We start from the raw sequence: 72,089 nt of genomic DNA, 5'->3' as shown, positions 1-72,089 counted from the left end.
ACCTGTTTTATATTCTAAAGCCACACTTAAAACTAAGTAACTCCACTTCTCTGTCACTCCAAACGAAAGACTCTCGTTCCGTCTTGGAAGTAACTGGCAGTCAAAGCTGATTTATGGTTCCGCGTTACACCAACGCAGAGCCATACTGTATTTGACCCGGTCTTCGTACGTTTTGACCGCATAGAAACGTAATTCTTGCCATTTTAAGAATGTGATGTGTACCTGCTGTACTTTACTGCCGTTACTTTTTAACAACTTCCATCCATGCACTTCGAGAAAAAAGTCGAAATGTTGAGAAAAAAGTCAAAATGTCAAGATTAATGTTGAAGTACAATCTCGAGAAAAAAGTCGAAATGTCGAGGAAATAGTCAAAATTTTGTGAAAAAAGTCGAAATGTCGAGATCAAAAAGGAAAGGAAAAAGGACGAAAAAAGAAAAAAAGGAAAAAAAGGAAAAAAAAGGAAAAAAAGAAGAAAAAAGAAAAAAAGGAAAAAAAAGAAGAAAAAAAGGAAAACAAAGGGGAAAAAAGGAAAAAAAAGAAGAAAAAATAAAAAAAGGAAAAAAAAGAAGAAAAAAAAAGAAAAAAAGGAAAAACAAGGTAAAATATTTTTTTTAAAGCTCCAAGGAGCCACTAGGGCGGCGCTAAAGAGCCGCTTGCGGCTCTAGAGCCGCGGGTTGACGACCCCTGTGCCTACGGCGTAGGGTACGCGGCGACGCGCACCGTACGTAGGCTACGCCGTCGATTTAACGCAGAACCATATTATTCAGGCTTCACACATGTCATTTGTTGACATTTTTTTTACAGGATTCCGATTGGCTAGCATGACTTTATCTTCTCGTTACACTGCCCCCTGCAGGTTTGGATGCTCATAGCACCTTAACTGCGTATTTATGCGGGTTCGTGTAAACGAGGGTATTTTTCAAAACGTAGAGGGGGAAATATCCGTTTTTGTAAATACCCGGCTCTGTGTAAACGTGGCCTGAAACAACTGAGCCGAGAGCGAGGGCTCCTTCAGCCGGGCCCCGGTATCCTCAAATAAACTATGTTGGGATACATTGGGAGTTTGTTTTTATTTTCTTATTTTTCTCTTATTTTCACTGACCTCAGATTCATTTTGTTGAATGTGAACTAGCCCATTAGGCACTTTATTTTATTTTCATCGCAGATGTAAATTTATTTTAATGCAACCATCAACGTGTCTGAATATGATCCAAATGAATGTGCAAATTCATGTCAATTCATGTTCCCTTTCTAGATGTATTTCTTAAAATTGACATTTTTATCAAAAGGATAAGAGAAAATGCGATGGAAAATATTTTTCGATTTGATCTACTGATGTCTAAAATAATTGTCAAACTAAAATTAGACTAAATTGTCAGACTAAAACTAGACTAAAATGCAAATAGTTTTTGTTGACTAAAACTAAACAAATAAATTCACGGTTTCATGGACTAAGACAAAGACTAAAATGCTCGACTTTTAGTCGACAAAAATGTGACTAAATAAAAAAAGGATGAGTTTGACTAAATATGACAAAAAAATTACAACGGCGATTGAAACAGGACTAAGACTGAAACAAAATTTAAAAATAGCCGACAAGAACAACACTGCCTCAGAGGCCTCCAGACATCCAGCATGTCAGATTGTCACTGTGAAAACACGCTGCAGTCACCAAAAGCTCAAAGACGGATTCTCTGTTGATCAGAAATCTGACATTTTTACACTCTGAGGACCGACAGTCATGCTGGCGTCTTAGGTTTCAGTCAGCACAATGCCGAGGAGCGACTGTACCCCCGCCACCCCCCCCGCCGTCAGGCCGAGCTGCCATAAAAGACAAGCGATACGCCTCCTGGGACGGGGATGTGTCGAAGGAATGCGTGTGCAGGTATCCCGCCGCCTGCGGGGGCCGTGGAGAAAGGCCCGGCCCACCAGTTGATCCTGTTTGATAAAGGCCCTGACATCCCCAGATTATATGTCTCAGCCCGGAGGAGGTGTCTCTGTCTCATTCCTGCGCTGAAGAAAGTCGATCTGGTGGGAAAGAGGCGGGGCCACGCCCGCAGGCGTCGCTTTTTGTGCGAGCGCCAAACGTACACCTCGTCAGGCAGACAGCGCGACCGCTGAAACCCCCCAGCACCAATCCCCTTCCAGCTCCACACAAAACAAACACCCGCGCCCGGCTCATTCACCCAGACACACCCGCTCCTCCAGACGCCATCAATAACCTACGAGCGGCTCGTCCCCGGAGCCTCGAGCTCCTGAACAAACCTCACCAAGAATCTCATCACATTTCCCCTCCAGGTTTAAAGAAATAGCTGTTAGAAGGTGACGTGGGGAGCGTTGGTTGGTTGTGTGACCTCATTTCCTGATGGTTTTATTTTTAGCTTGTACAGTTTAGTTCACAGGAACGATTCATCCCAACCAGGTGAAGTGAAACCTGTCACCATGACGATACCACCACCGTGTTTCAAACAGGAGGTCGTTTATTCGCCCAGCAGTGACCTCAGCTCCTCCGTGACCTCCAGAGGTGTCAAAAGTATTCACATTCATTACTCAGGTAGAAGTATAGATACTAGAGTTTAAAAATACTCCTGTAGAAGTTGAAGTATCAACTCAAGTTCTTTACTCAAGTAAAAGAAAAAAGTACTGGTTTCAAAACAACTTAAAGTATAAAAGTAAAAGTAATGTAAGGGGGAAAAAAGCCATTAAGGACAAAAGCCATTGAAAATGAATGCATCTAAGTATAATGCAAATATATTAAAGAACCATATATGGGCCTGATTTACTAAAGGTTTGCGTGTGTAAAAACGTGTGCAAACTTGACATCACCCGCAAACCAATGTGCAAGCTGATCTACTAACAGCGTGCAAAGAGGACTGCGCCTCTCAAATGAGCAAAATAGCACACGCTATTCATTTAATACTTTTGCCCTGATGAATAATCAATATGGGGCGTACCCTCCAGAAATCGCTAAATACTGGGAGGGAAAGATGCAAATTGGTCCATTTACCACGCGCAATGAGATTTACCAAGCCTGAAAGTAATTGCGGGGATTGTGATTGCGTCTGTATTTAATACGTTCGAAAGGAAGGTGCTAATCTCCACATGCAAAAGGAGAAATATTTTATTTGAATGCTAAATCGAGTATTATTCAGCAAAAGGTTGCCACAGGAGGCACATTCATTTTTTTATTTGTGATAATAAATAAATCACGTGTTTTCATGGAGAAAAAAGTGTTTCTTATTGCGCGCCTATATGTTCTGCAGTTGTCATACCCCCGTGTTGTGCCGTATTCAGCACCCCTGCCGTGAAAAGCACCCCCTCGTCTGACAAAAATGATATTCTCATTCTGTGTCATGTTCTGTTTAGCGTCCAGTTTTGTGTTAATGATTCATGTTTAAATGCGCTCATGGATTCCACAATAGTCATACTTTCCCACAATCACAGTCACAGATAACAAAAATCGGGTAAATGGTTATTGATGTCATTAATTAATAGCCTGCTTACTGTGTTGTCTTCCATAATATTTGTAAATATATATAATATAAACTCCTAAGTATGTGTTTGTGTGAGTGTGTATATATAAATATATTGAAGTGTCAGTGTGTTGTTTTTTTTCTTGGTCTACTTATCATTGAATATATGAGGGGGTGCTTTTCACGGCAGGGGTGCTGAATACGGCACAACAATTTGCCTCTTCCACTAATATCTCTAACTCCAACTCGTCAAATTTCATTTTGCGCTTGCGACTATATCCTGCTTTCCATCCACTCTCCATGGCACAAAGTTTGCGCCGCAAACCGTAAGACATGCAACACCTCATTTAAATACTGCGGTTTGCACCTGTTATCAATTGCGCACGCAATCTTAGTTGATCACCCGCAAAACACACAACAGCACGCGCAAACTTTTTCAGTGCACACGCAATTTAGTAAATCGGGCCCTATGTGTACTATTGAGCATTAACATGTGTTTCAGAGAGCAGGAGATATGATGACTAGTTGCCTATAAGTATTGTAATGGTGCAAAAAGTCAAACTTCAGAGGCATGTTATCATTTATCCTAACCTTTATTGGAATGTACATCCAAGTTTAGTTGCAGGAATCTGAGGGAACGGATGTAAGAACAAAACTGGACAAGAACATCTGAAACAACCACAACCAAATTCACTCTATCCGGATGGAGCAATTTAACTGGATAGTTTTTTATTAAAGGCCGAAATGAAATAGAGTAACGAGGCTGTTTTTAAAATGTAAGGAGTAAAAAGTACAGATAATTGCGTGAAAATGTAAGGAGTAAAAGTAAAAAGTCGTCAGAAAAATAATTACTCCAGTGAAGTATAGATAACCAAAATTTCTACTTAAGTAAGGTAACAAAGTATTTGTACTTCGTTATTTGACACCTCTGGTGACCTCACGAACTCCACTTTGTGCTTTTGCTCGTCAACCGTTCCCGGGAATGCCCTCGAATTGAATGTGACTGATTATCATGTAAATGCAAGATTTTACTATAAATAAATGCCCCTCATACACCACTACTGCTGCTACTACTGTAGATTAATCCAGTTCATCTGTGTTGGGCTGATTTACATCAAACGTCATCTTCACACAGAAACCAAGCTGGTTCTGCAGGTCCAGGTAAAACCCAGTCCAGTTCAGGGTCATCCAGCTGTGATCCAATTCATTCAAACTGGATCCAATTCATTCAAACTGGATCCAATTCATTCAAACTGGATCCAATTCATTCAAACTGGATCCAGTTCATTCAAACTGGATCCAGTTCATTCAAACTGGATCCAAAGGCACATATTCCTGGTCACACTAAAGAACCCAGCAGGTTACTCCGGGCAACCAGGAAAAATCCTAACCCAGTTATTTTTGTCTCCATCCCTTAAACTTAAGGTTTCAGGCTTCTTTTTTTTAAATTTAATTACACTTTGGCTAATTATTGAACCCAACCCTATGACTGCTATATTTGGAGTTTCCACAGATGATGCACCAGTTACTTCCTCAAGCCAATTTTATTGCATTTTCTTCTCTCATAGCCCGGAGACTTTTATCCTCGGATTCAACAGATTCAAATCTCGTCAAAAATGTACAAAGGCTTGTTCCCCTTCTTCAGAATTTGCCCTTACGCTACTTCGATGATGTAGCTTAGCATTTATTTTTGTCATTTTTACTGTGTTACTTGGATGTGTGGAAACCCTCAATCCCTTGTACTACTAACTGACAAATGTTTGGTCTAATGTGTAACCCTTAAACGTTCATGTGTTATTCATCTATTTACTTATTTTATTAGGGCCCGAGCACTTACAGTGCGAAGTCCCTATTGTATCTGTAGGAATTGTTCTTTATTCTTTCTTTCTTCTGATGAAAGGAGGGCCTTTTTTCCCCCCTAAACGTGCACCAAAAGTCACCAAATTTTGCACACAAGCCAGGCCTGGCAAAAAATTTGATATTTAATGGTTTGCGTTAATGGGCCTAATAGCTCAACAGCGCCCCCCGGAAAACTTTGTGCCTCAAGCCCCACAATACGGTTTGACGTACATGCATGAAAATCGGTACACACCTGTATCATGTCACAACTTAAAGAAAAGTCTCTTGGCGCCATGGCCGAAACCAAACAGGAAGTCGGCCATTTTGAACATTTTGAATTAATCGCGTAATTTTGGCGCAATTTATGCCATTCCTTCGGCAGTTAATACGGCCCGAACCGTAACGTGCCCCCAGGTGTGTTATACATCAAAATGTGCGTCTCCATCCTGCGACGACGCACATTACTTTTCCCTTTCAAAAGTGTTACCGTGGTGACGCTAGACGCCAAAAAGCACGCCCCCCCTTCATCTGATTGGTCCATAATTGATAGTTCCCCAAAAGTCACCAAATTTTGCATGCAAGCCAGACTTGGCGATAAATTTGATATTTCATGGTTTGCATTAATGGGCGTGGCCTAACGGCTCAACAGCGCCCCCTAGAATACTTTTCTCTGCCATAACTTTTGAATGGTTTGACATAAAGACATGTGGGTGGTGTCATGGGACTCGGTATTGAGTCCTTGACCTTCATTGGCCTGAATTAGCCCCGCCCCTTCTTCTGATTGGTCAATATTTGATATTCCCTATTTTCTGGCATAACTTTTGAATGGTTTGAACTAGAGAGTCGTGGGTGGTGTCATTTCTGATATGCTTATGGGGGACGGTGGCCATGAGTGCGAGGGCCCGTTCATCGCTGCTTGCAGCTTTAATTATTATTATTATTATTATTATTATTATTTTCTCTGTATTTCCTTGTTTATATATTCTGTTTTATTGCTATTATCTTCTTTGTATTTGGGAACTGGGAAGGGTGGGATATATGTGGGTTTGTTTGTCTTAAAGAATATTGAAAAATCTTATAAAGTTATTAAAAAAAAACACTTACACTTTAGCCTTGCCACGGAGCGACAGTGACCCCTGTGACCCAGTGTTGGATTAAGTGGGTGTAGAAAACAGGTAGAAACCAGACTTTTCTAATACTCCAATACAGCTGCTGCTGCTAAAACGTTACCAGTGCAGAAGCAGAGGGTTCCACTCCTGCTCGCTCACGTCTGCAGCGACGCCAGCGACGCCAGCGCTGAGTGACGCGACGCGCCCCCGGCTCGCCCCCTCCTGTCACGTCCGTCCCACAGGGCCGCCGGGGCACCGGGGGACCCGTCATCCAGACTCAGAAACAGCACCGCCTCGGCCCCTGGTCCAGACACACACGTCAGAAACCAGGCAGCCCAGACGGAGAGAGCACAACAACAGTCTCCACATGTCCGCCTTTCATTCACGGGGCCGACCGAGGTTCAGCACCAAGATTGTGACATCTGTGGACAAAACATCGGGAGTGCTTTATACTAATTTCTGCAGCAAGAGCATAAACTACACCCAAAACCACAGCCGCCACACTTGGGCCCAGAGGAGCCGTGCATCATCCAGACTATGGTTAGCAGGGGTGGAGAATCAGAGCGAACAACAGAACATTTTTAATTCTGTCTCTGTTTTGAAATCACTCTGTTGTGTACTGGCACCACGGCCCGTCTTATGCGGTCTCCCAAAACCAGAGGTGGGTAGTAACGAGTTACATTTACTCCGTTACATTTACTTGAGTACGTTTTGGGAAATTTTGTACTTTTAGGAGTAGTTTTGGATCACTATACTTTTTACTTTAACTTGAGTAGATTTGTGAAGAAGAAACTGTTTCTCTTAGTCTGCTACATTAGGCTACGTTGAGCTGTTACTTTTTCTTTTATCCCTTTTATCCGCGTACGCGTCAATCTCATGACATCACTGGGTGATTCCTTGGGAAAAATGTTTGTTTTTGCATGTTTTGTCACATTTACACAGACTCAAACACACAGAGTTTCTATGAGTTCATGGGCTTGTTCTAGTTCTGCCTGGTTAAAAAAGAAAAGTACAAAGGCTTGACATTTTGTGCTACTTGTGCTTAATTTATTTTGTTATTCTGTTATTATTTTATTTATTTTATTATTTATTAAAGTACTTGAATTTACTTTAAGATTATTTTAATTTAAGCTATTTTGTATTTTAATTTATTTTATTATTTTATTGATTTAATTTGCCTGAAGATGATTATTTTGTACTTTTGTCTGTTTGAATGGTTGTGTTAAAAAAAAAAAACGTTTACTCAACAGTTACTCAGTACTTGAGTAGTTTTTTCACCAAGTACTTTTTTACTTTTACTCAAGTAATTATTTGGATGACTACTTTTTACTTCTACTTGAGTCATATTATTCTGAAGTAACAGTACTTTTTACTTGAGTACAAACTTTGGCTACTCTACCCACCTCTGCCCAAAACACTTAACGTCCGAGCTCTCCATTTTTATGCACTTGGCAGAACAAGAAACCCCATCTTCTTCACCTTGCACAGGGAAGTTGGCCAGGACCGGTTTAAGTGTTATACCGCTGGAACGCACCAACTCATCCTGCTTCCCTCTCATAAAGCATCGGCTGATTCGTGAGGAGACGGGGAGGCTGGCGTCACCTCTCCGTGTTTCCCGGAGGCTAAAGTAACGGCGTCTCCTCCACCGCCGAGGTGAGACGGCAGCTCTGATTGACGGCTGCTCCGCCTCACAAGAGGTGGGAGAGAGTCGGAGGGCAGGCTCATCCGTCAGCGCTGACATGAGAAGCACATGGTGCAGATTAATTGAGAGGACCAGGCTTTTTTTTCTCTAAACCTGGAGACAATGATCCCCCCCACTGTAACAAATCAAACCATCTCTGGTAAACATAACAACAAAAACTATTCGACTAACAGGCCTCCGAGGAAACTCGGGGCTCATCTTGCTCATATTACCCAGTTTCAGGAAAGTTATGCAGATGATGATTTTTTCTCTTTTTTAGTATTTTATACATTCAAGATGTGATGACCTCAGGCCTTCAGAAGTCCGCCAGTTCTTGTGTTTGTTGAGAACTGAAATACTGAGCTTAAGGGAAATAAATATGCACACTCGGTTTCCTGGAGCCGAGAAAAAAACACAAAAACATTGGTCTATTTGTAGAGAAAGCTATGCGTTTTGTAAAATGAATCACATTTAACATTTTTCGACTCCAATAGTTGATTCTGTAATTTAATATATCTATCAGCTGAGAACTTTTACTCCTTTTTATGACAAAAACTAAAAATATTCGTATTACTGCAACAATATGGTCTATTTGTAGAGAAAGCTATGCGTTTTTTATAAAATTTATCACATTTAACGTTTTTCGACTCCAATAGTTGATTCTGTAATGCAATATATCTTATCAGCTGAGAACTTTTACTCCTTTTTATGTCAAAAACTAACAAAATATTCATATTACTGCAACAATATGGTGTGTTAACAATGATGAATGGATCACATTCATGCACATCGACTCAGCACTAATCAATAACGGGTTTCTGCAAGGAAATTATGTTATTACAGTAAAAGCAAGTCCATCATTTCTAATATAAGAGTCATTTGTGGAGGGTTCCAGCTGCAGGCTGGAATGACCTCCTGCAGCCGTCTGTTTTGGAGCTTACCTGATGAGGTCTCAGGTTTCATGAATACCCCCTTTGTTCCCAATCATCATTACAACCACCTGTCCACATCCCCCCTATGACATAACACGCATTCTCCTCCGTTCAGCCCCAGATCATCACTAAATTGTCCCCATACCAACCCACCTCGGAGTGTGGTGCAGGTGTAAATGAACAGATGACACGAAGGCAACCTGAAGCTGCTGCAGGTTCGAAGGGTCTATAGAACAGACAGAAAGCAGAGTGATCGCTGTCATTTCTGTTTTTATGCCGATGACACACAACTCTATATTTCAGTGTCATCACATGATTACAGTCCCTTACTCTCATTGAGTAACTGTAATCAAATCAGTGAGTGGATGTGCCAGAACTTTCTCCAGCTAAATGCAGAAAAGACAAAGGTACGGAAGAGTATTAGGGCCAGGCAGGAGAAAAATAAAAATATTTTAGAGCAGGAAGATTTTTTTTTCATTATGCACTTTGAGAAAAAAGTCGAAATGTCAAGAAAAAAGTCGAAATGTCGAGAAAAAAGTCAAAATGTCGAGAAAAAAGTCAAAATGTTGAGATGAATGTTGAAGTACAATTTCGAGAAAAAAGTCGAAATGTATTTCAACTTTATTCTCAAAATTCCGACTTTATTCACAAAATTTCGACTTTATTCTTGAAATTGTATTTCAACATTAATCTCGAAATTTCAACTTTTTTCTTGATAATAAAAAAAAAAATCTTCCCCTCTCAAATATTTTTTTCCTGCATGGCCCTAATACTCTTCCGTACAAAGGTGATCATTTTTGGCCCTAAAAATGAAAGGGAAAAGATCAGCGCTCACCTTGGCTCCATGTCATTGACAGCTACAAATCAAGCCAGAAATCTTGGTGTAATTATTGACTCAGACCTGAACTTCAACAGCCATCTAAAGTTTATCACTAAATCTGCCTATTACCACCTAAAAAACATTGCTAGAATTAAGGGGTTTCTGTCTAAACAAGACATGGAAAAACGTATTCATGCATTCGTTTTCTGTAGGTTGGATTATTGCAATGGCATCTTTACAGGCCTTAACAAGAAATCTATCAGGCAGCTGCAGCTGATCCAGAACGAGCTGCCAGAGTCCTTACAAACACCAGGAAACTGGACCACATTACACCGGTCATGAAATCACTACACTGGCTTCCAGTGGGTCAAAGGATAGAGTTTAAAATTTCACTGCTGGTCTACAAAGACCTGAATGGTCTTGGACCTAAATCCATGCTGGATCTGTTAGTTCCTGTGAAGCTCCCAGACCCCTGAGGTTCATCTGGATCTGGTTTGTTGTGTGTCCCAAGAACCAGAACCAAGCAAGGTGAGGCAGCGTTCAGTTATTCTGCTCCTCACCGGTGGAACAAACTTCCTGCAGACCTGAGGTCTGCTCCAACTGTAGATCCTTTAAATCAGGCCTAAAAACATTACTGTTTACTTAAGCTACTCTTAGATTAAATACTTACCTGCTGGACTCTACTGGCACAACTTGTGCTTTTTATTATTTTACCTCTTTTCTTATCATTTTATCTCATATTTATGTTTTAATTGTGTCTTGCTGCTTTTAATGTTGATGTAAAGCACTTTGAATTTGTGTTGAATTATGCTATACCAGGGGTCGGCAACCCAAAATGTTGAAAGAGCCATATTGGATCAAAAACATAAAAAAGAAATATGTCTGGAGCCAAAATGAAAAGTCTTGTATAAGCCTTAGAATGAAGACAACACATGCTGCATGTATCTATATGTATCTATATTAGTTGGGACTGACTAAGAACTGGGGGGAGAGTTTTGTTTTCATTATGCACTTCGAGAAAAAAGTCGAAATTTTGAGAAAAAAGTTGAAATGTCAAGATTAATGTTGAAGTACAATCTCGAGAAAAAAGTCGAAATGTCGAGGAAAAAGTCGAAATGTCGAGGAAATAGTCAAAATTTTGTGAAAAAAGTCGAAATGTTGAGAAAAAAAATCAATGTTGAGAAAAGTAAAAATTTCGAGAAAAAAGTCAAAATGTCAAGATTAAAAAGGAAAGGAAAAAAGACGAAAAAAAGAGAAAAAAAGGAAAAAAAAAGAAAAATAGGAAAAAAGAAGAAGAAAAAAAAGAGAAAAAAGGAAAAAAAGAAAAAAGGAGAAAAAAAGAAGAAAAAAAGGGAAAAAAAATTCTTGTGTCTTGCTGCTTTTAATGTTGATGTAAAGCACTTTGATTTTGAATTGTGCCTTTTACACCCGATTCAGGGTCACAGACGAGCTGATGCAAGATTATGATCTAAAACCTTATTAGTCCAGACCTATTTTTTTTTTTTTTTTGGTCCAGGAAAGATGTTTTTGCACAGTCTAGAAAGCAGGCGACACCACGTGCTCTCACCGTGCACAAGCTGCCCTCGCGGTATTTAAGGGCGACTGTCGTCTTTGCACGCGCGTCTCGGGCTGGATAAAACTCCAGGAATGCCAGTATTCCCAAAACAATTTGCATTCCGCAGTCAGGTCTCAAATCAGATAAAGTGTCCTAGTAAAGAAGTGGAAAGCAACAAGATTGCCACCACATTCCTCCGTCGCAGCGGCGGAAACAAACACCTCCCTCGGTGGCTCTGCTCACCAGTCCCTTACGTCACCAGACCCCGCAGAGCCATCCATCACATCAGTCTGAGCAAACACGGCCTGCTGGATATACGGGAGGACCGGCGGTAAACTCGGCCCCACCAAACTCTTCCCCTGCCATCTGTCAGAAGTGATAACAACCTTGAACTAAATGGCACCTCTGCTCCCAACGCCGCGCCATTAGCGGGTTATAAACGGAGTCCTTGGCCAACGTGCACACACAAGGCTTTATCACTCCGTGTTTCTAGGAGGGAATGATATGCCTCCAGACCATTTACATTACCTTTAAAGCAAGGGCGTAGGTTTGGTCTCAACATTGGTAAGGGGCGATATAACGGCATAACCTGCATGCACACTTTTTGCTGGGGACGGGACATTAATAAGACCAAACAGATTGGGTGAACGGGGGTCAGGGCTACATTTGTCACGAATATGAACCTAATTAATTGATAGGCTAAATGATCAATGCAAAATAAATCTGTTAAAAAAAAATGGTTATTTTCATGGGAGAAAGTCATCAGTCAATGAAACGTGCGTTTGAGGAAAAAAAAAATGGACCGGCACATTCAGCAAGTGAAAAGGTAAATGTAAGTCTGAACATAATGAAAATAATTCACTTAATAATGGTAGGGTCAATACTATCCTTACAACATTTGGGAAGACAATCTAAATTGCAGGAGAGACCACGTCTCTCCAGTGTTAGCGTCGCTCCATTGGCTACCTGTAAAATTCAGAATCCAATTAAAAATTGTATTACTTGCATATAAAGCCCAAAACGGCTTAGCTCCGCAATATTTACAAAACCTGATAGTGCCTTATGTTCCTGGCAGAGCTCTCCGCTCCCAGGATGCAGGTTTACTCGTAGTTCCTAGAGTATCTAAATGTAGATTTGAAGGGCGGGCGTTCTGCTATCAGGCACCATTACTATGGAACCAACTTCCAATCTGGGTTAAGGAGGCTGACACCACCTCCACCTTTAAAACTAAAATTAAAACCTTTCTGTTTAGTAAAGCCTATAGTTAGTGTTTAGTAAACCTCTAGCTGGTGTTGGTAAATCTCTAGTTAGTGTAAACACTAGTGTGTTAGAGTCAGTAGTCATAGTTGCAGCTATAGAACAAGACTGTAATAGTTAGTCTCAAATATAGCTTCGCGGTAGATATGCTGCTATAGGCTTATGCTGCAGGGGGCACCAACATGATCCACTGGGCGGTGCCTCTCACCCTTCTTCTCCTCTCCTTTTCCCTTCCTCTCTTCTCCATTTCCATTTTATTTATTATAAATATCTCATGGCTATCGTTTTTGTCCATCATTCCTGTAGTTTCTTGTGCCGGCCCCCCTTTTTTCTCTTTTGTGCATGTTTGCAGGCCGGAGCCTCGGGAGCTGCGTTCTGGCCTGCGGTCCCGGTCCACCCCCCCCCATCCCCGGTCATCCCGTTGCTGCTTCCACCTGCCTACGTGGATGTCTGCTGTTGCTGCTTCCACATGACTGCTGTGTGCTGTTGACGTCCCTGACTCCCCCAGTCTGGCCTTCGGCAGGAGGGTCCCCCCTTATGAGCCTGGTCCTGCTCAAGGTTTCTTCCCTCCTAAAGGGAAGTTTTTCCTTGCTACTGTTTGGCTTAAGGCTTTTCTCCCACTATGGGGTTTTTAACCTGCCATTGTTTATGTAATAATTGCTCGGGGGTTTATGTTTATGTTCATGTTCTGGATCTCTGGAAAGCGTCTAGACTAGAGACAACATCTGTTGTATTAGACGCTATATAAATAAAATTGAATTGAATTAAATTACCTTTATATCTGAACTCATTATATAATGCAAATAAGGTTGCTTAAAAGTTGGTGGGGACAATTTGAGCCTCCTGAAAAGTTGGTAGTGTTATGTCCCTACCGTCCCTAGCAAACCTACGCCCTTGCTTTAAAGCCGTGAGATGAAATGCACGACGGCTGGATCTTTAAATCCATCAGCAGATGCTTGTCTCCTTTGTTGTAACAACATGGGCCGAAGGTTAACGGCTTTGACCTGAGCTGTAGGAGCTGTTATTTATTTATTTATTAAAGTGTTTATATACTGGGAGAGTGGGAGCTGCCGCACGGCTGCAGCCCGTTGCGTGGAGACCCGAGTCCAGGTGATGCATCAGCCGGTGGCAGCGGGCCAAAGCCCCCGCCGGGCACCCAGGCTGGCGCGGCTGATGGATGGGAGTTCAGCAGCAGCACTTGGACCCGCTCACAAGCTCATAAATCACACATTTTACCGCCGGCACCAGCTCTCAGCACTCCCTGGCGTTACTGATGTCAGCAGCATATTATCATATCTAATCAAACCCCAGCAACTCATGTTCAAGGGTGGGGAGTGGGACGCCACCATATTTCCTTCTCCATAAATGTAATTTACATCACTACCGTGAAATGGACCCGTTTCTGGAACCGGAGTTCACGACTTTCTGAAAGGCTGCACTTCGTTGTTTATCAATAACAGTTTATTTAATGCAATTCTTTTTTATTTAAACGATGACATAGGTGTTCTTGCAAACCCTCCACTCTGTAGTTATATGGCAGCAAATGTAACTCTCGTTAAAGCACTTACAGGAGAAGTTCATCACGTCAAAGTCGCGCACACCGGACGTGCGTGATGTTGACCGAAGCTGGTTACACTAGATTTCATCAAGCATGGTGTACAACTAGGAATATTTACAGTTGTCAACATCCATGGAGGTTAAATGAGCAATCTCAAATGAGGCAAATGATGCACACGCCGCAGACAAACATTATACTCATGAATCGATCTTCCGCTGGAGAGAAACCCTGAACACTGAGTTACCCTGTATTGCAAGGCTGGATCATAAAATGCATTTACAGTTAAAAAAATATAACCCAATATATTTTTCTTCAATTGATTATGGATATTCGGGGGGGTATTAAACGTGTTATGAGGCTGAGAAAAAAAAAAAAGGAAAACTGGCCATGTAATTATCAGCAATGTCAAAATACCCTCATGTAACAACTGCCCCTACAGATTATATTAGAAAGTAACTGAGACAACGGCATCCTTGTACAAAAGACAATAAATCAATTATGTTAATAAAAATAAGAGTAAACTGTAAATATATATTCATATTTAAAATTATCTAACTGTATTTACAGGAAAAGGGAATGATGCAGTGGACCACTGTGCTGCACGTCTGGCTTGTGTTTTTTCTCTCGACCGAAAAGCACAAACTCCATCTTTCACTAGTGAGGAAATGACCGTGGAGGGGGCTAAAAGAGAAAAAACCGACGTATCTGAGCCGGTCCTTTCAGCTCTCCTGACCGCACTGGAATCCCCGCGGGGAAGAGAAAAGCAAGTCTTTTCCGTTTTTTTTTCCTGACACTGTGACAAATTGCCACTCCTGTTAATACAAAGTGCCCCGTAAACATCATCGTCGTTTTCGCCGCCGCCACCGAGATCTGGGGCAAACGGCTGCCGTCTGCAGTCCATGTGCTCCCAGCGGTTCTACGCAGCGTGTCCAAGCTCCTCTCTCACAGAGCACCAGTGTTTTTTAGCTTCATCTCTGGGAATGTGGGGAGGAGTCCAACCCCATGAGGCAGGGAGCAGAGGAAATGTCAATGTTTGTCTGAATGAAGATGAGGTATCAGCGTTTCTTAATGGCTGCCCCATTGGAGTGAGGAGGGAGCTTTGGCAGGCAGGGCTCCTCCGCTCCGGCATCGTGGGAGAAAACAGAGTCCTCGCCAGAGGAGCAGGTGGAGCTCCGGATATCGGGGTAGCCGGGGGAATATTGGTCCAGAGGCACAGAGAGCTCCAAATACTCCTGTTGGCACAAAAGGAAGACGGAAGGGGGGAAAAAAAATAATGAAATGAATGATTTCCAGCAGAAGCGTAGAGGACCTGCAGCTCTGCTCCAGTACTGACCTGATTAGACGTCATGGCCAGACAACGGTCCAGGTCCTCCACCAGCTGCTTGAACGTGGGTCTCTGAGAGGGCACGGCGTGCCAGCAGTCCCTCATCATCATGTACCTGCAGAGATCACGACACAAAACACAATAGTCTCAGAATAATCCTCCAACGTTCATCTCTCAAAGACCAAACCTCAGGTTGGGTGAATATTAGGAATGGGTGATATTTTACCGTTCACGATATACCGTCAAAAAAATTCTCCACGGTAAGAATTTGTATCTCACGGTAAAAACAATAAATTCCCGTTGATGACGGAAGGAAGGAAGGAAGGAAGGAAGGAAGGAAGGAAGGAAGGAAGGAAGGAAGGAAGGAAGGAAGGAAATGAGCCAGAAAGAAAGAAAGAAAGAAAGAAAGAAATGAGCCAGAAAGAAAGAAAGGCAGAAAGAAAGAAAGAAAGAAAGAAGCCAGAAAGAAAGAAATGAGCAAGAAAGAAAGAAAGAAAGAAAGAAAGAAGCCAGAAAGAAAGAAAGAAAGAAAGAAAGAAAGAAATGAGCCAGAAAGAAAGAAAGAAAGAAAGAAAGAAAGAAAGAAAGAAAGAAATGAGCCAGAAAGAAAGAAAGAAAGAAAGGCAGAAAGAAAGAAAGAAAGAAAGAAAGAAAGAAGCCAGAAAGAAAGAAAGAAAGAAAGAAATGAGCGAGAAAGAAAGAAAGAAATGAGCCAGAAAGAAAGAAAGAAAGAAAGAAAGAAAGAAAGGCAGAAAGAAAGAAAGAAAGGCAGAAAGAAAGAAAGGCAGAAAGAAAGGCAGAAAGAAAGAAAGAAAGAAGCCAGAAAGAAAGAAAGAAAGAAAGAAATGAGCAAGAAAGAAAGAAAGGCAGAAAGAAAGAAAGGCAGAAAGAAAGAAAGGCAGAAAGAAAGAAAGAAAGAAAGAAAGAAAGAAAGAAAGAAAGAAAGATTCCCGTTGATATGTTTTTGTGTAACAAACATGGCGGAAGGCGGATCTTTTTATCAATTCATTTAATTGGTGTAGTTTAGTAGTATTTAGTATCTTTTGGAGCAGTGTTTTGGCTCCAAAGACTGAATGTGGAGATAGATTTATAGTTAAAAGGTGGAGTTGAATTGGTATTTTTTTTTAAATCGTCATTTTTATTGTTATCGGGATAAATGCCAGAAATGATCGTGATACATGTTTTAGTCCATACCGCCCATCCCTAGTGAATATAACATATTTCTGAGGAGTGGACAGAAACACGACATGCAGTCATAGTAGGTAGTTCACAAAACAACTAAACAACATATTCCAGCTGAAGCTCAATCAACCTTGAGCTTTTCACACCAACATTGCCAACACGTAACTGGAGTTTTCACAAATAAACCTCCACAGGCAAAGCAAATATTACCCTCAAATGTTTGCAAAAAAAAAAGCTTTCAAAATGATTCCGTAGAGTCCCACCTCGTGGAAATGAAAGGATGAACTTCATTCACAACAGAAAGTGTGCGTTGGGAAGAACTGCACCACTTAACAATATCCAAATGATCCTGCTAACCAAATATGGATATGATGGAGAAGATTTGAAGCATTCAAACAGTGAAGTCTGCCAAGTGTACAGAGTCACATCTGGTGTGTGCATGGTTTGCTTACAGCTCGTGGGTGCACGTCGTAGGCTTGTCCATGCGGTGACCTTCCTTCAGCAGCTTGAACAACTCCTCCACTGGGACGCCCGGGTATGGAGAACCTCCCAGGGTGAAGATCTCCCAGAGCAGCACCCCAAACGACCAGCTGAAGGCAACGGCAGATCGGAGTGAAAACGCTGTTTTCCTTGGAAGTCTGTGTGCAAGTGATTGCAGATGATACTCACACATCGCTCTGGTGAGTGTATATCCGGTCGAACAGAGCCTCGGGAGCCATCCACTTGACGGGTAAACGACCCTGGAAGAGACACGTGAACGCTATTAAGCTGCCAAACGCTAAAACGGGACAGATTTTCGGTTTGGAAAGGGCACGTTGGACCCCCGTCAGCCGCACCGGTGGGTCCATTCTTCTACCAAAACCAGTGCTGAACTTGTTTTGCTGTAATTTATGTGTAGATTGCTTTAACATTTCACATCTTGAGCACGTTAACGACCATTGGTTGGCAAAGACGCTAACAGACAAGTGAGCCACACACGACTTGAATGAATAAGAATGAACAACAGATATAATACGTCTGAATGAAAGAATCCAGAGTTCCCAGGACCGAGAATGTCTCTTGGACGAGGTGAACTCCTAAAACACCAGGAGCACAAGTCTGGTTATCTCCCCTACAAGCCTTTTAGGATTATCATCACCTAAACGACTGGGAGTCCAACCCCGAGCATTTTAACAAATGAGCATTTCACGCTGGCATCTCGTTAAAATACCTTACTCTATGAAATGTACTGAACTAAATACATTTATAACAAATGTACGAAAGAGTATTAGGGCCAGGCAAGAGAAAAAATATTTGAGAGGGGAAGATTTTTTTTTTATTGTGCACTTTGAGAAAAAAGTCGAAATGTCGAGAAAAAAGTCGAAATGTTGAAATTAATGTTGAAATACAATTTCGAGAAAAAAGTCGAAATGTCGAGAAAAAAGTCGAAATGTGAAGATTAATGTTGAAATAAAATTTCAAGAAAAAAGTAGAAATTTCGCCTTTTTTCCCTCAACATTTCGACTTTTTTCCTCAACATTTCAACCTTTTTCCCGAAATTGTACTTCGACATTAATGTCAACATTTCGACTTTTTTCTCAAAGTGCATAATGAAAAAAAAAAAAAACTTCCTTCTCTAAAATATTATTTTTATTTTTCTCCTGCCTGGCCCTAATACTCTTCCGTACAAATTTGATTGGTATGGTGGGTTAAAAATAAAAAGAAACAGAACAAAGGCATGGACAGATGTGGGGTCCGTGTGCTCATTTCTGAGTACATTTAACAGAGGATACTCACGTTGGTGGTCTTCTTATAGTAATCGATGTGGTGGATGTCTCTTGCCAGGCCAAAGTCAGCTATTTTCATCACATTGTCCTCCGTCACCAGGACATTGCGAGCAGCGAGATCCCTGTGGATGCACTAACAAAGGAAACAGACGTTGTGAGGACTGAACACCAGCTTTGTGAACGGGTGTATAAGACTCCAGGTCTAAACTGGTGGGACGTTCGTTCTTCAAAGATATTTTTCATGTCAAAGTGCTGCTTTGGTTCTGTTCACCGTCTGTGGACAGCCTTCCGGGAAAGTTGTGTGTGGTTTACCTTCTTGGAGGACAAGTACTCCATCCCTCGAGCCACTTGGTAGGCGCAGGACACCAGGTCTTTGATGGACATGTTCTCGATGGGCACCTGGTCCGGGTTGTAGCAGTACTCCATGCCAGGGGGCCGCCGCGCTCGCAGGTATTCCCTCAAGTTGCCCTTGGATGCATATTCAACTATCACATATAGAGGTCCTAGAAAAAAGAAAGGAAATAGAGGATTAGATAAAAAAAAAAAAGTGGTTCCTTCTTGATAAAAATCCAGAGAGAACATCAGTAAATCTGTGACTACGTTTACATGCAGTAAACATTCGGGTTATTGCTAATATTCCGGTTACTGAAACATTCGGAATATTCCGTTTACATGGTAATTAATCATTTGGGATATCTGGATCAAACCAGCGACGCACGGAGAACATCCTGACGCAATTCCCGTCATTTCCGCTTCTTCTTCCTGTATCCAAATTAGGCCTGTGTTGAAAAAAATCTATTTCCCAATTCTAAATCGTTTCTCATATTAATTCCTAAAATTCCTTTTTTTTCATCATTACATTACAACTTTTGGTTATTTTTTTGTTTATCCCCAAAAAAGGAATGTTTTGTTGGACACGAGAATAACTGGTGCCATGTTCTTGCCTTTAAATATGTTTAAAGGTATGAAAACATTAAAGTGTTATATTTATAATTGCATAAATTGTCTATATTTCATTACTGTATATACTGTCTTGGGGTTACATTTGCAAAAAATGCTAAAAACCAAATGCTCAAAAGTTAAAAACCAAAATAGACCGAAAATGGAACAAATAAAAACGGAATGTGGGAAAAAATAAAACCGATTTCATCCGTCTCTGTTTCCTCCCTGGATCTGTTTGATAATTCTGACCCACACGATGTTTCTGAAAGCAGTTCTATCAGCATTCTGGGAGCTGATTGGTCCTTACAGCATCATTAGCTGCCAATACTTGCTGTTTAATCTCAATATAATACTAGTAGTAATATTTTGCATAACTGCAATCATATAATTCATGCAACAGCTCAAAAAACAATTTTAGTAACACTAACCCAAATCAATATCGGACTCGAATCGAATCAAATCTTGATAATCGATTCTGAATCTTAAGAATCGGAATCGAATCAATTCTTGATATTTGATTCGATCCCCAGCCCTAATCCAAATCCAAAACAAATGCTGCTTCGCGCAACTTTTCTCTCACCTTCTTGTAAATCTGGCTATCCCGGTACTTTTTACCGTCTACAAATGCAGAAATGTTTATATCCTTCATTACATTTATGAAGTGATTAGTCTCCTCCTGGTCTTGTGTTTCTCCGTGTTTATAAGAACTTCCTGGACTCAAAAGACCAGGATTCCTTGTGAGCAGAGCATGTGCAGAAAACAAATTCATGTTCCGTTTGATGGGGATATTCCGTTTGGCGTTTACATGACCCAATATTTGGGTTTTAAAAGGAGTAACCCAGGGCAAATTCCGGTTATTCAAAAGGGGTTATTGGTGTTTACGGGTCAATGATGAATAAGGATTCTCAACAGGTCAATTTTTTGTCAAGATGAATTGGCACTAGCCTTAAAAAAAAAAAAAAAACTTGTGGTGCAACCATGATTCATATTAAAATAAATTAATTTCCTTAACATCTTGACATCTTTTTTTTTTTTACAAGTTTTCAGTATTATACAAAAATGGTTGTTTTTTTAATGGTTGCGCCGCATGATATTTCATAAAATTGACATCATCAGTCAAACTTTGTTTGTATATTATGATGGAAATATAAATACAAATGTGTTGTAATCTTACACACTACAAGATACTTCGGAAATCATGCGTGATGAGTGATTTCAAAAAAGGTTTTCAAAACAAGAGTCATGGTCGGACGGTCGCACCACATGACATTTTGATGCTTAAAACAACAACAAAATCCCAAATAACTGGTATTTTTTGTAAAATTCAAGTGAGTCCATATGTAGTACAGGTAGTTCATATATATGGTATTTTTTAATCCATTTAAACCTTTTTTGAATTGAAAAAAAATCTGTTTTTCAGAAAATTGACCCTTACATGGCCGTGCAAAACCGGGTTATTGCTAATATTCTGGTTTTAAAAGGGTAATTGATGCATGTAAACGCAGTCTGTGTCTGATGGCATCAGTTAACAACGTGGAATTAAAGGAGGTGTATGCTACAGTAATAAGCAACAGAGCCGTGTTCACCGCAGGCTCATTAGAAGTTGCTCGTCTCGTCTTTTTTTTGTGTTTTTTTTGTTTTAATCCGGGTGATTGTAGAAGAATGACAGCAGCTATGGTTGATTCAAGCTGAGAGCTCGGAAGCTGGTGTCAGAATCACTTATGCATGCTTTCCTACACAACCCCCCCCCCCCCCCAACGTGAGGCTCACAGCAGCACGAGACACAACTGTGTGCATGTTAGTTTGTGCAGATCAGAGCAGGTCAGTACGAGCCGCCGTCTGTCTGGCCCTACCATCCTGTGTGCAGGCTCCCAGCAGATTAATGATGTTCTTGTGCTTCCCGATGATCTTCATCATCTCCATCTCTGAGATCAGGTCTGACAGGTCCTTCTCTGTGGCGTCAGCTGTAAGGGAAGGATGTAAGTCATATTAGGGTAATTAGTCCACGCCGTGTTGGTGAGAAGGCCAGAAAGGTACCACGATTGTGACCTCACCAACTATATACACAGAGGTGGGTAGTAACGAGTTACATTTACTCCGTTACTCCGAAATTTTGTACTTTTAGGAGTAGTTTTGAATCACTATACTTTTTACTTTTACTTGAGTAGATTTGTGAAGAAGAAACTGTTACTCTTACTCTGCTACATTAGGCTACGTTGAGCTGTTACTTTTCTTTAATCCTTTTATCCGCGTATGCGTCAATCTCATGACATCACTGGGTGATTCTTTGGGAAAAATGTTTGTTTTTGCATGTTTTGTCACATTTACACAGACTCAAACACACACAGAGTTCATGTTTGTTCTAGTTCTGCCTGGTTAAAAAAGAAAAGTACAAAGGCTTGACATTTTGTGCTACTTGTGCTTCATTTATTTTTTTATTGTTATTTTATTTATTTTATTATTTATTAAACGTACTTGAATTGACTAAGATTATTTTAATTTAAGCAATTTTTTATTTTTTTTATTAATTTTAATTTATTTTAATATTTTATTGATTGAATTTGCCTGAAGATGAGGATTTTGTACTTTTGTCTGTTGTGTTAAAAAATTAAATCAGACGTTACTCAGTACTTGAGTAGTTTTTTCACCAAGTACTTTTTTACTTTTACTCAAGTAATTATTATAAGGCTTGAAATTTTGTGCTACTTGTGCTTAATTAATTTTTTTATTCTGTTAATATTTTATTATTTATTAAAGTACTTGAATTTACTTTAAGATTATTTTAATTTAAGCTATTTTTTATTATTTTGAATTTATTTTATTGATTTAATTTGCCTTAAGATGATTATTTTGTACTTTTGTCTGTTTGAATGGTTGTGTTAAAAAAATAAATCAGACGTTACTCAACAGTTACTCAGTACTTGAGTAGTTTTTTCACCAATTACTTTTTTTACTTTTACTCAAGTAATTATTTGGATGACTACTTTTTACTTCTACTTGAGTCATATTATTCTGAAGTAACAGTACTTTTACTTGTTTACTCTACCCACCTCTGTATAAACTCTTTAAGCGTCGGCCGGTGTCTGTCGTTTGCTCCCTGGAGAACGGCACTTAAAGTACGAGACAATAAATGCTACTTTACATCCATCTTCACTCTTCTGTGCAGCGTAATGAACACGGTTTTATATGGGATCTCAAGGGTTCTCATAAATTTTTACTAAGCTCTCCCACAATGGCTGCAGTCCAACGGCAGATGTTTCTTAAAATCTGTCCATCGTCGTTCGAAGCTTTTTGTCCCCCGGGCCTGAACTTGGTGCTTCCCCTCAAACTCATTTCTATGCACGGAAACATTTTCCTTCCAGCAGGTCTCGACTTATCGAAGGGAATCTCAAGTTAAATCATGGAGAGTTGACTTACATTTCAGCATCTTCACTGCGACCTTGGTGACGCGGTTGGGCTTCTCTTTGTCCAGACCCAGCGCCTCGCCCATCACCACCTGACCGAAGCAGCCTTCTCCCAGCGGCTTCCCCAGAACCAGTCTGTGAGGAGGAGAGGAGAAACCACCCAGTTCACAATACTGCTGTAAAGTTTCTACTACACCAATGATATGGAATTAGAGGCACAGTGTTGTGGTTAACTTGAAATGCCTCCTGTAAAGAAACCACCTCTTTCTTTGCACAGTTTTTCCATCACACACAACAATTATTTCAACCCAAATTTCCTTTGCGTGGAGGCTTCAACTGTCCGTTCACAGTTCTGCTCAATGATCTATGCAGTGTTGCCAACTTAGCAACTTTGTCTCTATATTTAGCGAGTTTTTAAGACCTAGCGACTATACTTAATACTAGCGACAAATCTAGCGACTTTTCCCTGGTCTTACTGGAGACTTTTGGCAATTCTGCTGTGAAAGCACTTGTCGTTTCTCAGCAAGAAGCTGGAGCGTCAAGAGAGACCTGTTTTACACGATATAAAAAAAAAAAAATCCGCAAATTGGCAAAATTGGATATGCAAAGTTTCTCAATATCAAGTAGAGCTGCTGCGATTAGTCGAAGTCATCGATGATGAAATTTTTTTTGGTTGATGTGTCGACCACCTTTAATATATTTTTGGTCTCCGGTCTCAAATGGCTCATCTGCATTCAGGTAATTCCTCTCCCCACCACTAGTTTTGCTTTGCGCACCCTGCTGATTGAACCGACTACTCCCTCTCCTCCCTCCTCTCTATTGAGCTTCTTTTGAGTTTCTTTTTCAGGACCAACAGGCTCAGAGACAGTTTTTTTTCCCAGAGCCATCAGCACTTTAAATAAGTGTAAAATAAAAAAAAACACCAATACATAAGAAAAAATCCTGGTGAAATCATACAGACACTGTACATGCCTACATTCTACTCTGCCTTGCTTTTATTTCTATTTTTAATTTATTTGATTCATGGCATTTTATTCATTGTGGCACAAAATGGAGAAGCACTCCACAGATTTCATTTCATGTCTGACATCCAATGACAATAAAGTGTTTCTATTCTATTCTATTTTACCGTCGGTTCTGAGCATCCTCCTGTTTTAATTCTAAAAAATGGAAGCGCTGGGGGCACGGTGGTGCAGCTGATAGTGCAGCCGTCTCACAGCAAGAAGGTCCTGGGTTCAATTCCCACCGGGGACGCTGTGGGCGCTGAATACGTGTTAAAGGGGACCTATTATAATTAACAGGCCTTGAATGTCTTAAAAACAAGCTTTTGATTGTTTTTGATAAATAAATTAGAAATTCAGCCTCTAAGCCATGTCTTTATCTTCCCATTCTCTAACCTCATTATCTATGCGGGATTCTGAGTGGGTGGGGCTATGATAATGAGGCTCTGTGCTGATTGGCTGCCTGAATGACGCGATACACCACTACTACCGCCCTGTGACCCTGCACGGTTATAGAAAATGGATGGATGGATTGATTGATAGATGGATGGCAAGAGCAAACACACCTTCGTGTGCTGAAAATGATCCTCCACTGCAGCTACCGTCTTTCTTATTACTAATATTTGTTTTTTCCACAATTTCTTTTTACTTCATGTTAAAACTGTTATCGATGACCCTCTTCTGGATCAGCTTCAAATATGAGTGAATCAGCACACGACCTACAATCCGGGTTATTTTCAAGATCTACAAGCTTGTAGCATCTAGCATCTGCCTGGGTTGAGCAGTACAATCACGTGCATTCAACTCGTGTTAAGACCCGATAAGAAAACATTAAAAAGAAAGAAAAACAAAACTATGTCGTTAACCCCAAACAACGGAGCTGAAACAGACGGAGCTTCTCGCTTTGTTTGCTTGACTTTACACGTGTCGCCATGTATTAACCCCAAGCTGCCGTTGTGTAGTGTGAAAGCTTCACTCCAGACTTACTTGTCCCTGAGGAGCTCCCAGCGGGGATCCTGGGGTAATTCATACTCCGAGACTCCCGACAGCATTGGAGAGCCGCTGGAAGAGAGCCGGGAGGGACGGACCAGCATCACTCCAGAATGGAGGGAGGAGCTGGAGTCCACAGACACCTGAGGTCAGACACAGAGACATTACTCCTCTCAAAGTGGAACAGACATGGGTATGAGGAATGTATCAGCTCATGGTGCCCTGATAACAACATGGTTGTTACAGTCCTAATACAAGACTGAGTTTTATCATCCCCGCCCCCAAAACTCTCACTTACCTGATGTACAAACCCTTCAGGAGCTACACTGAACCTGAAAGCTATGAACGTGTACTTTTGCAATATTAAAAAAGCTAACCTCTGCACACAAGCCAAACGAGTTGTAACGATACATTAATCTCGGATACGGTACGATACATGATATTGAGGCCACGATAACGATACGATACTATACTATAGCAGTATTTTTTTAACAACCTTGAACATATGACTGGAAAAAATGGTCTTTTATTTGAAAGACACAAAATACAAAACAATGCTGTGCATTTGCCCTATTATTACATTTTGTAATGCTTTATAACTGTTTAAGTTTTAAAGAGAAAGCCAGGCCAACCATTTTCCACAAACTGAACTAAAAGTAAATGTCAGGTTTGTATTATGCATCTTCAGTTTCATACTAGTACAAATATTTTGCCACAAACTGAATAGTTTCTCTCATGTATGATTTTACTTTTTTCTTTTCCAGAAATGTAACAACTAAAATTAAATAAATACATACAATTTTACATCATAAAAAGATTGATTCATGCTCACCTTATAAGTGTAAGAGGAGATTTATTTTTGTTAAGAAGGTTATTTTGGTAATTCAGGGTTCATTATTTTATAAATATATTCTTTATATTCTGATGTAAATCAGGGACTATAATGACACTAGTCACTTTATCTGTAGTGATTAATCTGTTTTAGATTGGGCGGAGTGATACGCCACAGTACGGCACTAGGTGCTGTGTTGATGTTCTAAAATCCTACGCTGTTGAGGGACATTAAACTAGACTGGAGCTCAGCAGAAGTTTTCCCGTGTTTATCCTACTCACGACATGAAAAAAGGTTTAATTTAATAAGGTACGGCTTAACTCTACACCAGCCTTACATAAGTAAAAGTTCAGAGCTCAAAACCTGCTAGAGTCCCGTGATCGGGACCAAAACGGTACTAGTTTCTTCTGAGCGGAGGAAGATTTTGGTCCACGGGTCGAGGCGTGGTCGGATGCGCGTTACTAGTCGACACAATAGATTAATATTAATAACCCAATGTCGTGATACACTTTGTCACCTCCACGACATGTATTGTGACGTTTTTGTATTGCGAAATTTTCGTGGCACGATATATTGTTACATCCCTACAAACAAGCAACACATAATCAAAAGCTTTGGATTTATCATTACAAAATATGAACACATGACATGAGCGTAATGGTGGAAAGGTATTCCAAACCCCCTATCTACTTTCTGTTACCTGTCTGCGCAGAGGGATGCTTTTGGCCAGCTTGTGGACCGCCAGCTGACTGTTGAAGTCACTCTTCTTGGACGAGGTGCGGATCTTGACAATAATTACGATGGCTATCATGACGGCGATGAAAAAGAAGCCCACGCAGTAGATGACCACCTCCAAGTAGGTGTGGTTGGTCGGGGGGTATTGTGTCACAGCTAGACGAGGGGCAGGAAGGGCAAATTATCGTACGGTACAAGGCAAGAACACAAGCTCTAACAGTAAAAAAAAAAAAGAAAAAAGACCAAAGCTGGCTACAGAAATACAAACTGATGTCTTCAACAAAAAAACAAAAAAAAAACTGCCTTTGACTTGTTATGGACAGAAATGTTTACAGTTTTTGATCCTCACGGCAAGATGTGATCATTACTTTTATAGTCCAGAGCAGCCAAATTCTCCTCAGATGCCCGTTAAACCAGGCCGTTTGTTCAAACCACTGTGCTTAATATACCCATAAATAACATTTTTCCCTAATGCACCAAGATAATTAATACAAAAGTTTATAGAGCAAAGCATCTGACTTTTACTAAGAATATTAATACTTCTCAATTTTTCTAGTTCAAAGAGTGCAAATCAAGTTTAAAGTCCGAGTAAAGCAAATATTAAATAAATATGTTGTAATGCAGTATTAAAAACTGGCCAAGCATGAATAAATAAGTAAGAGATTTAACAAAACTTGTTTTCAAAAAACAAAAACAAAATAAAACATGAGCAGTGTTTCATTTGGGATGCAGGGAGTGTGTCTGTTCATCAACATCCCAGATGTGAGGAGAGATCAGATGAACTCCACCAACACAACTCATGCACACATTACATATTTCAGACGGGGACTACGTTAACACCATCGTTAAATTGTGCAACTTGTACTCGATGATGAGTTGGCAGCAGGCTGTAATGCAGGTTGTACAGCAGGCCGTCCCCACCACAATGCATCCAAATATAGACGTTATTTTCCAGTGTGCAGCTGCTAACCTCTCCACGCCTGTCCTACTGTACTAGCTGCTGCTCCTTATGAGACAGTTGGTACGAGCGCAAACTGGAAAGTACACCTAATCAAAACGTGTCCGATTTGTTAAAACTCCTCTAACCTTCCCCAATACTGTGGAAGTGTTTACGAACACGTGAGGAGGTTTATTCCGGCGATTAAAACTATTCAAATGTCCTAGGAAGCAGCTGCAGCAAGAGGGATAATTGTGCTGAGAAACTCAAAGGTTGCGCAAGTCGTCCTAAAATGTTGAACCTACTGATCCTCCATGAAGTCACTGACGACTTCCAAGAAATCTCTCCAAGGTGATCGGCTACATGTATAAGGGAATCAAAAATCAACCTGCCATAATCAAATAAGTTCTGAACGGCCAGCACTGTTGTTTTTGAAAGACTTATCACAACTTTTTTCCACACAAGAAGCCTGTTAATGGAAACTCCGTCATTTCACTGTTGATTTTATCAACATTTCTTAATATTGCTAAAGTTTTGTGCCAAATCGGATGAAAGCCATTAACATGCAGGGAACAGGCAACATATGGCTCAAAACAAACAAAAAAGCAAAGGCCCCTGTGCTTTCAAAACCTGTTATAGAACAAAAAAAAACAGCTAAGAAAACATACTGGGAAACGAGGGCGGTAGCTATGCACGATAACATGTGATCTGGTTTGTTTGACCTGTGTGAGTGATCCGTGCCACGATTCTGGTCTCCGGCATGAGTGGAAGGAGTGCACTGTGCTTGGACAAAGTATGGTTGCAGATGTATGCATGTGTCTCAGAAAATTAGAATATTGTGATAAAGTTCTTTATTTTCCGTAATGCAATTAAAAAAAAACAAAAATGTCATACATTCTGGATTCATTACAAATCAACTGAAATATTCTAAGCCTTTTATTATTTTAATATTGCTGATTATGGTTTACAGTTTAAGATTAAGATTCCCAGAATATTCTAATTTTTTGAGATAGGATATTTGAGTTTTCTTAAGTTGTAAGCCATGATCAGCAATATTAAAATAATAAAAGGCTTGCAATATTTCAGTTGATTTGTAATGAATCCAGAATGTATGACATTTTTGCATTACAGAAAATAAAAGGACTTTATCACAATATTCAAATTTTCTGAGACAGTCCTGTATGCAACTCACACAGGACGTGTAGATGCGGTAGCGCCTTGCAACAATCATTTAACAATAAAAACAGCAGAATTGGATGTATCCTGGCCAGAAAATCTCAGAAAAGTCTCATGGTCAGAAGCGTTGCCATCATGTTTTCTCCTCTCTGTTAGACTGTGCACATTTCAAATGAACCAACAGTGGAACCAACTGGAACAGCAGCGGTCGTGCTGAAGCACAATTGAGACTGGAGTAATGCGAGTCCGGGCCAGGCGGGGAATCAGGGCTCCATCGTGCCGGGCACAGCATGGCACGACGGGGCTTAAGTGAGTCTGCCTTTGTTATGAAGCATATGGGGAGAGTCTGTAAAAGCACAGTCGTCTGCACCAAGGCCAAAATAGAAGTTTGTCTGCCTTTGTACGTCCACTCTCCAACCTTTTCTGCCCTGCGAGTTCATTTGTTAAGGGCAGATCCCAATACATCCCCTACTTTCTACCACTAGCCCTAAAAATGAAGCCATAAACCGTAGGGCCCTTGTAATCTTCCCTAGGGATTGGGACACCACTTGCTACGTCACTGCGTGGTTTATGTTCGGGTACGTAAGCGACTGCGTAGTTACGTTTGCACATACGTCACACCATATCAGGAAGCTGAGAGATAAAAGCTGTTTTAATTTCTGCTGTAGCGCTGTTAATATGCCACTTTATTAAGTTTGAATATTTGTTCAGGCGTAAAAGTAACCGTTAAGATCCCCAACCTGGGCTCAGTTTATCCAAATAACGCCTGTTAAGAAATTTGATCTGATGTTTTCGGGATGAGAACAGCCTGCCGGCTCGGGAGCTGATTTATGGTTCTGCCTTAAATCGACGCAGAGCCTACGGCGTAGGTGACGCGGTGCGCGTCGCTGAGTAACCTACGCCGTAGGCTCTTGTTGGTGTAACGCGGAACCATAAATCAGCCTTTATTCTGGCGACATCTTCGCAACAACGAGCAAGCGAGTGATTATGTACATCCACTGAGTGAATATTATGAAAGTAAAATATATATTTCTCGCTAGAAATGTAATCAAAACGCATTTTTATGCAGAAACTAACTCAAAATATTGATTTTATTCACTAAAAAATAAGAAATGTCCGCCATGTTTTTTTTTTTTATTCAGTCTGCAAATGATGACGTAAAGCATTCTGGGAAATTTTTTCTCAGGCCCGAGGTCGCCAAGTCAGCATCTGAAATCCCTCGCTCTGAAGGGCCAGATTCATACCCCCTATCCCTCGATGCAAAGAGGAATTGGAACACCACTACCCTCACGGGAACGCGCAAAATTTAGGGGTAGAGTTGAAAAGTAGGACTAGGGGAGTATTGGGACTGGCCCTAAGTCTGCTGGATTCAGCTTATTGGAACTCTATTTCGCCTCTCTCACTGATCTCCATATGTTTTTCATACTGTATGTTGGGATTTGACTTGCTGTCTGCTCCGGGAATGTTGCTGTGTAGTTTTACACTCTCCTATATAAAGACCAGCATTTGGCACCCACTCTTATATTGAAACCTGTGTCATCCATCAATCCTCATTTAAGCTTTGCAACATTTGCACGTGTTAATTAAAGAATGATGGGACTTAGTTGAATTTTAGAATAAGTTTACCAATGACCCCGGCACGTGGCCCGCTGGCACCAGTTGCATCAGTTGGATATACGATGGGTTAATCCTGTCTAAACATGGCTGGCATGTGCTGCTGCCACGCGGCTGAGGTTTGGGCGTGTCGTGATGAACAGGATCATACGCCGCTACTGCAAGTGCACACGATGATAACGGCCATCTCTGAAAATTCACCAGGATTAACAAGACACCCCTGGTTATCTAGAATTCCTGCTTTGCTGGACCAGAGTTTTCTAAGCCTTTCAAAATAAAAGAAACTGAAAAATACAGAGGCATGGGAGAATATAAAAAAATAAATAAATAAAATAAAGGAAAACAGTTACACTTTTGAAAAGGTTTTAAGTAATATGTTTCAATAAACATCTGAATTTGCTTTACTCGGAGTTTAATGTGCACTCGAGGGGGTGAAGCTGCATACCATAAAGTTTGATTAATAAACACATACAAATCAATCCTCACTTCTAATGAAATGCCATTTTAAACAAAATGTGTGTTGATTGTGGTAATACAATGTGTAGCAAGATCTTTATATGTAGAAAAATACTTAAACATGTATCTTGTTTTAAAAACAAAAGGAACTCCGAAAGTCATATTTTGTTTGTTTCCTCCCGTTCAAAAACACCAACATTTATTTCATAAAGTACCGGTAGTTGGGGTGTAATGGATTTCACAATTCAGTAGGAAAGAAATGTTTCAATAAGTTGGTTGAGGCAGTTTTCTAGAGAGTAGCTGAATATTAAGACTGTTTGCAATTCATTTGTTAATTAATAGCATCTATTAATGACTTTAAACATGATGGCTGTCAATGATGCCATTAACTGTATTAGGCCTTTTATTTTTCCTTAAAATTTCATTAAAAAGCAGATTAGGTACAGGACTGTCTCAGAAAATTTGAATATTGTGATAAAGTTCTTTATTTTCTGTAATGCAATTAAAAAAACAAAAATGTCATACATTCTGGATTCATTACAAATCAACTGAAATATTGCAAGCCTTTTATTATTTTAATATTGCTGATTATGACTTACAGTTTAAGATTAAGATTCCCAGAATAATTACATTAATTTGAATATTATATTGATAATCTTCTGTTCAACTTATCAATCAATTTATGCTTGTTCTTACAATTGTTTATGTCTACCCAACTCATATTAGTGTTGCCACTAACGACTAATCTTTCAACTGATTTTTCAATTAATTGAATAATCTAATCGACTAATTTCTCAAAAATATCAAACGATTTCAGATCATTTAATTTGTGTTTTATTTTGAAACCAACTTTAATGTGCGTGCATCGCGTTGCCAATATTTATTTCCTTACAGTTTAAGATTAAGATTCCCAGAATATTCTAATTTTTTGAGATAGGATATTTGAGTTTTCTTAAGCTGTAAACCATAATCAGCAATATTAAAATAATAAAAGGCTTGCAATATGTCAGTTGATTTGTAATGAATCCAGAATGTATGACATTTTTGTTTTTGTAATTGCATTACAGAAAATCACAATATTCTAATTTCCCGAGACAGTCCTGTAATGCTGAATCATGACTGGGGTAAAAAAAACCAAAACAAACAAAAACAGCTTTTTATCCAATTGGTCTGTTATGCAGAAAGGATTCATTTGTGCTGTAACAGCATCTTCTTGACATACATTTACATGAACGCCTTCTACATAACAATGAGTCTTTAGATGCCGTAGTTATCATCACTGCTGTTATTGTTGCCACGTGCAGCGCTCTGGTAGAATATCTCCTACGGATAATCTGCTGGACGCAGTCCATGTTAAACAATACATTCCTGACCAGAAATAAAACTGAAGTGGACCATTACACCCCAAAGCCAACACCGGCAACACAAGTCCGTTACACTTGTGTGAAAAAGGGCTGACGAACAAGCAGCTTGATAATTGGAGAAATGTCCATCCCAATATCCCTGGGAATGAGACACATCTACTACAGCGAGCCAATTATCAAAGCCAGCCGCTGTGCTCACAGCAGGAAATGACATCAGCAATCCATGTCACTTCCAGCGTGTGTCAAAGAAAATCAGCTTAATACCAAGTAAAATGTAAACATTGCTTAAAAGAGCAGAACGAAGTAGAAACTTCAAAGTGAAATCTAATCAGAACTGCCAAACAACCCGTTCTTATTACGAGGTTCCACCTGGGCAGAGGCCATTTAACACATTTCTGTGTAATATTTTTGCTTTGAAAGCTATAACAGTATGGAGGATTTTTTGTGCCAAAATTAAATGAATAAATACATCATTAATTAATTAAATTGGGAATTAAATATATCATTAATTAAATGTGTCATTAATTAATTAAAATTAGAATGAAATATGTCATTAATTAATTAAAATACAATTCATTTTAAGTAAAAATATATATTTATTATTTCAGCATTTAATTAATTAATGACACATTTAATAAATGATTTCGTGTTGCGTGAGAACCATGAAATGTAAAACTGCATTTAATTAATTAATGACACATTTGATTAATGATTTCCTGTTGCTGAATTAATTAATGACATATTTCATTCTAATTGAATTAATTAATGAAACATTTAATTAATTAATGATATATTTAATACTAATTTTAATTAATTAATAAACACATTTAATTAATTAATGATATATTTCATTCCCATTTTAATTAATTAATGATGTATTTATCTATTTAATTTTGGCACAAAAAATCCTCCATATAGCAGCTCTTGGGGTGTTTGGTATATGCTGATTTAATTGAAGAGATAGCAGAGCATGGTATAGTACTCTCCCCATCTAGAGATATTAGATGGAGTAGGAGCCAAGCTGAGCTCAGAAACAGGTTTTAGTACTTGTAATATGCCCTGGCTTCTACTCACATTTGCCACCAGAGAAGTAGTCAGACTTTTCTGGACAATGTGAAGATGTGACAGCCAGGCTTTGGTTGGGAAAAAAAGGAAATGAAAATGTAGGAGAAAAAAAGAGATAGAACCACTGATACCTTCCAAAACGGTCAACCATGCAGAGTGATGAGAGAACCCGATAGAATTGCCCGCCAAGCAGGTATACTCCCCAGCATCTTCAAAAGACACATTTCTCAGTTGAAGGACTTCCATTTCCTTGTCCGTGGTGTTAAGGCCAGCGGTCTAGAAAATGACAAAGGAAGCAGACCCAACAAGAGGCCCCGGAGGGAAAGAGGACCATGAGTAAAAGGTTTCTGAAAGAGAAAAAGAGGAGCAGAGGAGCGTTCTCCTCCTTATTCCAACACCATCTGGACAAAAAGAAACACCAGGACACCCTACAGAGGACTCTTGTCAGGAAGAGCCTTCCCGTATCTGTTAGTGGAAAAGATGGTTATGTTAAGAATTTGTACCGCTGAACATCACAATGGGGCTGCACCATCACCAACATAAATGACCGTAGTCTCATCTCTACATGCAAGAGATGGGCATGGAAAACTCCGCAGCAGAACAGCACGTACTCACACTTTCAATCACCACACCGACAGCAGCTACGTGAAACTAGGGCTGTTCGATTTTGCCCAAAAATAAAATCTCGATTTTTTTCTCTCAAAATCCGATTTTCAATTACGAATATTTTGTGAATTGACAAAAGGCAAAGAAATGATTTCAAATGTGCTGTTTTTTTATTGAACATTTGCCCCATTGGGCTTTAAGTGCAAACTTTGCTCTTATTAAACCAAAAATGAATGAATAAAGTGCAAAACTCTGTAAAATAAGTTGAAAAAAAGTTTTAAAAAATATGATAAAATATAAAGTTTTATCTCTGAAAAAAAAAATAAAAAAATCAGCAAATCAGCACTTGCAAACATACAGTAAGTTATATTTCCAATTAAATAAAACAAGACATTTTCTAATTAAACTAAACTGGGTCTTTGCATGCTAAATAATAATGCAACCCATGAAGGAGGTAGAGGTGTGTAATGTCAGTCATTACATTTGCTATTCACATTTGCAAGTTTTTTGCAAAGAACACGCACCGGTCTACCGGTGGCATGTTAGTATATCACCATGGTTACAACGCCCCCTCCTACACTAAAGAGCCTCTCCGATGAGGCACTTGTCGCAGGTATTGAGAGGAATTTCCATCAATCATTAATATGGTATCAATCATTGATATGTGTGCAGACAAGGTTAAAAAAAAAATATATATATATTTTTTTTTTAAATCGATTTTACGATTTTCACGTTTTAACATCGTTCTAATTACATAATCGCGATTATGATTTAAAATCGATTAATCGAACAGCCCTACGTGAAACACAGATAAACAGAGCAAAGGTAGCCAGACGGGAAAAAGAGAGAGTTTGTGAGCCGTACAAAGGGGAACGTTGACGGGTACGAAACAGGGACTAACAGGAGGATGGCAGGAGAGGCCCTTATTAGGAGGGCGCAGGCGTAAGGGCAGGAATGAGAGTGGGTTTCCTACACAAACATGAGTCTGAACACTTTCAAACTGTTCTGCTGGGAATTTTCCATAGCATCAGTCACATAAGGAGCGCTGAGGAGCGAGGGAGGGAGGGAGAAACCAAGGGAGGGAGGAGAGAAACAGCTGAGATAGTCTGGAGTTAAAGGCCTCTAGTTTTTTCCCCAACGTGGTGCTAGAAGCGCTTCCAGTGTGTCGTCCCTGTACTGCGGCGCGGTGGTTACCTGCGGGCTCATATCGGGTCACAATCAGCCAAGCCGACTGATTTGCTTCTCCTATATAATTGGACACTTTACATATATACTCTCCGCTCTCCTCCTCAGTCACATTGTAGAGGGTGAGCACCTCAGCGTCCGAGCTATTCACCCCAGAATGCTAGAAATAAAAACAAGTCACGTGCAGCACACAAAAAAAACATGAAACTGTTAGTTTTGTCAATAAATATCATTGATAATAAGGAAAATAATGAGATAAAGCTCCACATGAAACTAGGGCTGGGCGATATATCGAGATTTTAATATATATCGATATATTTTCAAATGCGATATGGTACGAGACAATATCGTTTATATCTATATAGCTTCTTTTTTTTTTTTGTATAGATGTCTTTATTGAGGGAATTAAAAAAAAAAGAAATAAGATTTACAATAACAATATAATTATCAATATTTCCCCCCCCCTTTTTTTTTTTACTTTTCATAACATTAATTAAACCAAAATAAATAAATAATAATAATAATAAAAAAAATAAAAATAAAAAAAATAAATAAAAGAAAATAAAAAAAAGAAAATAAAAATAAAAAAACAACAGCACACCCTCTCCCCTTCCCTCCCTCATATGGTCAATAGATTACATCATTCAAAATCATTTAACATATGTCATTTAACATATGTCATATCAATACTAGAACAAAAATGAATAATAGATTAAATAATCAAGTCCTGCGTAAACAAATGTTTTGTTATTTGCACAACTGTCAACCTCAGTGGAAAAGTCTGCCTGTTACTGTCTACATTGTATTAATTGCACAGTGTATTTTAATTTAATTGTTATGCAGGAAAGGGATATTTGTTTTATTTTATTCAAGAAGCATTTTTATTCTATATATGCAGGCAGTTTATTTTTATTTCATTTGTTTTATACATCTTGATATTGTGCAGACCTCTGTTAATAAACGTACCTGTGTGACATTTGGCACGAGGCTTTGTATTAAAACTGACTGTTTTTTTAAGGGTTTGCACCAGAAAAAAATGAAGCTAACAGAGATGCTATGCTATAATGCTTTGGGGGAAACCCCAATTATGGCACAGAAAAAATATCGATATATATCGAGTGTCGCCATTCAGCTAGAAAATATCGAGATATGACTTTTGGTCCATATCGCCCAGCCCTACATGAAACATATGATTTCTTTCTGTAGCATTAAAGAATAACTGAAACAACTGAGGTACAAACAGCCAGGGGGACGGACTGGACTCCTACCTTGAGGAGACGAACATGCGGCACGCCGTTCGGCCCGACGCGGCTCCCGTTGATCTCGATGTGTTTCAGCCACTGGATATGCGGCTGCGGGTCGCTGAACACTTTGCACTCGAACTCCACGTCGCTGCCGACCACCACTGTGCGATTGGCTGGCAAGCCAGCTTGAAGGATTGGCCTGTGGGGGGAGCGCTCTGCAACGACACCGACCGGGGCACAGAAGTGTTAGTTTCTAAGTTTGTTGAGCAGCGTGGCAGACGAGAGACATTAAAAGACAAACAAAAAAAAAAACAACCGACACCCTACATTATTTGAAAAGTACAGTGAAACAACTCCCACTCTGTGAAACACGACCCAGATATAACCTTGCTGTATTAAGTAGGAAGTCAACAAGGGCTCCTGAATAACTGTAATTTCAAACAATTTTGAAGTTACAGTCAATTTATCCAGTTAAACACCGTTTGTGAGTTTACTGCGATAAGGCGGGTTAAGCACCTCGTCTGAAGCACGGACTGTGACGACTGAAGTCACAGTTCATGCTTCAGATAAGCTGTTCTTTAATGCCACTTTTCTCTTTTCAATTTTATGCAACTTTTGCAACATTTCTTAAGTTACAAGGAACTATGACACTTTTGTCATTATATATGAAATACCAGTGAGAATTTAGTGCGAGTACTACGTGACTCCTGAAAAACTATTTAATATTTGCCAAAATGAACTTGTCTGCTAACCTTTACCACAATTTTTTTAAACATGACTTTGGTCACACGTGACAGCATGATGCATAAACCCTCCAGATGACGACGCACCGATCAAAATCAGCAGCCGGCTGGCAGATATTGTCAGAAACACTGTGGGTTCATGTTGTTGTGGGTTTCATGTAATCACTTGAAAAACAGGAGTTCAGTTGACTCATGTGAACTACGTGATTTATACCAAAACACGGCACATTCAGTTTCCCACGATTACTGCATTAATGTCAAATGCAGTGAGAAACGGCTGCAGAAATAAAACACTGCTCATCTTAAAATACTCCATTTGAGGTATTTTTTTTTAAGGATAAACAGTTTGACTTGATTTTTCTTCTTTTAAAAGTGTGACTTGTCTTTTTTTTAAATTTAATTTTATGTAAACTTTATGCTCCTTAATCCCATGTGGGTAATGCTGTCAAAATGTTAACCTTTGTGCTGTCTTAGGGTCAAGGAAGGAGGAAGAGAAGAAGGGAGGAAAGAAGGAAGGAAGGAAGGAAGGAAGGAAGGAAGGAAGGAAGGAAGAAAAGAAGGAAAGAAGGAAGGAAGGGAGAAAAGAGGAAGGGAAGAAGGAAGAAGAGAGCAGGAGGAAAGAAGGAAGGAAGGAAGAAGGAAAAGAAGGAAAGAAGGATGGAAGGAAGGGAGAAAAGGAAGGGAGGAAAGAAGGAAAGAAGGAAGGAAGGGAGAAAAGAGGAAGGGAAGAAGGAAGAAGAGAGCAGGAGGAAAGAAGGAAGGAAGGAAGAAGGAAAAGAAGGAAAGAAGGATGGAAGGAAGGGAGAAAATAAAGAAGGGAGGATGGGAGAAAATGAGGGGAGAAAAGAAGGAAGGGAGGAAAGAAGGAAGAAAGAAAACAAGGAAAGAAGGACGGAAGGGAGAAAAGAGGAAGGAAGGAAGGAAGGAAGGAAGGAGAGAGCAGGAGGAAAGAAGGAAGGAACGAAGGAAGGAGAGAGCAGGAGGAAGGAAGGAAGGAAGGAAGGAAGGAAGGAAGGAAGGAAGGAAGGAAGGAAGAAAACAAGGAAAGAAGGATGGAAGGGAGAAATAAGGAAGGGAGGAAAGAAGGAAGGAAGGAAGGGAGAAAATAAGGAAGGGAGGAAAGGAAGGGAGAAAAGAAGGAAGGGAGGAAGGAAGGAAGGAAGGGAGGAAGGAAGGAAAGAGCAGGAGGAAAGAAGGAAGGAAGGAAGGAGAGAGCAGGAGGAAAGAAGGATAGGAGAATTAGGTCATTTTGACCCAAAGACAGTCCAAGAGTTAATAGATTAAATAATGTGATGCAGAGTTTGATTTAAGTGTATACCGGTACTAACTAAGTTGTAACAACAGCACTGGTTGTGAAAAATATTCTGCGTCAGTAGAAATAAAAAGTTGTGTTTTGATGACTAATAGCTCAAAGTTCACGTGGCTCTCAACGTCTGGTGAGGCCTGGCAAAGCCCGAGGGCCACGAGCGCTGGAGGAAACGTGATTTACATGAGAAGGTCAAAGGGCAGGCCGTTCTCCCTTCTACGTGGATCCTACACCAACACTGTACCTTGTTATCTGTAAGTTTATCTGTACAAAACATTTTATAAAAACCAATTCAACATGATATCGGAGCCTGGAGTGTTCAACAGGAAATAACAGGAAGATCAAGACGGATCATTTTACAGTGAGCTCTTACCGACGACATCCAGCAGGTACGTGTGGTTAATGCTGCCGTATTGGTTTTCCACCACGCAGGTGTAGTTTCCCTTATCAGAGGGAACTACAGACTCCATGATGATGGTCCACATGTGGTCACGGACCTAAACAAAGAGCAGAAACATTCAAACAGATGCATCAAAATAACACAAAGATTACAAAGAAAAAACGGAACTTTCATAAAGTCAGAGGTGTCAAAAGTATTCACATTCATTACTCAGGTAGAAGTATAGATACTAGAGTTTAAAAATACTAAAAATAAAGTTGAAGTATTAACTCAAGTTTTTTACTCAAGTAAAAGTATAAAAGTACTGGTTTCAAAACTACTTAAAGTAAAAAAGTAAAAGTAATGTAAGGGGGAAAAAAGCCATTAAGGACAAAAGCCATTGAAAAAGAATGCATCTTAGTATAATGCAAACATATTAAAGAACCATATATGTGTACTATTGAGCATTAACATGTGTTTCAGAGAGCAGGAGATATGATGACTAGTTGCCTATAAGTATTGTAATGGTGCAAAAAGTCAAACTTCAGAGGCATGTTATCATTTATCCTAACCTTTATTGGAATGTACATCCAAGTTTAGTTGCAGGAATCTGAGGGAACGGATGTAAGAACAAAACTGGACAAGAACATCTGAAACAACCACAACCAAATTCACTCTATCCGGATGGAGCAATTTAACTGGATAGTTTTATTTAAAGGCCGAAATGAAATAGAGTAACGAGGCTGTTTTTAAAATATAAGGAGTAAAAAGTACAGATAATTGCGTGAAAATGTAAGGAGTAAAAGTAAAAAGTGGTCTGAAAAATAATTACTCCAGTGAAGTATAGATAACCAAAATTTCTACTTAAGTACGGTAACGAAGTATTTGTACTTCGTTACTTGACACCTCTGCATAAACGTTTGAATTTATCTGCCTCCGAATCCCAAACTCTGCTTCTTCAGTTTCAAGAACATTTTAAGGTTATTCCACACAAAAGGAAGCTGCATATTTAGATGGGCTTTTTCTCCCCCCGCCATTCAAAGTCGAGCTCTGGGACGGATAAATCCTGAGTGCAAAGACAATTACTTCCTGAGTTTTAAAGAAAAATGTAAATGTAAATATAGAGGAGGGAGTCTGAGCACAGCCAAGTAAATACACCAAAAGTCTGCAAAAGGACAAAGCAGAAAGCAGGGCCTGCTGCCCAAGAACACAACGTGTAATGAAGTGTGAGGGTTATAAGGTACATCCTGTCTCACTATATACTATGAATTTAAAGCATTTGAAAAGGCACATACCAATAATTAATCATATCTTTGTTCATTTTAAAAGCCAGCATGTGAATGATGGGATTTAATAACACAAAAACTCCCTTTTCTCTTGAGTAACCAGGGTTTTTTAAGACGCGTATTTTTGCTCTGCAAAACAAAGGCAACAGGAGAACGGATATACGTTTTATCTATGTGCCCCAACCTGTCTTATTAGCCCCCACCGATGTCTGGCTCCTTTTTTCCAAAGACATGTTATAATTTTTCTTCCATAAATCTGCCAAGACCGGCAGTGTGTGATTAGCAGACTAACCTCTAAGGCAACAGCAACATCAAACATGCATATGCACAAACTGAGCCATACAGTCTCCCTCATTTAGGCAAAAAATGTAATGAAGGAGTGCAGCTCCCTGCTGCCAGATGTGTTGTGCTTGGCTTCACGTACATGTGTTCCACATTAATGTATGCCTCCTGCCCGTCTATACGCAGAAGGTTAGAACAATAGACTCCCCGCCGTAAAAGCAAGAGTGTGGGAGGAATGAACGCCGTCCCCGCCCGGCCACTGGTGCAGACCTTTGCACTTTTACGTAAAAAAAAGGAAAGAAGAAAGAACAGCCAGATGGTTAAGTGTGCTGCCTGGATGGGTGAAGGGTTTAGGGGAGACAGGGGCAACAGCTAGCTGAGAGGAAACTCCTAAATGTGTCCCAGCTGGGGAAGGCGCGGGCTGGGGGAGCACGACACCGGGGCTGGGTAAGCCCACACCTCGATGGGAAGAGCAGATGTGGAGGAGGAGGAGGTGGAACATGAACATGCCCTGCACACCTGCAGGCAAACCTCTCCATACATGTCAGCACACAAGATTCCTTTGGTCTGGTAGAGAAGATTGTGGATTAATTTAGGCGCAATGCCTTTCAAAACCTGAAAGTCTATTCCCAAAAAACAGATGAATGGACTTTAAATTCAGTCCAACTCTGAAAAGCAGAAGAAATATGGGAATGGTTGCAATTTATAGAAAAGGTCCACAACTTTATCCGTCATACCTCTTCAGTAGGGCTGTGCGATTAATCGATTTTAAATCTAAATAGGATTTATTAATCAAGACGATGTTAAAAAAAGGAAAATCGGAAAATCGATTTTCCTTTTTTGCAGCTGGCTGCATTACAGACAGAGCTCGTCTAGTCATCTTTGTTTGGTCAAGAAAATTGTAAATGTTGTCACTTTACTAAACTCAAGGAGGATTTACAGTATCTTTCAATTGCACTTCATTCCCAATAGGGAAATTTGTTTGCTATTTTTCTTTAAAAATAAAGATAAAATATTTGAAACAATTCATTCCAGTCTTTTGTAGTTTTACCAAAAAAATCGAAATCGAAAATCAGGTTTTCAGAGAAAAAAAAAAAAAAAATCGGGATTTTATTTTTGTCCAAAATCACCCAGCCCTACTCTTCAGTAAATCTTGACAAGAGTTACCATTAATCAGGCATCAGCAGAGGTGGTAGTAACGAGTTACATTTACTCCGTTACATTTACTTGAGTAAGTTTTGGGAAATTTTGTACTTTTAGGAGTAGTTTTGAATCACTATACTTTTTACTTTTACTTGAGTAGATTTGTGAAGGAGAAACTGTTACTCTTACTCCGCTACATTAGGCTACGTTGAGCTCGTTACTTTTCTTTTATCTCTTTTACCCACATACGCGTCAATCTCATGACATCACTGAGTGATTCTTTGGGAAAAATGTTTGTTTTTGCATGTTTTGTCACATTTACACAGACTCAAACACACACAGAGTTTCTATGAGTTCATGTTTGTTCTAGTTCTGCCTGGTTAAAAAAGAAAAGTACAAAGGCTTGAAATTTTGTGCTACTTGTGCTTAATTTATTTTTTACTCTGTTATTTTATTTATTTTATTATTTATTAAAGTATTTGAATTTACTTTAAGCTTATTTTAATTTAAGCTATATTTTATTTTTTATTAATTTTAATTTATTTTATTGATTTAATTTGCCTGAAGATGATTATTTTGTACTTTTGGCTCTTTGAATGTTTTTTCACCAAGTACTTTTTTACTTTTACTCAAGTCATTATTTGGATGACTACTTTTTACTTGTACTTGAGTCATATTATTCTGAAGTAACAGTACTTTTACTTGGTACAATCTTTGGCTACTCTACCCACCAACAGTTATAACCATGTTTGAAACTGGAAAAACACCAAAACAAAGTAATCACAGCCCCACGTATAGATACGGGAGGTATTTACTGCTGTATGGATGTAATTACAGAGAATGAGTACTGACACCCAGAACCAGGACGGCCAGTGGTTTCCTTCATCCAAACAGATGGCTAGGATTCCCCACCTGAAGCTGCAACCGTGACACAACACACCTTTTCGTGGCGTAGGGTTACAACTCGCTTTGTTTCCTAGGTCAACTGTGAAACTTTCTCATCCTTTTCCCTTGCAGAAAGCAGTTTTGTTACTCCAGGGGAAGGAGTGGTGATCTAATTTACAGATGAGATCACCGACACATATTCACGCGCTCAGTGACTACTGAGTGAAACAATAAAAAAATGTTTCGGATACTACATTGACATTAAAATATTTTGGCCATGAAACGTTTCATGACTTTTTGTTTTTTTTGAATGAACTTTAAAGTTGAGGCTGTTTTTCTACATGGGCTGTGGAGGGCGTACCCCTGCCTTTAGCCTGTAATGAGCTGGGAGAAGCTCCAGCAGGCCCTTGTGACCCTGCACAGGATTCAAACAGGAATAGAAAAAGGGAATGAATGAATGAACCTTAAAGCCTCCAATGCGATGGTCCTTCTTGAAGTCCTTCCCGTTCTTGTACCATTTCAGAGTGGGAGTTGGATTGCCACTGGCCTGGCATCGAAACTTCACAGTCTTGCTGGCCGGAACAGCGTGAAGCTTCTTTTCCATCTTTTCTGGGTGAACCCATTGTGGGGCCATTGCTAAAAACCAAACAGAGAGTGGCATTTACATTTCCAATGTAAAGAAACAAAAAGGTGAATGGACACTCCAAATACAAAGACTTGCATAAACATATGTCATATTCTATATCATAAAAATGTAGTTTAAAAACAGGACCAGTGCTGAAGTTTAACTGGAGATCTTTTTATTACATGATCTAATAACAAAGTTTTTTTTATTTCTTGCTCAAGCTTCAAAATGTTCTCTACGGAAGAGTATTAGGGCCAGGCAGGAGAAAAAAATATTTGAGAGGGGAAGATTTTTTTTTTTGTTATGCACTTCGAGAAAAAAAGTCGAAATGTCGAGAAAAAAAGTCGAAATGTCGAGATTAATGTTGAAGTACAATTTCGAGAAAAAAGTCGAAATGTGGAGAATAATGTTGGAATACAATTTCAAGAATAAAGTCAAAATTTCACCTTTTTTCTCAACATTTCAACTTCATTCTCGACATTTCAACCTTTTTCTCATCATTTCGACTTTTTTCTCGACATTTCGACTTTTTTCTTGAAATGTTGAGGAAAAAAGTCGAAATGTCGAGAAAAAAGTCAAAATTTCGTGAATAAAGTTGAAATGTTGAGGAAAAGTCGAAATGTCGAGAATAAAGTCGAAATGTCGAGAAAAAAGTTTAAATTTCGTGAATAAAGTTGAAATGTTGAGAAAAAAGGCGAAATTTCGACTTTTTTCTCGAAATTGTATTTCAACATTAATCTTCACATTTCGACTTTTTTCTCGACATTTCGACTTTTTTCTCGAAATTGTATTTTAACATTAATCTCGACATTTTGACTTTTTTCTCTACATTTCGACTTTTTTCTCGAAGTGCACAATAAAAAAAATCTTCCCCTCTCAAATATTTTTTCTCCTGCCAGGCCCTAATACTCATGTCAAAAAGACATTGTGTAAATTTCACTCCGATGTGTCAGGGAACAATCTCATGCTTTCCGTGCTCCTCAGCTGCCGTGCTGAGCAGCAGCAGCAGTCAGGTGAGGAGGATAAAGCGTCTTAATTTCCCTGAGAATAAGTTGGAGGACATCTAAGGTCAGCCGGGGCGAGTCACCGCCGTGCCATTGCTTGTGTAAAAGCTGCTATTGTGGCGGTGAGAACCCCGTGAATCAGACTGAGACGAGCAGCACGTTGTTCCCCACACACACGTCAGGCCTCACGCCTGAATTACAAACTTCTGAAAATCTCTGACCATAACAATTACTCAGAGCCCCATTCTGGGTGAGTCAGTAATGACCACTTGTTGCCGTAGCTTTGGCAACGCAAGGAGATCAGAACACTTACGCATCAGTTTCTGGCTGCCTAACAGTTTGGTTTCCTCTGATGAAGACTCCTCCTCGTCATCGTCGTCTTCAGATGAGGCCAAGGTGTAAACTAGTGAACAGAAACAAACTATCATCATTATTGCTACAACATAGCCGACATTTTAAGTGCTTTTCAAAGTCTTATTAAAAAAAAGGACAGAAATGAATGCCATTATTTGTGTTTGAAACTTTTTTTTTTTTTTTACTTCATGTTGTTCAAAAAGTCTGCCAACTGCACAACAAGGATAACAGTCTCTTAACTACAGGACTGTCTCAGAAAATTAGAATATTGTGATTTTCTGTAATGCAATTACAAAAACAAAAATGTCATACATTCTGGATTCATTACAAATCAACTGAAATATTGCAAGCCTTTTATTATTTTAATATTGCTGATCATGGCTTACAGCTTAAGAAAACTCAAATATCCTATCTCAAAAAATTAGAATATTCTAGGAATCTTAATCTTAAACTGTAAGCCATAATCAGCAATATTAAATTAGGCATTAGGTATTAGTATTAGGTATTAGGCCTTTTATTTTTCCTTAAAATGTCATGAAAAGCAGATTAAGTACAGGACTGTCTCAGAAAATTAGAATATTGTGATAAAGTTCTTTATTTTCTGTAATGCAATTAAAAAAAAAAAAAAAGTCATACATTCTGGATTCATTACAAATCAACTGAAATATTGCAAGCCTTTTATTATTTTAATATTGCTGATTATGGCTTACAGTTTAAGATTAAGATTCCCAGAATATTCTAATATTTTGAGATAGGATATTAGTATATAGTTTTCTTAAGCTGTAAACCATGATCAGCAATATTAAAACAATAAAATGCTTGCAATATTTCAGTTGATTTGTAATTAATCCAGAATGTATGACTTTTTTGTTTTTTTTAAATTGCATTACAGAAAATAAAGAACTTTATCACAATATTCTAATTTTCTGAGACAGTCCTGTAGTTGCTACACTCATGAAGCCAAAAGGTTTATTCTCCCAATTTGTATTACTTTACCTGTGACGTTGAAATAGATGCTGTGGTTCCCGAACGTGGTGCACATGAACAGGCCGGAGTCACTGAGCTCCACGGTCTCGATCTCCAGCTGGCCGCTGCGAATGCGGGTGTGTTCTCCATCCACGACGGGGACATGGTCTTTAGTCCAGTTGACGGTGTGGGGGGAGTCCTTGGCCGAGCAACTTAGAAGCAGACGATCCCCGAGATAAAGGGTGAACAGCTCTGCTTGTTGTTCCGTGGACACTGTGAAGAAGAGGAGGGCATGGAGTTATAGAAACGCTTCACAATGATGATCTTTATGAACAGTTTTAATCGCCTGTTCCAGAGCCTTCAAGACATTACGTTATTACAAGAGCGCTAATGTGCCTTAGACACAAATAGGCCTGTGTTGAAAAAATCGATTTCCCAATTCTAAATCGATTCTCATATTAATTCCTAAAAATCGATGCATATGTCTAAAGATCGATTTTTTTTTTTTAAATTGTGTTTTTCTTCTTCTTTTTTTTCCTTTATTTATTTATGTTTTTTTTCTTCTCATCATTACATTACAACTTTTGGTTATTTTTTTGTTTATCCCCAAAAAAGGAATGTTTTGTTGGACACGAGAATAACTGGTGCCATGTTTTTGCCTTTAAATATGTTTAAAGGTATGAAAACATTAAAGTGTTAGGTTATAATTGCATAAATGGTCTATATTTCATTACTTTATATACTGTCTTGGGGTTACATTTGCAAAAAATGCTAAAAACCAAATGCTCAAAAATTAAAAACCAAAATAAACCGAAAATGGAACAAATAAAAACGGAACGTGGGAAAAAATAAAACCAATTTCATCCGTCTCTGTTTGCTGCCCTGGATCTGTTTGGTAATTCTGACCCACACGATGTTTCTGAAAGCAGTTCTATCAGCATTCTGGGAGCTGATTGGTCCTTACAGCATCATTAGCTGCCAATACTTGCTGTTTAATCTAATATTTTGCAAAACTACAGTCGTATAATTCATGCAACAGCTCAAAAAACAGTTTTAATAACACTAACCCAAATCAATATCGGAATCGAATCTTGATAATCGATTCTGAATCTTAAGAATCGGAATCGAATCGATTCTTGACATTTGAATCGATCCCCAGCCCTAGACACAAACACACACAAACCCCTTGCACAGAAAACACAGTCTGACCACCGATTCAGACTCCATTCTCATGAAGAAAGAATGCAAGATCTTTTTATGTTGGTTTGAAAAACAAAACAAAAGGAAAAACAAACCAACAAAAGAAAAACCATACTGGCTTTTGACTGCAGCAGCAATGGCTAAGTCGGCTCCAAATGGCACTGGAGTTTGAAAGCGACACCAAGGTTTCTCCACAAATGACAGGTTCGGGGGGATGGACAAAAGGAGACTAAATTGGCGTTTTTACCAGTCTGCAATAAAATGACAGTTCACTCTCAGTCCTGTGGTGTTTAGGTGACTTCCACGGTCCAGTCAGAAACAACAAACTAGGCCAAGCAAGTCAGGAAGTCAAGGTTATCAGAAACAGTGTAATGTAGGCCTGTGTTGAAAAAAATCTCAATTCTAAATCGATTCTCATATTAATTCCTAAAAATCGATTTATATGTCTAAAGATCGATTTTTTTTCTTTTTTTTTTTCTTTTATTCATTTATGTTTTTTTTTTTCTCATCATTACATTACAACTTTTGGTTATTTTTTTGTTTATCCCCAAAAAAAGAATGTTTTGTTGGACACGAAAATAACAGGTGCCATGTTTTTGCCTTTAAATATGTTTAAAAGGTATGAAAACATTAAAGTGTTAGGTTATAATTGCATAAATTGTCTATATTTCATTACTTTATATACTGTCTTGGGGTTACATTTGCAAAAAATGCTAAAAACCAAATGCTCAAAAATAAAAACCAAAATAGACCGAAAATGGAACAAATAAAAACGGAATGTGGGAAAAAATAAAACCGATTTCATCCGTCTCTGTTTCCTCCCTGTATCTGTTTGGTAATTCTGACCCACATGATGTTTCTGAAAGCAGTTCTATCAGCATTCTGGGAGCTGATTGGTCCTTACAGCATCATTAGCTGCAATACTTGCTGTTGAATCTCAATATAATACTAGTAGTAATATTTTGCATAACTACAGTTCATGCAACAGCTAGAAAAACAGTTTTAATAACACTAACCCAAATCAATATTGGAATCGAATCGGATCGAATCAAATCTTGATAATCGATTCTGAATCTTAAGAATTGGCATCGAATTGATTCTTGACATTTGAATCGATCCCCAGCCCTAGTGTAATGCCATCCCCTAACTCCCCCCTCTACTGTCATAGCATGCAGGGAAACGAGTCGTCTCTTTGCAGGGTTTTTCCACGTCTTAAAAAGGGGAAAAAAAAATGTTTAAGCACCTTACTTTCAGTATAAAAATCAAAAGGGCGTATATCTGCTTTCAAATTACGAGAAAACATAAAATATAAGCCATTCAAGAGGGACAATTCCAACTAAATAGCCAACTGTGCTATCGACTACATCAGACTAAAACAGAGTGCCTGAAATCTTCAGAGAGCTCGCACACAAAGAGGCCTGCATCTGTTGTGTAAATTCATTAAAAATAAACACTCCAATCTTAAAACGGGTCCAAAACACATCAAAGTACTTCCTTGGTCTCCTCCCACCGAGCCTGCGTAACCTCTCCCCAGAATTAAATTGCATCTCAAATTAGTTAAGGCCCCATATTGAGGTAAAGCAAGGAGCTACTTGGGAAAGGAAGGTGAAATTCAATTACAGGAATGAAAAGAGAGGAGGTGTCGCGAAGAGAGACACCTGAGCCCCCCGTTCTAAACGACTACATAGTCTGCTTGGAGGAGGGAGTAACGCAATTATGTTGACATGTTGTCCATCACAGTGCTGTTGTTTGTCTGGTTACAAAAGGTAAAGATTTCCACGGAGCAGCTTGCATGGCATCTTTGCGTTGGGATCACAGCCTTTGGCCAAAGCTTAAATAAATAGCAGATTTTGTACGATATAACACCTCCTGCAAATGACAATTTTCTGTAAAGCGTGATGGTTTTTTTTATGTTTTTTTGACAGTTTGCCACGAAAATATCCATTAAAAAAAAAAAAAAAAAACTCTACAGCTCCAGAATGATCCAAACTATAGAGAAACAAAGCATAAAATGCTATGAAACGAAGAAATAAACAACAAGCCCTCTCATTTAGGAAGGTGGGATCAAATACAGGACTGTCTCAGAAAATTAGAATATTGTGATGAAGTCCTTTATTTTCTGTAATGCAATTAAAAAAAAACAAAAATGTCATACATTCTGGATTCATTACAAATCAACTGAAATATTGCAAGCCTTTTATTATTTTAATATTGCGGATTATGGTTTACAGTTTAAGATTAAGATTCCCAGAATATTCTAATTTCTTGAGATAGGATATTTGAGTTTTCTTAAGCTGTAAGCCATGATCAGCAATATTAAAATAAAAAAAAGGCTTGCAATATTTCAGTTGATTTGTAATGAATCCAGAATGTATGACATTTTCGCATTACAGAAAATAAAGGACTTTATCACAATATTCTAATTTTCTGAGACAGTCCTGTATTTATTTAAGATGTAATCAGAAAATTGAAATACTTATTTAATTTCAAGCCATGTTAATCATCTGAGCAGCTGCACACTCATTTCACCAACATGTATTTTATTCACGTTGTCTTTCCAAATCCCCTGAATGCAGCACAATATTGTAAAATCTCAGTAATTTTCTTCATCCTCCCTCCCTGTTCGCCACATCAACCTCTGGCACTGATACAACAGATAAATTAGCTGATCAAATGCTATAGCAGTGACCAATCCCTCACCATTAAATGACTGTGAACCAGTCTCAATGCACCTTTATTTTACACGCTCTTCCTCGTGATCACAACAGGAAGCACTTGTATATAGTTTTGACTTCAGGACAGAACCAGCTAACCGGACTAATCCCTCCCATCGTGACAACAAAGGACTTCAAACAATACGGGGGAAGAGAGAGCTGGGAGAGCGAGCCAGTGAGCATGTGCACAGGAGCGACTAAGAGCGGGCCTGCAGTGGCAGGTTCTAGTGCCAGTTGCTATGGCGACTCCACTTGGGCCTAGTAAAGGTATTTCCTGGATCACATATGTCTGACAGCCCTTTAATCCCAGCAGGAAAAGGGGCCACGGGCTAGGATCAACTTTCTCCTCGAAAACAAAACCAAAGCGGGGAAGCAGAAAAAAGGCATTTAGACCCCGTCTACATTAAGTCATCAAAGTTTTAAAATTGATCTTTTGTGCGAGCCCCACGTACGTTCTCTTGAGCCACAAGCAGTTCTTGTAAGAGTCTTTCTGGTCATTCCTGAACAACATGAACGCAATAACATATTTTCTTATTTCCCCTCTTTTCAGCTGACAGACAACAAAAAACTGCATCTTAGCCAAAGTCTGCAGGAGAAAAAGGACAGACGGGCCTGCTGACAAAATCATTATTTCATGGGATCATGTCTGGTAAAATCCAGCAGAAATGTTTATCGCTTCCTTTACCATATCTGAGAGTGCATCTTGCACAAGCTTCGTCCTCAACCATCAGTTTTCATGCAGCTGAAATCACATTTTGCATTTAGCATATTTTCTGTTCTTGTTAATAAGAAAAAGTTTTGAAGTTTACCGGCTCTGGCACTCAAATAATTTGCTAGATTTTCCTCACATTCTGTGAGCACCAAGCGTTCTTTCACAATTACCAGATTTGGTTCTGCTCAGAACAAGCTCAACTTCCTTTTCCCACTTGGTGGGGTTAGGGGGAACAAAACCATCACAATCCCACGCAGCTGTTGATCAAAACAACTGGACCAAGACCATCACAAAGAAATCTTCACAATGCAAACCATCAAGGGAAAAAGCATGAGAAAACTGTGAGAAATAATATCAAGTCAAAGTTGGGTCATCACGAATTTATGAGCATGCAACAATTCTGTATGATTAATACATGCAAACTCCTGTACTGCTTTTCAATGTGCCTTCAACGACTCTAGTCCATCAAAACATTCCTCTGGAACCATACTTGCCCTTCATTTTAACACCAAGTTAGCTGCCAAGAGTGACTCCTAAAAGCTAAATAATTTATCACCAGCACTTCCAATCCGTGCAGGTTCCCTGTGTCTGAAACGACCCGGTTTGCTGGTATAATCCACCACACGGGATCCTCTTTATACCCTTCTTCCTCCATGACAGATACGATGACATAGACAATTCCACCGACAGAAACCAACCGATAAATGATGAAGGATCGCTTTCATGGTTTGAAGTGATGCATTAGAAACACTTGGATTCTTGTGTGTGACAAAAAGTTAGGAGTTTCCAAACCCACTAAATGATTCCACTCTGTGAGGTGTGAAAGCTTAAAATACTGATTTTGTTCGACTTCAGAATTGGAAAAAAAAACTGCAAGAGGTTTTACCCAATTATATACTGTATACATATAACTTTTAACACAAGTTGAATCTGCCACATCCATATCAGTGGACCAGAACAGGCAGCAGAAGTGATTTCATTTGGCATTTCAGGCCAATCTGACAGAAATACATACAGGACTGTCTCAGAAAATTAGAATATTGTGATAAAGTTCTTCATTTTCTGTAATGCAATTAAAAAAAAATAAAAATGTCATACATTCTAGATTCATTACAAATTAACTGAAATATTTCAAGCCTTTCATTATTTTAATATTGCTGATTATGGTTTACAGCTTAAGATTAAGATTCCCAGAATATTCTAATTTTTTGAGATAGGATATTTGAGTTTTCTTAAGCTGTAAACCATGATCAGCAATATTAAAATAATAAAAGGCTTGCAATATTTCAGTTGATTTGTAATGAATCCAGAATGTATGACATTTTTGCATTACAGAAAATAAAGGACTTTATCACAATATTCTAATTTTCTGAGACAGTCCTGTATATTTTTTTAAAGCAGTACTCTCCAAATTTCCTCCTCAGTGGGTTTAAAGGAGAAAGCTGATTGCAACATTTTATCTGAAAAGAAAGACTTTTAATCTTCAAAATGCTAAAAACCAAACTTTTCCCATGTTTTTGAGTTCCTCTTTCAAACTACTGTACATCCCTGTACTTTTATGTTCATCTTGAATGGAAATAAACACAAGATGCGGTATTTTAATTTTTTTTTCCTCAAACAATGCTCAACTTTATCCTGCTAAAAGAAAATATGCATGATGTCCTTTCTTAACTGAGCTGACTTTATTTCCCTAACTGCAGACACCTTCACAAGGGTATGATGTTGGACAGTTACGCAGCTACAGCCATCCTACCAAACCTGTCAGTGGAAAAGTAAACTGTAAAACATACTGGTCCAAACGTTCCACAGCTACCCACACTCAACTGTACTGTTCAGCGGAAACATGGCCTTAGGCAATCTCTTAGAAACTAGTGATAGATACAATCTAAATATCAAGTAAAATTAGAATAAATTAGCTCACAAATGTTTTAGAGTCATAATATACTTCTGAAAGGTCAAATCTGTATTTAGCGTGTCACACGTTATAGAGAACAAGCTGGAGTTGGTGCAGTTTATGCTCAATGTAGACCCATGTTACTTTTGTAATTGCTTTATGTGGTGATTAGCACTTACTTGTGGCAGTAGTGATGGTGTCATCGGGTGAAGTTAAAGTTTACATTTGTGTCTCAAAAGTAACTACAGTCACTACTGCACTATTTAAGTATAAATAAGTGATCAACAAGCTTAAAACATATACAGAACAGCAATGAATAAAAGCATTGAGAATATCAGTTCTGTATGACACTACTTGTGTGTGTTATTATCATGCTAATATGAACTGTTATGAAGATGCAAATACAAGTTGTGTGAAAACAAAATCTATGTAGAAAGAATACAAATGGAAATATGTCTTAATCTCTTTCACAGGGGTGTTTGAATGAGGCATTAACAAACAAGTGACCAGTGTCTGAATGACACTTGCTTTATTAGCATGATAAAACCCTTAAATGTTACATACCATGCTAGAAACAGGCTTAATTTAAAATAAAAGTCAACAGTTTAGCCTGTTCTTCTTTCATATTTATAATTAAAAACAGACAATGATGTTAAACTTTGCAGACAAAGCTTTGGCTCCGACTGCGTTGACGTGGATATTCTGTAATGGCCTATACCCACGTGACCCGGACATAGCTCTAAATACAAAGGGAGTAAGTAAGCTGTGCGTAGAGGCTGTTGGGTACATTTCTGTCCCCGTTTGCCAAATGGATAGGCTGCTGATAAGACTGTGTCAACATCCACGCTGTTAATTTGACTCCACACATAATAAAGCAACCATAAAAGCCGCTAAATTTGCTGGCTGTTTTATTCCAAACCACAGCTGGGATTGGGATGGCTTTATATTTTTTACACAGATATATATAAGTTGTATATTGTGATACTAGTTGTAAAGATGGCATGTCTACAATGACAAAGATATGAGCTTAAACTTTTTGAATAACATTGTTCATTATATATTTTCCCACTTTGAGAGGGCTGTTTTAGCTTAAAAAAAAAAAAAAATAAAATATATATATATATATATATATATATATATATATATATATATAAAAAATATTTAAAAAAAAAAAATATATATATATATATAAAAAATATTAAAAAAATATATATATATATATATATATATATATATATATATATATATATATATATTTTTTTTAATATATATATATATATATATATATATATATATATATATATTAAAAAAAAATATATATATATATATATATATATATATATATATATAAATATATATATAAAGCTAAAACAGCCCTCTCAAAGTGGGAAAATATATAATGAACAATGTTATTCAAAAAGTTTAAGCTCAAATCTTTCTCATTGTAGACATGCCATTTTTACAACTAGTATCACAAAATACATTCATTTTCAACTGGGAGAGAGATATGTTCTAAATCTTCTCACTTCCTATGAATTGAGGATGCTTCATCGCAGTTAATCTTGTTACAACTATGATTGGATTAAAAATGGATTAAAGACGAGGTTCAGAAAAACAGCCCATCTGGAGTGCTCGGCCACAGGTTCAGTCATCCATCAGTGGAAATTGACTGACATCATTTATAATCAGCCTAATTACATGAAAAGAACAAAAAAAAACATGAAAGGAATTGTGGTGGAACAAAGTGAGAGTTTTTAAAAGAGGGATCCTCACTAGTCTGTAAATGCAAGGCCCAGTTAAAAAGGAGGAGTTGGCGCCAGTCTACGGAACTTTCTCTGACTATGACATAGGAAGCAATATGCCGCGTGAATGACTTCTGGGATTTCCTGCCCTCTGTGGAGTGATGGTTGAATGCAGGAAACCAGGCTAGTTAATGTTCTGCAGTGGCACATAGAGGAAAATGGTTATGGCAACTTTTGTTTGCTGATTTAACCACATCGGGGTGAAAGGGGGGGGGTGAGGACTGATAAGAGACAGAAGGCAGGCTGGCGGGAAGCAAAAAAAGACTCAAACCATGCACGTTAGTAAGCATCGAATTCAGAGCGAGCTGCCCTTCCTTAAAGCACTCCAGCAGAGGAGCTTTTCATTCTTAAATGAGCCACTAACAATCAGCATGTATTAGCACTTGGTAGCTAAAAGGGTCACTCTGTTATTCAAAGTAGCTCTGCAACATTTAGCCTTTACATTACAACCCCGGTGAACAAGCACAGCAGAATTACCTCCTTTAACGTAAGAAAAATCAGGAAGAGAAAGTCACAAGTCCACACAGTTCGAGAGAGAGAACAAAATATATGCTGCTTAACAGATGTGTAATAGATTACACTCATTTTGCACATGCATCATTGGACTTTCTCATCCGCTCTCTCAGGTGGAGACAGAATAAAACAGACTGCCATATTTCTGTTGTCAGTTCTGTTAAAGTTTGGTGAGAACAGAAATCACATTTTTTCCTAAACGTTTGCTGAACTTACTGTTTCACTGTGTTCTGAAGAACATGTGATGTTTTTAGCAATTTAACAAATAGTTTCCCCTTTTTCAGATGATCCTCATGCCATATTGGTGCAAACAAAAAGACAATCCGCACATTAAAACAACGCTAGGTCTATTATTAGATGGTATAAGTCTAAACTTTGATCAGTTGCCAAAACAACATTAATCAAAGCAGTTTTGAGTGAGGGCAGAATACGTGTCGGCGCCAAAATGGCATGTTAGCACAGGCAGTAATGCAGCTAAATCAGAACGTACTTTCATTTTTGAGCCACTGGCAAGACTAAAAAAAAAAGTATATAAGTAAGATTTAAATGATTCACAGGTTTATGATTTATTAATGGATTGCAGACCCAAACAGCCTGCAACCACTTGAATCCATGTGGATCCTGAATATGAATGAACTGAATTTGTTCAAAGAGAATTCTTTTTCTTATGCGAGCATCACGCAACTTAAAAAAAAAAAAAAAAGACAAAAAAAGACAAACAATGGAGCATGCAGAAAACAAGAGCATTTCCATATAACCATTTTGTTTCTCCAACCAAGACAAAAGGAATGCAACCGAATGCCTGCGCTACGATTGCTCATCAACAGCTGAAGCCATCCGTCACCCAGCAGGGAAGTGGAGGGGGGGGGGAAAGTGAAGCTTTCCCAAGCAAAATGTCAGCGGGGGAGAAAGAAGAATAAGCACGGAGCCACACAGATAGTACCTGGCCATTTGGTGATCAAGAACTGGGTGGAGTGTTAACGCATTAAACCTTCCCCCACCCTGAGGGAAATTTATGGCTCACGTTAGAGGACAAACACTCGGAAAGCCTATCCGTGAGGCTAAGGAAGGGTTTAAAGTAGCCTCTTTTTTTTTTCAAAAACGGGATAATTTATAGTTCCCTGGCAGTTAACTCCTCTCTCGGTGACAGCGAATATCTTTTCATTACAAAAGAGAGGAGAGAAGCAGGGGCTCCTAGGTAGTGGAGGCGCCCCTGGGCTACAGATGGGAGTCATTTACTCCTCCCTAGCCCAGTCTGACTTAAACAAGAGCCACACCAAGTTTATTTTAGGGCTCAGAGCCCAAGAGAGACCTTCTTGCTTAATTACATCAATTATAATGCTGAAGTTTATCATATTCCTCTTGCTGTTCTCCACTTCCGAGTGCAGAGTGTAAACATCCAAGACTATCTACCCACAAGCACAGGCAGCTATTACACTGTTGGACGGGATCCAAGAAACACATTTTTAAGGATTTGATTTCAGTGTCTCTTTCCTCTTTTCAGAGCTGAACTTGTACAACGGCCAGGCAAAGCTAAATCCTTAGCAAAAAGGAAAAGAATCCTTGTGCACAACGAAACTGCTGATGACATTTTTTGTTAAACAATTTCTAAATAAGACGGAAAAAGGATTTTAATTAGCTAAGGGGGTGGGGGGGCGCTGATAATAAGAAACACAGTTGTGCTACAAGTGACGCAGTGAAGTGCACTTAAAAAAACATCAGACTCAAGCAAATGGGGGTGGTGAGTGAACACTGACGCTACAAAGAACAGACTCCACTGAAGTCTGGAGCATGTTAGGATTACATTCCTGTACAAAGAACAAAGCTTTGCTTATCAATGTACTTCTTCTCAAGGCAAGAGTCAAGATAAGACAGCCATAATAAGTTAATATGCTCAAATACTTACTTCAAAACCAACAAAAAGTCTGTACAAATTAAGTGTGAGTAGCTCAAGAGAAATAACTTCCGATTACCTTCATCGGCGTGAGCGGGCCGGCACTGGGTCTTTAAAATCTGGGCGAAGAACGTCAGAAACAGAAGTATACTTGGCCTCATCAGCATCCTGCTGAGGGAGCTACAACTGTTGGCTTTTATGCGACTGGAACTCCATTCAGATCCTTGGGACATCAGCTGTGCGTCATCCACACTGGACCACTGGAGGGGGAAAAGAAAATCCAACAAAAAAAACGAATGAATGAATCATCAGCGGAGGACAAAAGCTTATTTTGGAGGGAAAAAAAGTACAATTGCATTTATTGAAACTAAACTAAACCAAACCGTGAGATGAGAGAAACTACAATTATAATGCAAAAAGCAGTGTATTTTTTTTACCCTTCACCTAGGGCTTGGTGATTTTGGACAAAAATAAAATCCCGATTTTTTTCTCTGAAAACCCGATTTTCGATTTCGATTTTTTTGGTAAAACTACAAAAAAAGACAATGGAATAAATTGTTTCAAATATTTTATCTTTATTTTTAAAGAAAAATAGCAAACAAATTTCCCTATTGGGAATGAAGTGCAATTGAAAGATACTGTAAATCCTCCTTGAGTTTAGTAAAGTGACAACATTTACAATTTTCTTGACCAAACAAAGATGACTAGACGAGCTCTGTCTGTAATGCAGCCAGCTGCAAAAAAGGAACATCGATTTTCCGATTTTCCTTTTTTTAACATCGATTGTGATTAATAAATCCGATTTAGATTTAAAATCGATTAATCGCACAGCCCTACTAAACCGTGAGATGCGAGAAACTACAATAATAATAAAAAAAAAAAAATCTAGCACCTCCCTTGATAACCATGTCTGCCTCACTCTGCTGCACCCTCACTTTGTATTTCTTTGTATAATTTTTTTGTATTTTTTTTGTATAATTGTCTTGTAAAATTGTAAATAGGTTATTTTTATACAGAACTGTCCCATTTCTTTTCTTTTTCTACCTCAAACTGCTGCACCTTTTTTACGTTTTTTTTAAAAATTTTTTTACGTTTATTCTGTTTATTCTGTATCATAGAAATTCCACATTTGTTTTATTGTTTATTTTACTACCAAAGAGCGAAATTACCGGAGTCAAATTCCTTGTTGGACAATGTTCGAACCTGGCCAATAAAGCTGATTCTGATTCTGATTATAATTGTAGTTTCTCACCCAACAAAAAGAAGTATTTGCCAAGTCAATGAGGTCCAAGGCAAGAACTTAAGCACATAAGCCTCCTGGCACAAAACGCTGATAAAAAGTACACCCTACATGTTCAGATATGTTGGGAATAGAATGTCTTGCTCATTTGAATTTCTTTCAGGAGGGAATGTTCAAAAAACTCCAAGCACACCATCATCCAGCTTTTAAAAAAGAAAAAAAAACACCACTGAGGCTGTGTGAATGTCTAAAGATCGACATGGCCCAGTAACTATCGTGGAAAGGGTGACCCTCACATTCACATCTGCTTGAACCATCACCTCAGCAGCATCTGGCTGCAGAGATTAACACTTGCCCATGACATGCACCCAACCCCTCTCCTCCCCATGAAGAATTTGTTATAGACACACAAAAAAAGCCTGACTGTTACGTGACACTCATGTAGAGGGAGCTGGCAGGCCATAATTTCCACACAGAGATCTATCACCTAACAGTTGGTTTTAGCTCCCACAGCCAAAACGCCCCCCGTCCCCCGTCCCCCCCCCCAGACCCTGCGAACCATTTGCTACCAAGAATTGTCAAGAGATTGCCTAAACCTCATCTTGGTCAAAATGTTCACACAAAGTCCTGTTGCAGATGTGGCCGTGCTTTCCTTTGAGAGGTAATCGTGTTTATGAATGTTCCTCTCTGAGACGGTCATTGTGCTCTCCTGAAAACCAATTCAATTTCTCTTTCCAAGAATGGTCCAGTGTTCCAGCAGCTGAGCTGGGTCAGGAGGAAGGAGGAGGAAGAGGAAAGGGGGGGGGGTACCCAAGGGGGCATAAAGAAGCTTGGTCATCTCTGCTTTATAAGCTGTGAGTCAGTTTGGGAAGCCTCCAAGAAAAGGCTACTGCCGGAGCCGCACGGAGCGGCCGACCGCTGCTCGCCGGGCCCTCGTCATGACAACTACTGACAGTATCTGAAAGAGTAGGAAGTTGCTCCTTTTAAAGTATGACAGGCCATTTTGTCATTCTCCTCACTCACGGGAGCATGAGTTAAGCATACAGTGAGTCTTACTATTCCGTCTGAGGGCACACGTGTAATAAACTAAGGAGCAGGTTTATACTAAAGCTCGCACATCAGCAGACTTTAAAAAAATTATTATTATTATTAGGTCAAGTTCATGTATCTTAATGGATGCTTTTTAGGAATGGGTGATATTCTACCGTTCACGATAAACCGTCAAAAAAATTCCTCACGATAAGAATTTGTCATCTTGTGGTAAAAACGATAAATTCACGTTGATGACGTTTTTGTATAAAACTGATTTATGATTCTGTGTTAAATCCACGCACAACGTACGTGAAGGAAGGAAGGAAGGAAGGAAGGAAGGAAGGAAGGAAGGAAGGAAGGAAGGAAGGAAGGAAGGAAGGAAGGAAGGAAGGAAGGAAGGAAGGAAGGAAGGAAAGGAGGAAGGAAGGAAGGAAACAAGGAAAGGAGGAAGGAAGGGAGAAAACAAGGAAAGGAGGAAGGAAGGGAGAAAACAAGGAAAGGAGGAAGGAAGGGAGAAAAGAGGAAGGAAGGAAGGAAGGAAGGGAGAAAAGAGGAAGGAAGGAAGGAAGGAAGGGAGAAAAGAGGAAGGAAGGAAGTAAGGAAGGGAGAAAAGAGGAAGGAAGGAAGGAAGGAAAGGAGGAAGGAAGGGAGAAAACAAGGAAAGGAGGAAGGAAGGGAGAAAACAAGGAAAGGAAGAAGGAAGGGAGAAAAGAGGAAGGAAGGAAGGAAGGAAGGAAGGGAGAAAAGAGGAAGGAAGGAAGGAAGGAAGGGAGAAAGGAGGAAGGAAGGAAGGAAGGAAACAAGGAAGGAAGGGAGAAAACAAGGAAAGGAGGAAGGAAGGGAGAAAACAAGGAAAGGAAGAAGGAAGGGAGAAAACAAGGAAAGGAGGAAGGAAGGGAGAAAACAAGGAAAGGAGGAAGGAAGGGAGAAAACAAGGAAAGGAGGAAGGAAGGGAGAAAAGAGGAAGGAAGGAAACAAGGAAAGGAGGAAGGAAGGGAGAAAAGAGGAAGGAAGGAAGGAAACAAGGAAAGGAGGAAGGAAGGAAGGAAACAAGGAAAGGAGGAAGGAAGGGAGAAAAGAGGAAGGAAGGAAACAAGGAAAGGAGGAAGGAAGGAAGGAAACAAGGAAAGGAGGAAGGAAGGGAGAAAACAAGGAAAGGAGGAAGGAAGGGAGAAAACAAGGAAAGGAGGAAGGATAAATTCCCCTTGATGAGGTTTTTGTGTAACAAACATGGCGGATCTGAGAGAGAGATAGATTTATATTTACAAAGATGGAGTTGAATTGGTATTTTTTTTATCGTCATTTTTATCGTTATCGGGATAAATGCCAGAAATTATCGTGATACATTTTTTAGTCCATACCGCCCATCCCTAATGCTTCTATTTTCTTACTCAACGGTAAAATCTCAAAAGGTGGGGTTTTATAACCATCTAAAGTACAGACGGCAGGTTCTGACTCACAGCAGTGACTAAAGGGAGCAGAAGTTTTAAGTTTCTATCACACCATTAAACTGTGGAAAGAATTAAACTATACCAGGACTACTACATGACCATATAAATCATTTCCAATTGCTCAACTCACAATGATTCCCCAAATTTCAACACAATGCAAAATTGTGACAGACCTGAAATTACAGCTGCAGTGGCGAACTGGAATGTTAGGTGGGACCCCACTTGTTATCTATGGTCTATTTGAGAATTTCCTTCCCCAATGCTGAAAAGGGGTTAGACTAAACTGATTATAGCATGCACGACACATTTAACCTCTCTCATTATACTAAAACAAAAGTTACAGGCCTAAACCCATAACATGGCCTGCATCATAATTAGTCCTCGCTGCCATCCATGCATAAAATTCCTCGGCTCCTGAATTCTGCAGCTCTCCCCCGTCTGCACTCGTAGGCAGCAACAGGCCAGTCCGCACATGGCCGCAGTTCAGTGGACACAACACCATTAGCCCGTTCCCCGAGGCTACTGTTTTCACAAAAACAGACACCTCTGGGGGAGTTTTTTCCCCTTTCCCATCGCAGTCATTCACTCTGAAGCAGTAGTTTCGAACCAGCATCCCTTGGCCAGAGATCAGGTGTCATGTGATTGCACTAAAATGTAAAGACAAACAATTTTAAGCCAACTCACACGCTGCCATTTGGCTTGGCACGTAAAGCTAAAGTGTTTCTTAGTACCTGAGTATTCCCTCCCCCTGAAAAAAACCAAGAGGTTTGAAAAACATGCACAAAATATACTAAACCTATCAAGTCTAAATATAATTCAAACAATAAAAGCATTCACCGCCTTTAAAACAGATTTGACACTTATTTAAATGGCTTGGTGAAAACATTTAGTGCTTAAACACTACATTTACATAAGGACACAACTCAAGTGACAATAACTCTTTGCCAAGGGAGCCGCCTGGTAAATTAAAGGGCAGAACTATTCTTCACTTCTCATTATATGGTTCAGGAAAAACTTTTCTCCCCCTGGTGAACTGCTTGCAGACATGCTGCTTCTCTTAAACATCCTCCTCCACTCCTACTCCTTAAAAACATAATATTTAGAGCTTTTCATAGTATCAGGCCAGCCCCTCTGACCCAATCTTCCTGACAGGAGCCAGGAATGATGGCAGTCCACTGAGAATATAAAAGGTGTCATTTCATGTGTTTTTAAATGGGGTTTCTTTGACTGTCTGGGCTTGAGAAATAAAATGGACACAGTCTGAGAGATTCATCCAGCAGACATCTCTGAAAACATGTTTAAAAACGACACAGAAGCAGAGAAAAGCATTGTGAAACTATTAAAATCAATCTAAAATAACTGTTTTGATCATAAAAGGAAAAGCAACATCGTCTGCAGTTTAAATATTCTCATTTGCGTTGATCTAAAGATGTTTTCTTATCTGATTAAAAGGGGGCAGGGGGAAAAAAATAGTTTTAGTAGGACAACACCTGAGTCTTTCTAAGTTTTATTTGTTGGGGTGAGGGTTACTGCGCATGCTCACTCAAACTGGCTGTAAAAGAGATCTTAATACATATATTTGAGAAATAAGATACTTTCCAAGAAAAATACTTGCCAGAATGTCATGAAATGCTGTTTTTTGCTTGCCTGGTTAAGGGGCTAAAACTATTCACGTAACCTCTTATCCTCAAACAAATGAAGTTATTCAACAATAACTAACGTCCATGCTTAGTGAATGGTTAAAGGCTGAATTATGGCTCCTTAAAAACATAATATTTAGAGCTTTTCATAGTATCAGGCCAGCCCCTCTGACCCAATCTTCCTGACAGGAGCCAGGAATGATGGCAGTCCACTGAGAATATAAAAGGTGTCATTTCATGTATTTTTTAAATGGGGTTTCTTTGACTGTCTGGGCTTGAGAAATAAAATGGACACAGCTGAGAGATTCATCCAGCAGACATCTCTGAAAACATGTTTAAAAACGACACAGAAGCAGAGAAAAGCATTGTGAAACTATCAAAAAAAAAAAAAAAAGCAACATCATCTGCAGTTTAAAATATTCTCATTTGCGTTGATTTAAAGACGTTTTCTTATCTTATTAAAAGGGGGCAAGGGGAAAAAAATCTAGTTTAATAGGACAACACCTGAGTCTTTCTAAGTTTTATTTGTTGGGGTGAAGGCTACTGCGCATGCTCACACAAACTGGCTGTAAAAGTGATCTTAATACATATATTTGAGAAATAAGATACTTTCCAAGAAAAATACTTGCCAGAATGTCATGAAATGCTGTTTTTTTTTTTGCTTGCCTGATTAAGGGGCTAAAACCCTTCACGTAACCTCTTATCTTCAAACAAATGAAGTTATTCAACAATAACTAACGTCCATGCTTAGTGAATGGTTAAAGCCTGAATTATGGTTCCGCGTTAGAGCGACGCAGAGCCTACGGCGTAGGGTACGCGGCGACACCATGAGATGTGCGTCGCCGCGTACCCTACGCCGTAGGCTCTGCGTCAGCCTTAAGTCCTTTAAACAGGTAAGTAAAAAGAAAGCAGCAGCTCACCTTTCTGGCGGGGAGCCGTGACACAGCCAGAGTTGGTTACAAAAAGGGACGACTCCCGAGCCGAGATTTGGATGCAGGAAAACTCCCAGGGAATAAAAACAGAGAAATAAGGAGGGGAAAAAAGCAAGCCTTTCTCCAGCCTTGACGCGTAAACGGAGGTGTCGCGCTCTCTCTCAGCTCCGCTCACAGGTTTACGCACATTTCTGCCAAACTTGTGAGAGAGAAGAAAGGAATGCCGGCCCACTCACAGCCGCAAATAAACAGAGGGAAAAGATCCCGACACTGCAGCGTTTGTCTGTCCCGATGATTTGCTGGTTCTTGCTTTTATTTCACCTTGCTGAACAGGTCTGGAATAAACCAAACGACTGCAGAAAGCACTGTTTCTTTTCTTTTCTTTCTTTTTTGGTAATCCCTTTATCCCAACAACGTCTCGCACGCGATGAAATCTTGCGTCCTCACTTCAGGAAACTCTTGTCCTTAAAAGTTGTTCAACTGTGCCTAACAAAATATCCGAGAAAGTAAGGGAAAAAAGCAAGGCTTGGTTGGTGAATTTGATCAAAAAAAAGCAATGCATAAATCCATCTCAGAAAGTATTTTTGGCCCGATCCTGGCTGAGAAATGCACACAGCGAGACTACTCTGGGTAGCTGCAAACCTCCCCCTCTCTTAAATCTGAATGCATGCACGTCCCAGGACCAGTGAAAACACCCGGCCAGCAGCCCGGAACAGCCGGCTGGGCCTGCAAAATAAAAGCCCGGAGAAACCATAGCCATAGGCAAGTTTATTTACAGGACTGTCTCAGAAAATTAGAATATTGCGATAAAGTTCTTTATTTTCTGTAATTAGAATATTGCGATAAAGTTCTTTATTTTCTGTAATGCAATTAAAAAAACAAAAATGTCATACATTCTGGATTCATTACAAATCAACTGAAATATTGCAAGCCTTTTATTATTTTAATATTGCTGATTATGGTTTACAGTTTAAGATTAAGATTCCCAGAATATTCCATTTTTTTTAGATAGGATATTTGAGTTTTCTTAAGCTGTAAGCCATGATCAGCAATATTAAAATAATAAAAGGCTTGCAATATTTCAGTTGATTTGTAATGAATCCAGAATGTATGACATTTTTGTTTTTGTAATTGCATTACAGAAAATCACAATATTCTAATTTTCTGAGACAGTCCTGTATATATATTCTTTTTTAAACAGCACTCTCCAAATTTCCTCCTCAGTGGGTTTAAAGGAGAAAGCTGATTGCAACATTTTATCTGAAAAGAAAGGCTTTTAATTTTCAAAATGCTAAAAACCAAACTTTTCCCATGTTTTTGAGTTCCTCTTTCAAACTACTGTATATCCCTGTACTTTTATGTTCATCTTGAAAGGAAATGAACACAAGATGCGGTATTTTAATTTTTTTTCCTCAAACAATGCTCGACTTTATCCTGCCGAAAGAAAATATGCTTGATGTCCTCCACTGCTGTCCTTTCTTAACTGAGCTGACTTTATTCCACTAACTGCAGACACCTTCACAAGGGTATGATGTTGGACAGTTACACAGCTACAGCCGTCCTACCAAACCTGTAGCAATATTAAAATAATAAAAGGCTTGCAATATTTCAGTTGATTTGTAATGAATCCAGAATGTATGAGATTTTTGTTTTTTTAATTGCATTACAGAAAATAAAGGACTTTATCACAATATTCTAATTTTCTGAGACAGTCCTGTATAGCACAATTCAACACAAGGTAATTCAAAGTGCTTTACATCGACATTAAAAGCGGCAAGACACAATTAAACAGTAAATAACAAATAAAATGAGATAAAATTATGAGAAAAGAAGGTAAAATAATAAAAACGTTGCTAAAAACATTGCTAAAACTAAGGGCAGTAGTGAACCGCAGGTAGACATCTCATTCGCGGTTTTCAGAGTATTTAATTTAAGGGTAACGTATGCTTAAATACCAAATAAATGAAATAAAATGAGATGAAAAGAGTTAAAATAATAAAAAGCATAAGTTGTTAAAAATAAGGGCAGTAGAATACAGCAGGTAAGTATTTAATTTAGGAGTACGCTTCAGTAAATTGTAATGTTTTTATGCCTGATTTAAAGGATCTACAGTTGGAGCAGACCTCAGGTCTACAGGAAGTTTGTTCCACCGGTGAGGAGCAGAATAACTGAACGCTGCCTCACCTTGCTTGGTTCTGGTTCTGGAACCACAACAAACCAGATCCAGATGAACCTCAGGGGTCTGGGAGCTTCATAGGAACTAACAGATCCAGCATGTATTTTGGTCCAGGACCATTCAGGTCTTTGTAGACCAGCAGTAAGATTTTAAACTCTATTCTTTGACTCACTGGAAGCCAGTGTAGTGATTTCATGACCGGTGTAATGTGGTCCAGTTTCCTGGTGTTTGTAAGGACTCAGCAGCGTTCTGGATCAGCTGCAGCTGCCTGATTGATTTCTTGTTAAGGCCTGTAAAGATGCCATTGCAATAATCCAACCTGCTGAAAATGAATGCATGAATAAGTTTTTCCATGTCTTGTTTAGACAGAAACCCCTTAATTCTAGCAATGTTTTTCAGGTGGTAATAGGCAGATTTAGTGATAAACTTTAGATGGCTGTTGAAGTTCAGGTCTGAGTAAATAATTACACCAAGATTTGTGGCTTGATTTGTAGCTGTCAATGACACGGAGCCAAGGTGAGCGCTGATCTTTCATTTTTAGGGCCAAAAAATTATCAACTTTTCCTGAAGTCCACTGTCATCTCTCCAAAAACCGATTCAATCTCCATTGACTCCCATGTAAAAATGTCCAACGTTAGAGCTGAAATACACATATTTACAGCCCGGTTTATAAAACCTTTTTGGTCTCAGTCATTTGATTTCACACCCATGACAACTCTGAGGTGGGTGAATTTTTTTAATACCACGCCAGGACAATTTATATAAAATAAATGCTGTCTGTTTGTGAACAGCAAAGGATATGGATTACCTCCATCATATAGTCATCAGTTTTATTAGTTCAGTCAATAGTTTCTTGTGTGGCACTTACAGTGTAATTGAGACATGCCGGCTGAAGGGGCTGAAGAGGGAGTCGCCCCCGTTAGATGTTCCTGTCTGGTTGGTTTAAACTGAATCCCTGCAAATGGAAACGCACCTACTATGTGGCACCATGAAATGGGCAAATGGACAAACAGGCTCTGGAAGGTGAATGAGGCATTTTATATCAATCAAATGCCATTTCGGTGGCGAAATGAGACGTAAGTGTTGCGTTCAGCTGACTTGAGTCAGCACAAGCTGGTGATCACTGCATTAATTTCATGACTGATGAGGAAGTGATGGTGGCAAACCACTGACTGCCAAGCAAAAGTCTAGTCCTCATAAATATGTTGCTTTATTCAGTTGTGATAGATTTAAAATTTAGCGATTGAGACAAATATCTTTTTTTCTTTTTTAACTAGGCTGTAAATATAGTTACTTTTGGCAATAAAAAAATGGGCTCACTTTTAGAGCCAGCCCTTAGTGATCAGTTGATGAACTGGAACTTTTGTTATTTCAATCCTGAAGCTACTTTCATGATCCAGACTCGTGAACAACAGCTTTATTACCCAAGTAATAGGCTAGTTCTTTGCAAAACAGACTTCTTACTGCACAGATAATGACATTACCACAGACAGGTAATGTGTGTAAACACGGCTCATCTTTCAACAGTGCAATATTCTGTTCCACTGTAGAAAACTACATCCTGGCATCCACATGACTATTTATCTGGCACTTGCCACCCATCCAAAAGTTTTGCAGACTAATCACTATTCAGAATACTGCAAAAAGTCTGAAGTGATCATTTGGTCTCCAAATGTCCCAGATACCAACCTGATGGGTCCTGGTCTGATCTGTGGAGAGCAGTCCTGATCCACAGACGTCCCAGAGGGCCGTCAGGATATCGTTATCACGCCAGTAGCAAACACTCAGACACACGGAGATATTCTTTGTTCCAACCTTGACTGGTCAGAGCTCTATTAGTAGAAGCAGCTTGGGCTCGATACTTCACTTTAGATACCGGAGAATGGAGAAGACTGGGTAATGTTATTTCATGAAGGTGAAAATTAGTAATGTTATAAAACAGCTTTTTGTCTTTTAAATAAGCTATTTCCACACAAAAAACATGTATTTCTTGGTCCAATTTCTTCTTTAGTCAGGTCCACGTGCAAATCTATCAATTGTGTTTTCTTGAAATATGTAACTATTAAATATAACCAGAGGTGGGTAGTAACGAGTTGCATTTACTTGAATAAGTTTTAGGAAATGTTGTACTTTTAGGAGTAGTTTTGAATCACTATACTTTTTACTTTTACTTGAGTAGATTTGTGAAGAAGAAACTGTTACTCTTACTCCGCTACATTAGGCTAAATTGAGCTGTTACTTTTCTTTTATCCCTTTTATCCGCATACGCGTCAATCTCATGACATCACTGAGTGATTCTTTGGGAAAAATGTTTGTTTTTGCATGTTTTGTCACATTTACACAGACTCAAACACACACAGAGTTTCTATGAGTTCATGTTTGTTCTAGTTCTGCCTGGTTAAAAAAGAAAAGTACAAAGGCTTGAAATTTTGTGCTACTTATGCTTAATTTATTTTTTTATTCTGTTATTTTATTTATTTTATTATTTTTTAAAGTACTTGAATTTACTTTAAGATTATTTTAAGCTATTTTTTATTTTTTATTAATTTTAATTTATTTTATTATTTTATTGATTTAATTTGCCTGAAGATGATTATTTTGTACTTTTGTCTGTTTGAATGGTTGTGTTAAAAAATAAATCAGACGTTACTCAGTACTTGAGTAGTTTTTTCACCAAGTACTTTTTTACTTTTACTCAAGTAATTATTTGGATGACTACTTTTTACTTCTACTTGAGTCATATTATTCTGAAGTAACAGTACAATTTTTGGCTACTCTACCCACCTCTGAATATAACTGAATTAAGGGGAAGGTTTTAACCCTGCTGACAAAAGTGCAGACTTTATTTTCAAAATCCCTGAGATGAACTTCCTGTTTTGTTGGCGCTTTAACTTTCTAACTTGACGCAGGATTGATGGCTGGTGGAAACCTGGCTCCCCCTGCCATCCACACTGTTTCTCCTGCAGGGCTCCACCAAACTCTCCACACCAACTTTGCTTTCTATGACCAGTCCTGGAAAACCCAACAGTCACAGAACAGAACCGTTTTTGTTCACGTTAAACATTTAGCATCAGACACAATCCTGATCCAGCAGTTAAAAGACCACACGAGGGCTCACATATAACACAAAAAATGAACAGAAAGTCTATTAGAATAAGGAACATGGGGGATATTTTTGGAGGACACTTCCCATTTGAAATAACAGCAATAATATGAATGTTGTCTTTTATCAAACTTGTAAATTGTGGCGGGAAAAAAGGTGTGCTCATGCCGGAACAGATTAAAACAGATTAAAACAGACCAGTGCTCATCTTTTCTGACTAAATGTGAATGTGTTTACTCAGTTGGGTTTCAACAAACAAAGACAAGTATTACATCGTTTACAGAAAGCAGATATTTCAATTCCCTGTGAAAAGCAACTATAGTTATATATATATGTTTTGTTTAGCTTTGTCGTTTGGACGTAAAGTATTGGCAGCATTTCAAAGAGCACCAGCATTTCAAATGTGTTTGCCAGCTCTGCACAAATATAAAGTTTGCTCTGCTTCATCAAACACATAGTTCATATCTGAAGAGCTCACATGCTCTTTGATTCCCTGTCACAGTTGACAAATGACGGATAACCGAAGCCGAGCAGACACATGAAGCTCTGCCTCGTAAGGAGATTAAAGAATGGGCTGACACTGATTTATGCCTCAACATGTGTTGGCCTTGCATCCTCCATGCTGGGTTTAAGCTGGCTCTGGTTAGAGACACTGGCAAACTTGAACTCTTACCTCACTAAAATCAAATTCGTTTTCTAAAAGACAGTAGGCTACTGCAGAGTCATGAACACAGGGGGAAAAAAACTTTCTGTTTTGAAAGAAATCATACTGTTTTATCTCCTGACCTTGATAAGGAGCATATTGACATCATTCTGACTCAAGCACCTTTCAACTAACAGCAGAAGGATGTTAAAGGATGTTCTTCATCAATAAATCTCAGACTATGATCCAATATTGAGTTGAGCTGAAAGTATGAAAGTATGAAAGTATGAAATATATATTGAGATATTTAGATAGACAGAGCTATAAATATACACAACACATTAACAAAACGACAAGGAAGGATGGCAAGGAACACATTTACCGTATTTTCTGGACTATAAGCTGCACCTGCACATAAGCCGCATCCGCTCTATTTTTTTAAAAAACAATAAAAAAAAGATATACAAGCCGCATCCGCTCTATTTAAAAAAAAAAGATATGCAAGCCGCAGATATTTATTTTGTTAGATTAGATATTTACTACATGTACAGAACAATTTTGAAATGTAAATGATGTACATGTTTGTACCTAAATAGATCCTTTCCTAACCGTGTCTTTTAACACGGCAGCAACTTAAAACTTAAAACTTAAAACTTAAAACTTAAAACGGGATAGAACCAAGAGAAAATAACCGGTATTCATCTATTTATCTGTTTGAAATCTGCTTCTACTTCTATCTGCTAAAGAAGAAGTAGCGTATTCTTCTTTGCATTTATTTTGTCTTAGTTTTGATTCTAATTCCGGTTAGAGCGCCCACGAGCGGTGGAAGAAAAATCCACAGAATAGCCGCACCTTTGTATAAGCTGCATGGTTGAAAACTTATGAAAAAAGTAGCGGCTTATAGTCCAGAAAATAAGGTATATATTATATAATGATTCCCATTTGTAATGACTACAAACATCTACTGTCTATGTGTAAAATAGGAGCTCTTGGTGCACTTTTCCTGCTATAAAACCTTTTTATACCTTCTACCTCTGTGAATTCACCTATTTTCTTCATTCAGGCCATCGGAAAAGGTAGTCATTAGTTTAGATCCTGTGTTTGGATGTCATATACATGAGCCTGCTTGGCTTTTCAAAAACATTGTTCTGCTGACTGAGAGGCCTCCACCGAAGTTACACAGCAGTGTTTTTACGAGTGGGGAATTACTCATCTCATTCACATGTGCCACAGTTGAATAAAAGCGTGGTGGTTCCAGAAGGAGCTGCAGCAAGTCTGATAAAGTACTTCAAGATCAGCGCCTGGGGCAAGTTACAGGACTCTGGTTCGATTTGCACTTTCTTTTCTTTCTTTCTTCCTTTCTTTCTAATAAAAAAGGGCATTAAAAAGGACAGGGTTCACCAGACCGGTGCAGCAGCAGTGCCACTGATCACGCTCTCCACCTCGCGTGGTGTTAAGCTAAATCACCACTAGCTGACGACATACGCTGAGGTTTAGGCAAATGTTATGGGTAGGCAGGAATGGGATCTGCCATTCAGGCAGGGCTTTCCTGGAGAATAATTGAACATCTTTGGACAATATACCGTGTTTTCTGGACTATAAGCCGCTACTTTTTTCATAGGTTTTGAACCATGCAGCTTATACAAAGGTGCGGGTATTCTGTGGATTTTACTTCCACCGCTCGGGGCGCTCTAACCGGAATTAGAATCAAAACTAAGACAAAATAAATGCAAAGAAGAATACGGTACTTCTTCTTTAGCAGATAGAAGTAGGTAGACGCAGATTTCAAACAGATAAATAGATAAATAAATACAGGTTATTTTCTCTTGGTTCTGTTCCGTTTTAATCAGCAAAGTTGTTGCCGTGTTAAAAGACACTGTTAGGAAAGGATCTATTTAGGTACAAACATGTACATCATTTACAGTTCAAAATCGTTCTGTACATGTAGTAAATATCTAACAACATAAATATCTGCGGCTTGCATATCTTTTTTTTCTTTTAAATAGAGCGGATGCGGTTTGTATATCTTTTTTAAAATATTTTTTTTTAAATAGAGTGGGTGCAGCTTATATTCAGGTGCAGCTTATAGTCCAGAAAAAACGGTAGAAGTAATTGGTTGAATTTTTTTTAACTTTTTCATATTTTGTGTTGTAAATATGAGACTGCTGTTAAAACGAAGGTAGCCAAGCTTCACAGTAAGGCTGTAAACAGGGATGGTTTGATTTCATAGTCAAGTCATTGCTGGAAGTTGAAGGAGGGGTGGATTTCTCTTGTCTTTTTGCCACCTTGAGGTTGCCAAGAAAGTAGTGGGAAATTCTTATCTACAGTACACCCAGCAATGATGGTCCAGCACGTGGAGTTCAAAAAGAAAAGAAAGGAAAACAATTGTGCAGAGGAACTGTGCTAAGTAAGTGAGCCGTCAATCAGTTTAACATGCAGATATAATCTTCTTATCAAACTTCAGACCAGAAGTCAAAAACACATTCTTCCTAACACTTTAACCGTTCCTGTGAGCGATCTCGCCGTCTTTGATGCCAGAAGCCTTTTATTCCACTCAGACGCTCTTTTCTTTTCAGCGGCCTCAGCTGTCTTATTATCAGAATACAAATTGAGCTCAAACAAACCTTAAGCCTCACACAGATAAATATATAGCAGATGGGAGTGCGACTGTGACGACCGCACGCATACCAGCGAGAAAACCAAGCGTGTTTATTAGGGTAACTAACAGTGAGAGTTAAACGTGCATGTGGACCCGTCAGCCACATCTTACAGTTCCAGCATCGAAACTCCACTGAAGAAGACCTTTGATGCAACAGCAGTTTAGGCCCAGATACTTTACAGACGTTTCTTTTAGTGTGTATGTGTGTGTGTGTGTCACAGAAAAAGAAAACCCTGGAGAAGTGCTTGAAGCTGTTCATAACAAGACGAGGTTCAGGCAGGACACGAAAAACCTTTGCAGAATTGACAACATATGTCGGTTGTTTATGGATTTGGCTGCTTATTGTTTTCCACTCATGACGGGAGACGAGTGATTTACCAGAGACTTTAGGAAATTGGTGCAGGGGCAGCGCGGGCCGGGTGGTTAAATGTGTGCAAAGCTCATGAGACCAAATTAGGATGGCAAAGCAGACCAATAAAACAAAGTCTTTCCTTGTTTGGAGCGGTTCACGAAACGTGTTTTTTCTGCATTTCTCTGCCGGTTTACTACCCCACATCTGAAAATGAAAGCAGCAAAACTTCTACGTGGATCTAATCTGGGAAAAAAAGGAGCCTTGTTAATCATTAACTGGCATCTGTGATGTGCACATGCCACAGTTGCTCGAGACATTCCCACTAAAGACGCGGTTACGGTCAGACAACAAGGCTGCAACGGCAGAGGTGTCAAAAGTATTCACATTCATTACTCAGGTAGAAGTATAGATACTAGAGTTTAAAAATACTCCTGTAGAAGTTGAAGTATCAACTCAAGTTTTTTACTCAAGTAAAAGTATAAAAGTACTGGTTTCAAAACTACTTAAAGTACAAAAGTAAGTAAGGGGGAAAAAAGCCATTAAGGACAAAAGCCATTGAAAATTAATGTATCTTAGTATAATGCAGGAGATATGCAGGAGAGTATAGAGCAGGAGATATGATGACTAGTTGCCAAATGTGCAAATAGTTATTCCAAAGTAATTCCATACTGTCAGATCGCTTGGTCTCAAACGTAAAGACAGAAAATGGTTAAATGGAGATATTATGATTAGAATGATTCAAAAGTGTATTTTTCTGTGCATTTACATCATTCATGTGGTTGCTTGAATTAATCATAAACGTAAAAAGCTCTGATATTTGTTAATATGTTTGGAGCAGAGGTGTCAAAAGTATTCACATTTATTACTCAGGTAGAAGTATAGATACTAGAGTTTAAAAATACTCCTGTAGAAGTTGAAGTATCAACTCAAGTTTTTTACTCAAGTAAGTATAAAAGTACTAGTTTACTACTTAAAGTGTAAAAGTAATGTAAGGGGGAAAAAAGCCATTAAGGACAAAAGCCATTGAAAATGAATGCATCTTAGTATAATGCAAATATATTAAAGAACCATATATGTGTACTATTGAGCATTAACATGTGTTTCAGAGAGCA

The 72,089-nt window shown here is 38.9% G+C and overlaps 1 protein-coding gene across 4 annotated transcripts; it reads right to left on the bottom strand.

Annotated features, from left to right (window-relative positions):
- Positions 1 to 14,109: 14,109 nt before the first annotated feature.
- Positions 14,110 to 62,691, bottom strand: fgfr1a (fibroblast growth factor receptor 1a). Of its 4 annotated transcripts, none has more exons than XM_061730421.1 (18): positions 62,033 to 62,691; positions 55,829 to 56,009; positions 45,051 to 45,293; positions 44,014 to 44,103; positions 42,535 to 42,707; positions 38,470 to 38,593; positions 36,072 to 36,262; positions 34,813 to 34,963; positions 26,360 to 26,556; positions 24,831 to 24,976; positions 22,856 to 22,977; positions 21,292 to 21,402; positions 18,809 to 18,999; positions 18,507 to 18,629; positions 17,400 to 17,470; positions 17,183 to 17,320; positions 15,558 to 15,663; positions 14,110 to 15,456 (listed from the first exon to the last, which is right to left on the bottom strand). In XM_061730421.1, the coding sequence occupies exons 2-18, from the start codon at positions 55,980 to 55,982 to the stop codon at positions 15,280 to 15,282; spliced, it is 2,508 nt and encodes an 835-aa protein (XP_061586405.1). In that variant the 5' UTR covers positions 55,983 to 56,009; positions 62,033 to 62,691; the 3' UTR covers positions 14,110 to 15,279. The 4 variants fall into 4 exon arrangements, with proteins under 4 accessions (XP_061586405.1, XP_061586406.1, XP_061586407.1 ...); XM_061730422.1 differs by having other exon boundaries at positions 26,366 to 26,556; XM_061730423.1 differs by lacking the exon at positions 34,813 to 34,963 and adding an exon at positions 33,144 to 33,288.
- Positions 62,692 to 72,089: the final 9,398 nt, after the last annotated feature.

The sequence above is a fragment of the Cololabis saira genome, chromosome 9 (genome assembly GCF_033807715.1).
Source record: "Cololabis saira isolate AMF1-May2022 chromosome 9, fColSai1.1, whole genome shotgun sequence".
NCBI classification, from domain to species: Eukaryota; Metazoa; Chordata; class Actinopteri; order Beloniformes; family Belonidae; genus Cololabis; species Cololabis saira.
Note: the sequence above shows the minus strand (reverse complement) of the source record. Positions and strands in the feature narration are given on the sequence as shown.

Excerpts from the sequence above, each read along its gene's own strand:
- fgfr1a (XM_061730421.1), bottom strand. The coding sequence starts at position 55,982 with ATGTCCCAAGGATCTGAATGGAGTTCCAGTCGCATAAAAGCCAACAGT. Across the intron at positions 34,964-36,071 it reads CGCATGTTCGTCTCCTCAAG|CATTCTGGGGTGAATAGCTC; the intron begins GTAGGAGTCCAG and ends TTTTATTTCTAG. Across the intron at positions 19,000-21,291 it reads GGGAGCCTGCACACAGGATG|GACCTCTATATGTGATAGTT; the intron begins GTAGGGCCAGAC and ends TCTTTTTTCTAG.